Consider the following 71,687-nt stretch of genomic DNA (forward strand, 5'->3'; position numbering starts at 1 on the left):
CAAGTGTGAAAAATCAGGACAGGGGACTAATAGGAGCCTATATAAGAAAAAGACCCCAAAATCGGGACTGTCCCTATAAAATCGGGACATCTGGTCACCCTAGCACACCCCCAGGGAGTGGCGGGGACCCACACATGTGAAACGGAGCTCATTTCTAACTCAGGCCCATCTTTTTAAAAAAGAACTTTAGGCAGGGTTAACATACATCCGTATTTTCCTGGACAGGTCAGGCTTTTTGGTTCTTAAATCGCTGCCCAGGAATTTAAAAATTCCTCCTGGGAATGGTAACCCTGTTGGTACAAAAAATACATACCGGGGCACATCCCTTAAATCAGAACTTTTTATAGGGAACCGGTTCTTAAGATTTTGGCAGCTCATCACTGATTATAGGACAACCTGCCTGAAATTGGCATCGTCCCTAGACTGATGGGAACTGGCATAATGAGAAGCAAAAGTGTGGACCAATGACCAAGTTGCTACTTCACAAATGTCTATGATCAGTACGTGCACCAAGAAAGCTACTGAAGATGCCTGGAAGCAAGTAGAATATGCCAGTACTCTAGCTGGCGGGGTTATATTAGCCAATTAGTAGCATAAAAGAATGCATGAAGAGATCCAGATAATCAAGATGAGATTTATCTGAGTGGAAACTGGTTGGTCCTTAGCTCTGTCCACAACAAATAACTGCATGGAGGATCTAAATGACTTACTATGCGCCAGGTAGAAAGTTAAAGCCCTTTTCACATGCAGTGAATGAAGTCTCTCCTCATCTCCATATGCATGGGGGTTTTGGAAGAAAGTCAGCAAATAGCCTGCCCGGTTAACATGAAAATTAGAGATTACCATCATGTGAAATTTTGTGTGAGGGCTAAAGGATAAACTTTATCCTTATGGAAAACTGTATAAGGGGACTCTAGGGCTCTCAACTCGCCCACCCTTCTGACTGAGGTAATGGCAAATAAAAATGCTACCTTCATAGAGAGGTGGAGCAGAGAGCAAGTTGCAAGTGGTTCAAATGGTGGTCCCATCAACTTTGCTTGGACCAAGTTCAGATCCCAAGGATGTATAGGATCTTGCACATGTGGGTACAATCTGACCAATCCATTTAGGAATCTGGTAATGATAGGTTTGAGAAAAAGGGATCTATTATCCACTGAGGTATGGCAGGCTGAACTAGCTGCCAGATGTAGTCTTACAGAGCTAATCGCCGAACTCTGATGTTTTACACACAGGAGATAGTCCAGTATGAGGTTCAAGGGTGCATGGTGTAAGGATACACCTTTCTGACAGGACCACATGGAGAAGCACTTCCATTTAGCCAGGTACGTGCCCCAGCTGAGGATTTTCTACTATTCCGAAACACATTCTGAACATCCTTAGAACAGGATTTCTCCAAAGGTATTAACCATGAAACATCCATACTGTCAGTTGGAGGGCTCGCAGGTTGGGATGGAGCAGGCAGCCATGATCCTGAGAAACCATGTTTGGCTCCAGTGTGAGAGACAACAGAGGCTTGATTGAGAAGGACAGTAGGGTTGAGTGCCAGTGTTGTTGGGGCCACGCCGGTGCTATAAGGATGAGATGCACATGGTTTTGTTTAGGAGTACTTGTGGCACCTTAGAGACTAACCAATTTATTTGAGCATGACCTTTCGTGAGCTACAGCTCACTTCAGACTAACACGGCTGTTACTCTGAAACCTGTCATGGTTTTGTTTGACTTTGAACAACACTCTGAGCAGCCAGGGAACCGGAGGGAAGGAGTGTGTCGCTCCAGGGTAGCAGAAAAGCATTTGTCAGTAAGCCTGGGCTGAGACCCGCCCTGGGAACAAAACTGATGGCATTTTCTGTTGGATTTTGTTGCAAATAGGTACACTTGGGAAGTCCCCCAGAGCTGGAAGATGGATTTGGCAATGTCTGGGAGTAAAGACCACTGGTGGTGCTCAGAGAAGGTCCTGGTCAGTTGATCCACTAACTTGTTCTGCTTCCTCGGAAGGTAAGCAGCAAGGTGAATTGCCTCTGGCATAACTGTGCCGAGGTGCTCCTTCCTGTCTATGTAAAACATAGTTGTAGAGTTGTCTGTTAGAATTAACAAGTTCTTTCCTACTATATGTGGGAGGAAAGCTGAATGGGCTAGTCATAAACCATTAGATCCTGAGATGACCAGAGACCTTGAGTCTGCAGGGACCCCATATGAGTCCCCCAGCCCAGGGCTGATGCATCTGTGACTAGAGTTAGGGTTGGTAGCAGGGGGATAAAGGGGATCTCCACACAGACTTTCAGAGGGTGCATCCACCAATCCATAGATGACAAAACTGACAAGGGCATCTAAACCACTTTGTCCAAATGATGACGACTTGGGACACACACCAATACTAGCCATGCTTGCAGATTAATAAGATTAATAAGGTGTGTTGAACCACATAGGTACAATGCTGCCATGTGACCCAAGAGACTGAGACAGCTGCATGCCATGGTGAGAAGTTGCAGCACCAAGCCTTGTACTGTTTGGAATCTGGATTGCGATAGCAAAGCCTTGGCCTTTGTGGAGTCTAAGATTGCTCCAATAAACTCTATCCTCTGTACCGGTTTTAGAATTGACTTGCTCCAATTTACGAGAAGCTCCAGGACGTCGAATGTGGACAGGATGGAGGATACAGTGGATAACACCTGAGCCTCAGACCAATCTCTCATCAACCAGTAGTCCAAGGACAGGAACACATGAACTTCTGATTTTTATAGATGTGCTGCCACCACATCCAGGCACTTTGTGCACACCCGCGGACCAGCTGAGAGACCGAATGGGAGCACTGTGAACTGACAGTGGGATTCATCTGCCACAAATCTGAGAAACTTCCGAAGGTTGTGTCGTATTGCGACATGGAAATAAGCATCCTTTAAATTGAGGGCAATGTACCAGTCCCCCTATTCCAGGGAGGGAATAATCAAGGCTAGGGTAATCATGCGGAATTTTATTTTCTTCAGGAATTTGTTCAACTCTCTTAGATCTAAAATAGGCCTGAGACCTCCTTTTGCTTTGGGGATAAGGAGTTACTGAGAGTAGAAGCCTTTCCCCCAAGGCCCAGTGGGACTTCTTCTATGGATCCTGCCTGAAGAGGCAATTGAACCTTTTGCTGAAGGACGATCTCATGAGAGTGGTGGAGAAGAGGGGTGGGAAGGAGGGGTAGAAATGAACTGAATGAAGGGCATGTGACGTTGCACTCCGTGTTTTATGAAAATATGCTTATGAATGTGAATATAATGTAACTGGAATATGCTTTACGCAAAAGGTCTTTTGTAAGGTATCATTACAAAGCTTATAATTTACTGAATGTGTTCATCGTATTTGTATGCATGTATCATCCTTGTTTCTGAAGCTAGAAATATGAAGTATAACTCTGAGGTCCTATTGTAACTATACAAAGTGTGGGCCATTAATGGTGGTTTAGAATTTTGATAGCTCCCATTGACTAGGACAATTGGTTGTAGATGGTTTATTTACCTGCAAGCCTTTCTGTGTACGTGTGGGCCAGCCCGTGGGTAATGAAGAATGAGGTCTTACAGTGACATGTGACCGTGTCACATGATACTGGAATCCATCTTAAATCTGGTACTTTTCCAGTTAGAAGGAGGGGTGGGGACCCAGAGAGACAAAAGATTCGCACCTTGTGCCAAAGCTATAAAAGGGGGTGGAACAGAACAAAGGAGGTGGCCAGTCATGAGAACACCCCTGCTTTCCACCTAAGATGTCTGCTGGAACTAACAAGGACTCTACCAGGGGAAAGGATCGGGCCCAGACTAGGAAGGAGTCTAGTTTGTGAAAGAAGCTTATTGGAACATCTCTGAGGGTGAGATTTTACCTGTAATCAGTTTCTTAATGTATTAGGCTTAGACTTGTGTGTTTCTGCTTTATTTTGCGTGGTGACTTACTTTGTTCTATCTATTACTTGAAACCACTTAAATCCTAGTTTTTATACTTAATAAAATCACTTTTGTTCATTAATGAACCCAGAGTAAGTGATTAATACGTGGGGGGACAAACAGCTGTGCATATCTCTCAATCAGTGTTACAGAGAGAGGACAATTTATGAGTTTACCCTGAATAAGCTTTATACAGAGTAAAACGTATTCATTTGGGGTTTGGATCCCATTGGGGTCTGGGTGCTGGAGATAGGAAACCTGCTGAGCAGTTTTTAGTTAAAGTCTGCAGCTTTGGGAGCGTGGTTCAGACCTGGGTCTGTGTTGCAGCAGGCTAGCGTGTCTGGCTCAATAAGGCAGGGTTCTGGAGTCCCAAGCTGGCAGGGAAAACGGGCTCAGAGATAATCTCAGCACGTCAGGTGACAGTCCCAAAGGGATCTCTGTGACTGAACCTGTCACAGGGCATATCCTAGTTCCACCATCCTTAAGACCCACAAATCCGATGTTATGTCGGTCTAAGCACTCAGGAAGTGGGTAAGTGATCTGTAAACAAAAGGTGGGAAACAGATGGAACTAGAGTAACTGATACATTGCCCTTGACCAATGAAACAAAATGTCTGTTTGAACGAGATGGCTGGATGGGATGAGCACACTGATGCTGAAAAAGAGGGTGGCGGATGTTATTTCCTATAACCCTTGCCCTTTCTTTTCAGCAGATCTTGAGATTGGGCTGCATTTACATCCTCCAAAGTGTCCTGGATAGCAGTTCTGGCAACTGGCTTGCCCTCATCCACCATTACTGCAAATTTTAGAATGTTCTCCCAGAAGATGAAGTCATAGTGCTCACGAGTCCCTGTTGGTTTGCAATTCTGAGTTGCAGACTACCTGTAGAATGAAGATTGCATCCAAACAAGTCCAGCCTCTTCACATTTTTGCCTTTTAGCATCAGTGCTTCGTGTCATCTCTCCCATTCGTAGCAGCTACCACCACCACCAAGAAATGTCGGGGATAGTGAAAGTACAAATGCTCATTCCCCTTAAAGGGGAAGTAGTACCTCCTTTCTGCTTGCTTTGCTGTGTGGGTTAAGGAGGATCATAGGCATAATCTGACTTCTATATTTGGGGGGGCAAGGGGCTTAATATGAATCAGTCTAATTTCTGGATTTACCAATTGTTAGTGGTAGTTAAATTACAATGTACTTGAAATCACAAATACAGTTTATGTTCATTTATGTAATCACCCTTTTTAAAATTTTAACTTAATTATTTGCCATGTTTACCAGCTACCAGTTAAAAATCAACATTAACATAAAAACAAATTATTGAATAAACAGAACCAGACACTTTCATGTAACTATGAATCATGTCTCCCTGGTTTTAGAGTTACATAAATATTGTCTTAATATAGAAATACTGTATTTATCTTAATGTAGACGCAATTGTCTTTCCCTTCTGTTAGCTTTTCTTGGTTTTAGATATAGTAAAATAATTTGATGGACCTAATTTAAACAGAGTAATATTTTAATTAAATTAAAACTTTTAAAGGTCACAGAGTCACTTTTCCATAGATGTTTTGCATCATCCTATAGAACACGGGTGGGCAAACTTTTTGGCCCGAGGGCCACATCAGGGTGCAAAACTGTATGGAGGGCCGGGTAGGGAAAGCTGTGCCTCCCCAACAGCCTGGCCCCTGCCCCCTATCCAGCCCCTCCCACTTCCCGCCCCCTGACTGCCCCCCTCAGAACCCCTGACCCATCCAACCCCCCTGCTCCTTGTCCCCTGCCCCCCCACCCCCTACCCAACCCCTCCTGCTCCCAATCCCGACTGCCCCGCCCCATCCAACCACTCCCTGTCCCCTGACTGCCCCTCAAAACCCCCTGCCCCTTATCCAAACCCCATCCCCCCACCATTCCCTGTTCCCTTACTATGCCTCTCAGAGCAGCAGGAGCTCGCAGCCACGCCACCCAGCAGAAGTGGCGGGCCAGAGTGCTGGTGGCGTGTGGACAGTGGGGGAGGGGCTGGGGACTAGCCTCCCCGACTGGGAACTCAAGGGCTGGATGTGGCCCGTGGGCTGTAGTTTGCCCATCTCTGCTATGGAATGTAATAGAAAATTATATCCTCGATATAGTTTTTTAGAGTAATTTCTCAAGGTGCTTGATCTAATTCCCACTAAAGGCACAGGAGTCTTTGGCAAGGTCTACACTACACCCTTACTGACGTATAACAACATCACTCAAAGATGTGAAAAATCCAACCCGACTGACATAGTTATATTGACCCTAACCCACCCTGTGTCGACTGCGCTATGTCGGCAGGAGAGCTTCTCTCTTCCATCGGCTTAAAACATCCTCCCCAGACGTGCTACAGCTACATCAGTGCAGCTGCGCTGATGCAAATTTCTTGGGTAGACCTGCCCTTTGACCTCTAGCTCTTTCTATAGGAACTAGAAGAGGCTATAGAGCCCCGTGATGTTTCTAAAGATACCTGTTGGTTCCATCCCTATTCCACACAACTGCTCCACTTGGGTGTCCAGTGAGTGAACCTGGATCCATTTGTGTATGAGGACCTGAAATCAGATGAACTTCAGTTGAATTCAGCTTTCAGTTTATTCCCCAAACTCCAGGCAAACATGCAGGAGGAGAAGAAAAGGGAAATCAACATCAACAAAACACGATTTGTACAGCCCACTCCAAACTGAGATCTCTATCTTGCACATAAGTTCTCCTTATGGCACACGTATCCTGCATGAAGCAGATCTGCTTCCATCACTTGCCACAGAGTTAATCTCATTTTTAATAACCACTTTCTATTTATTAACCTTACTAAACTGAAATGAAATCCTTATATGACATATGTCAAAATATGTCTTTCAGAAAGACTGATAGATCGGATTTTCTCTTTCCCTATATTTTTAGAAAGAAATACACCCTGTTCTCCTGGGATGGAAGGGCTACTACCTTTTGTTGTTGTTCAATAAAATAAGTCTAAGATGTTTTCTCAGCAAAAAACAGACCCTGTCCAGTAATCATGGTTTTCTTCAGCACATGCAATACACACATCAAACAAATGTATTGTTGAAGCCTGCCCCCTGCCCCTCCATGCCAGGTGCACCAAGATAGTGAGCAAGAGGAACAGAATCTTGCACGCATCTCCAGCCCTGCCCCACAATCCAGGTGTGGGGCTAGCCTGGCAGGATCCAAGTATGGAGGAAGGGTTAGTGTGGGAGGATCCAAGTGTGAGGTGAGAGAGTTCTGTGTGGGGCAGTCTTGGTTTGGGCTGCTCAGTGTGGGGTCCAAATGCGGGGGGATTGGGGACCTGGGTGCACAGGGGCTCATTGGGGGGGTTCAGGGTGCAGTGGGAATCGGAATCTGTGGGGGGGGGGTCCAGGTGAAGGTGGCTGGGGCTCAGTGGGGGCTGGGTGCCGAGGGAGGCAGGGTGTGTCAGGGTGGCAAACATTGTAGGGGGAAGTTTAAATCCAAACAAAATGTAGAAGAAAATGAATTAAAACGCTTGTTAACAATACGTTTTCTAGAACCCTTTCCCCTCTAAACACTAAATTTGGGTTCTAAACTACCCAACAGTTTTCCTTTAATCTTAGGCACCAACGATGATGGAGACACACCTACAAACATTTAAATTACATAAATAGACACATCTGGGGGGAAAACAGACATGCTTTTTTAACTCTGTTGAGACACATTCAGCTAGGAGAGCTTTATGGAGGAACAAAGCAGAAGAATGGTAAATATGTTGCTTAAAAACAGAGATAATGCTCCTTAAATAGTTGTTATATGTCTGTGAAAGGGGCTATGTACAATTCATTTGGAAGGTTGTTTGCTTGTACCCAAGTCTGCTAGAGTTTAATCCTAGGAGAGGACTTCAAATTGTAGAGTTTCAATTTTAGGGAAGGTTGGGGGAAGCCTGTGTATGAATTTTGGGGTAGGAGGTGGTTGCAAATCACATTTGAATAGGAGAGAAAAGATTTTGATGCACAGGTGTTATAGGGATAGTACAAATAACAGTAGTAAGTCAACCTATGTTTATGATGCGGTGGGAATGCTCTCCTTCCCTGTGTTTGTAGAGGAAGAACCCCTATGAAATGGGTGATGTGGGTGTATGTGCCTCCCCCACCCCCAAGCTAAGGGTGTATCTACATTGTGAAAGTACCCAGATCAAGTTAGAGCACTCACTTGGGATGGAGGAGACCCAGCTTCATTTTTCCCCCTGCTTACTGGGATGAAAGGATCTGAAGATGGGACTTCCAGTCCCACCTCTTGGGAGTGTCCTAACCATAGGCTATAAGATATTCTGATGGGAGCGTGTCTTTTTCAGTCTCTCCTGTTGAAGCTGTTCCACAGTGATGGTTAGGACACTTCTCAAGAGGTCAGAGACCCCGGCTCAAATCCTTTTTGCCCATCAGGCAGAGAGGGGATTTGAACCAAGATCGCTGATACCTCAGGTGAGAGCTATAACCACTAACTAGACAAAAGGTTACAAGGGAGGCACCAACTCCTCTGGAGTCTTATATGGTCCGATGATCCAGTACATGTGCTCAGAGGTCACTTACCAGATCAGGTCCTGCAGGCAAGATAGGTAGGGTAATAGCTATCTTCTCTGGGCTTGAGGTGCTTGCTGGGGCTTAAGTGTGAGATAGGTGTTTCACACATCCCCAGCAGTATTGTACGTGCCATGGGACCTCCAAGACAGTGGTTCTCAAACTTATTTAATCACCCCCCCCCTTTCTTTGTGTCTGTACTAGATTATGCCTTTCCCCCTGCGGCACCTAGCCAACAGTTGCCTCCCTTGGTACCCAGCTCTAAAGGCAGAGCAGGGAGTGGTGGCTGCTGGCCAGGTGTCCAGCTTTGAAGGCACCACTGCTGCCAGCAACAGTGCAGAAGTAAGGGTGGCAATCCCATCCCACCTTTATTTCTCTGCTGCTGCTAGGGGTGGTGCTACCTTCAGAGCTGGGTGCCCAACCAGCAGCCACTGCTCTCCAGCCACCTAGCTCTGAATGTGTGCAATTTCCCTCTGCTAAAGCTTCTCATGTGTCCCCCCCCATACATTCCGTGCCACCCAGTATGAGAACCTCTTCTCTATGGCAAAAAGCTAGGGGCCAAGGGATGTTAAGCAGCAGCTGAGCAGCTTTTGAGGAATTTGGTAGTGCCAAACTTTTGGACTTAAGTGCCTATGGCCTTTTGTGGATCTGTGCCCTAGAGGCCATGATCAGTGCCCAGTTGTGTTAAGTCCTATACAAATGTGTAGTAAAAGTTCAATTCCTGGCCCAGATAATTTACAGCTGAGGGCTCTGACCTACAAGTTGAGTAGTCTCATTGACCTTGATGGGACTACTCAAGTGACTGACATTACTAATATCTACAGGACCAGATTCAAGGTTTCTGGATACAGCAGGTGGATGAAACATAAGTTTGTTTTATTGTTACTGCACTTTCTGCACACAATCATGCTCTTGCATAATAAACAAGAGCTAGTTGCCTGCCTGTCTAGCCAACACTGGCTAGCAATATGCCACAGACATTACAGCGCAGCTGAATCTTGAGAATAAGGTAGTGGGTGACTTTATGGATTTTGATGGGAACCATGAGAACAGTGTTTATGGCAGAAGCAGAGGTGAGACAAGGCTACCATCACTGCCAAACCAAAACTCGCAGCGGACATTGCTGCGAAATAAGAGATCTGATGGGTAGAGCGGGTGTCTCAAACGACAAGCTGGTGCATTTCTGTGTAGACCCTCAAACTCGGTCCCAGCCGGCACAGGCTGGCTGGGGTAGGCGCGCCTGGAGGTGTAGCCGCTGCGGGACGCTAAAGGGGGAGATGGAGGCAACAAGAGCTGCCAGGTTCAGGGCCATGTGCCGGGCAGACGATGGCAGCAGCAACGAGGCAGGGCGCCGCAGCCAAGGCCGGAGCAGAGGCGGCTGCCCGGATCCCCCCAGCTGGCGGGGCGGGGGGGGGGGCAAGGCTGGATCTTCCAGAGCGGGAAGAAACAGCGACACTGGGGGCGGCAGGGACAGGCCGGCGTGGGCAGCTACCACGGGGCATTAGCCCGCGCGGGGGGGTCATCTCCCCCCGTTGCCCGGGCTCCGGCTCTAGGTCACACTCGGGCCGGGCGGGTCACGCCGCGCCCCGGTTACACGAGCAGTTTCTGCCCCGCACCCAACCGCGGCTCGCAGCGCTCGAGCCTGGGCCGGGCCGCGCCACCATTAGACCCTGCGCAGCAGCGCCGCCGAAGCTCATAACATGGCGGCGGGCCCGAGCCGGGCCGCCCACGTGACCTAGATTCGGGTCCCTTCTGGAGAGAACGTTCCGTAGCCGCGCGAGAGAAAGGCTGACTGCGCGCTGTCGCGAGCTCTGAGTCGAGGGGGGAGGCGGGGAAAGCGAAAATATCTCGCGATACTTCGGGAGTCTTTTCTCCTGGAATCCGCGGGTGGGTGTGAGGGGACAGCTAAGGAGGTGATCTCGCGGTATCCTCCAGGAAAGCCGAGCGGCTCCGCTTGGGGTCATAGAAGCCCATGGTAGGAGATCTCGCGCGACGTCTCCGAAGCCTCCTCCATCGAAAACCGAAGGGACGAGCCTGCAGAGATATCGCGATAGTTCTGGATTCCTCCCCTCCCTTAATCGAGAGCTGCCGGTTCTCTCGCGGGATCCTTGCTGTAGGGGCGGGGGAAGGGAACGAGCCGAAAGGGGGCGTAGTTTGCGTGCTGAAGTCAGCACGCTGGCAGGGAGGGGGCGGGGGTATATAAGGGGCGGGCCGAGCCGGGGGGGTTTCAGTTAGAGAGGCGAAACGATTCGAGGTGAACAAGCGGCAGCAGCAGCGAGTTCGAGACCCGGCGAATCTGACTCTCTAGACGCGGAGCGCGACCTCCCGAGACGATCGCTCGTTATGAGTCATGTGGCGGTGGAAAATGCCCTCAGTCTAGACCAGCAGGTGAGGGACCGCCGGGGCCGCGAGATAAGCGACGATGGGGGCAGAGGAGGGAGCAGCAGCATCGAGTCACGATTATCCTGAAACCTACGAACTCGGCCTCAATCCTTGATGATGACGTCGCGATATTTTTTCTTGCTTAGCCCCCCCCCGCCCCCGCCGGCTTCTTGCGCACTTAATTGTTGCGATTAATCGCCGCGGCGGTCTCGATCGCGGGGCCGGGGCGAGGGATCGAGGTTTCTCCCGGCCACCGGGCTGCGCGTGTCGCTGCGGCCTGGCGAGCAGGCCCCAAGCCCGGCTTTTGTGTGAGGCCGGCACCCCTGGCGGCGGCTGCGGGGAACGGCGGAGGGGGGGGGGGGGCGACAATGGCGGCCATTGTGCGAGTGACGGAGGCAGGCGGCGGGCTGGGCCGGGCCTTTGTCTCGCGCGCTCCGGGACTGGGGGGAGGGGGGGTTTCTTTGTTCTCGCGCCCGCTCCTGCCTGGGCCCCAGTGACGCAGCTGGGCCAGGACGTATCTGAGACGTTGCCGGCGAGTGTCACGGGCGGACCCGGCTTCGCGCTGCCGCCTCCTCCCCTCCCCCCGCGGGCGGAGCCTCTGGTGGCCGCATCTAACGGGGGGGGGGGCGGGTCGTGGGTAAGCCCGGAGTCGCTAGGGGCCCGGAGGTCTAATGTACTCGTGCCGCGGGGTCGGGTTGTGACTCTGGCCACGTGCTCAGCAGCGCTTTGGGAGCGCGGAAAGGAAGCGGGGCAAGTAGCCCGGGGAGCTGCTTGGACTGGCCTTGCTTTTTCGCGCTGCGCGCTCGCTCGTTTCCCGAGTCTGGCCCTCGCTGGGCGGCGCTGTGACGGGGAACCCGCTCCCCTCCTCCCGGCATTTGCCATTGCGGCAGCCATCTCAGTGCGGCGGTGCAGCAAGCGCTGCAGGCGGGGATTTCAGATACTGCAGGGAGCAGCCTCCCGGCTAATCCGGCAACTGGTCACGTGTTTCCTCGGAGCCGGGACCGGCTGTCTGACCTACTTCGAGAGGAAAAGCCAGGACAGCGGCTGCAGCGGTTCCCGACTCCGCCCCGTCCATAAGCCTTAGGTTAAAATGGCAGGCCGTGTTAAGGATACAATTGAAACTCCAAATCGGAGAAATCTCTGCGCTGGGTTACCTTCTGCCCCGATCCCGTCCCCAGAATTGGAGTGACGCTTGCTTGTCACAACAGTGGTGTCAGTAGGCAGCAAGTGTAAACACCATACCTCTGAAACTAACAGCCCATATGTTGTGTACTTTGTTTGCATAGGATTGGAAAAAATTAGCAAATTTTATTTTGAAGTGGGAGTTGGGCATCTGTTACCTAAATGGAAACATTCCCCCCTTATGCAAGTTACATAGAGTGACATCAAGAACAGTGTGCATATGGAAGGCTTCTTCCACTTGGCTTTTGGCAGCATGCCATCTCCACTTACATAAAAAAAAATTGTCGTCTTACACAATCGTGGTTTCAGCGAACACTTGTAGACATTCTTGTAAGCAGGCTTAAATGTACTTCAGCTTTTCCAGGAGTTAGATTTACTCGGAATTTTTTTTATAAATGGTAGTTGGTTTGTGCAACGAGTAGGCTACCTAACCCCACTCCACGTTGAATCTCGATTTGTGACAACTATTGGCAAATCACAGCTTGTCTTGTAATAGCAAGTTTTTTTTGCCTGTGTTAATGTAGATGAAAACAAAGCTACGAATACAGGCAGATTAATACATTAACACATAGTAATGTACCTGTATCAAAAGCTTGTATACCCATTGAATATATTTTAATCTTTCAATTTAGTATTTTCTATCGTAAAAGAAAACTTAAAATTCCAAACCAACCCTTTTCTAGTGCTTAAGGCCTAGATTGAATGCCATATAGTTACTTTGCAAGTGTTACTAAAGCAGTGGCTCCTTACCCCCATACTGTTTAGTTTAGTGAAAGGAAGACAGCCATCTTATATGATTACACAAAAATCAAACTTTATTTATTGTGCCTTAAAACTGTTCTGTGCTCTTTCCACTTCTGGCACAACCATGGTTTTTTTAAAATTGTGTGTTGGGAACCTTGATATTCATTGTAGAAAACGCTGCAAGGATGCTTTCTAAAGTGTTCCCATGGTCCTAAAGAAAATTTAGTAGCATAAGAGGGAAATGATGGCAGTTTTTGGTTTGATAATCTTAATTGTTGAATTGCAAGTGCTGGGAGCTAAGTTCTGGTTACCAAGCAGCCATTGCATGTGGTGCACTTTTCATTTGTGAGCATAAAAGCGTTCAAAAAGTGAATTTTCCCTGCGCTGTGGAAGTAGAATAGGACCAAAGATCATTCTCAACTCTTTTACAATTGTTCTTCCTGTACATTAGAAGCGTATTTGTTCTTATGAACCTCTCCAGTGCTCCAAATAGCAACCCAAGTTTCATTAGTAATCTAATTCTTAATGCCATGATATGAATTGATGGCAATGTGTTAATATAAACTACAGGAATGGTTTGTGTGTTTTTTTTTTTTGGTAGTTTGCTGGTCTAGACCTGAATTCCTCAGACTCTCAGAGTGGTGGAAGCACAGCAAGTAAGTATATAACTTAAAAATGTACATATTCTCTTTTGGCTATACCCAGATATATAGGTAGAAAAATAGCTGTTGGTTGTTATGTACAGCTTTGAAAAACAACCTATTTCTGGGCTTTTATTTTAAAAGTGACTTAATGTAAGGAGGGAAATCAAAGGGGTTGACTGTTTTGGTGGGGAAAAGGGATGCACTGAATCAATGAGTAGCATGGGTTAATACTTCTCTGTTTAAAGGCAAAACCTATTCAGATCCTTAAGGATTTAACTTGACGGAAGCTGGTCTCCAAGGTTGAGACTAGTTGTTCTGGTCTTCACCACTGGATAAGTCTTTGAAGCAGGCATTTAGTTAGAAGCTAAGCTGCATGGGGGGCCCTTCAACTCTCAAATTTAGTTGCCTACTGGGGCTGTTACTTGTCTTGCATAGGCATCTTCTCATAGTGGTTCTGGGATGCCAGTCTACTTCCACTTTGTCAGTTAAGTGATGCTTTGAAGACATGAATTGCGATTTCTGGCACATGGAATTAATTGCATTTCTGGGAGGCTCTTTAACTGCACCACAGGATTGAGGCCCTGATATGGGTGGTGTCAGTAGGGAATCTTCCTTTAGACTGAATGGATTTCACAATTATGAAGCAAGGGTAGCTTGGTGTTCTCTTCTGCTGAGGTAGTGAATTGGGAGCAAAGGAGCAATCATTTTTCTTCTAGTAGTGCTCTGAAAGGGGTGGGGGTGGGGTTGTCTCTGGATATCTAGAGACCTCAACATCTCCTGACAGCATCTGTATGAGACTGATGATGCTCAAGTAGTAGAGTACTATAGAGATAGAACATCTTCCCATACTATACTCAAGCCCACCAAATAAACAGTATTCTCTAGAGAGATGCAACAAGATGTCCTTTCTGAAAGGTCCCTATTGGGGAGGCCAGCAAGAAGCATTTCAATGGACTTACTAGGGAAAGTCCTCTAAAATGGTATTATGTAAGGCCAATGCTTCCTGAAGTGTCAACATGCTAAAACGGAGTTCTACCCTTAGTCTCAGAAGTTGAAAGTCAGAGGAGAGGGTTGGGTCAAATCTAGCTAGCCAAAATGCTGCCAAACTCCACTGACCAAGGAAAACTGGAGAACCAGCCAATTCTCTGCTATGAAGCCATAAAGCCACATAGCACTATTACATTTGTGTTGAATAGAAGGGGTTGGCAAATACATTCTTGTGAAACAGTGTACGGCACAATGCCTGTCATAACTGCACTGTCTTGGGCTGCTTTTGAAGCCTCTAGAATTGAGGCAGGTTCTATGGGCTTTAATTGGGATGGTGTGGTTGTATGAAGAGTCCCCTGACTAAGGCAGGTAGTTGAACCAGATTTTTCTCAGGATAAAGACCCTTTTGGTGGAGAAGACCAGTTTTAACAGATGTTGCTGCTACACATTTGTATGTGGTTCTTGAACAAAACTAACTATTTTTTCTTTTTTTCCTTTTTTTAGAAGGTCGATACATTCCTCCTCATTTACGGAATAGAGAACCTTCAAAACAGGGTATGTGTTTTTGTTAATGTGGTGGCATTAATTAATGCTAATATACAGCAAAGAACAACTGCAAGTATCTAATCATGATTGAACGCTCATCTCAGTAGTAAGATATTTTTACACTATTCTTCATAGTGTAAATGACTATGTATACTGCTAGATTGTTCTTTACCTAGTCATACAAGTCCTTGGCTTTCATTGGCTGCATCATTAGCTTAAACACTAAATTTGATCTTTGTTGTAGTTGAACAGTCACTTGATTATACTGCACAGGATGTCTACCAAGCTACTTGTGAAATGGGAGCCTGAGACTACATCAGCTTCCAAGTTGCATAGGTCATAAACAAATGGACCATGTTGAAGCAAGATGGACTCTTAGTCTTACAAATGATTGTTTCGCTGTAGTGATCTGGGGTCAGCAGTTTTGGTTCTAATCCCTCATTGGTGCTAGTGTGGGGATATCTCAAGTGCAGTGTGATATCTGCAAAAATTAGTTTAACTTCACTCCTGCTGTCGCTTCTGAGGAAGTATATAGTCTGGATCCATTTTCCTGTGGATAGGAGGCACTTCTTGATTCCCTACACCTGAGATTGATAACATTCATACTGTTGCTGGCTGGCATGAGTAGTAAAAATGGTTCTGGTACACTTCAGTTAAGATTCTGTGTAATGTCTTTTTTTTAAAAAAACCCATGGGTAATAGCAGCAGTGCAGTATCAGTGGTATACCCTTGTTGTTTTTCCTATGGTCCAAAACCACAAACCTGTTTCCTGCTGCCATAGGGAAACATGGAATATATGATAAACTGTGGTTTATGTATGGCTTATGAAGAGGGCTGCTTACGGTAGAATAAAATTGTGAGGCATCAGATAAAATGAAGCTGTCTAATCTTTACCTATTTATGGATAGTTCACAGTTTGGGAGGGAGCATAGAAATTGTATCCCTGTCAGTGTAATACATAGGAGGGGAATCCTGCCTTCTTTCTTTTTTCTTTTCTCTCTCTAAGTGAGTCTGAAAGAGGTAAGTCCTTCAAACAGCTCAATGAGTGGTATTTGCACTCCACTGCAGTAGAGTGTGGACATGATATCCACTTGAACAGGTAGAGCAAAAATGGCACGGGCATAATTTCTGACAATGGATTAATACAGGGGTAGGCAACCTATGGCACGTGTGCCAAAGGTGGCACGCGAGGGGATTTTCAGTGGCACTCAACTACCCAGGGGTCTCTGCATTTTAATTTAATTTCAAATAAAGCTTCTTAAACATTTTAAAAACCTTATTTACTTTACATACAACAGTAGTTTAGTTATATATTATAGACTTATAGAAAGACCTTCTAAAACATTAAAATGTATTACTGGCATGTGAAACCTTAAATTAGAGTGAATAAATGAAGACTCGGCACACCACTTCTGAAAGGTTGCTGACCGCTGGCCTAATAGTTAGAATTGGGCAACTAAAACTACAGAACCTGGCAATGGGTATTACTGAAGTGTCAATCAGCTGTGTCACATTACTTCCTGCTAGTGGAAAGAAGACTGACTAGCTCGAATCTGGTATCGTGCTAAATTTAGCAAAACCACAACAGTAATCATGTTTAAATTGAAAATACTGCATATAAATAATGGATTGATAAGTAATAGGATGGGCCAGACCTAGTAGGCTGAAGTCCCAAACCTCCCTGACTGCTCAGCTACAGGAAGGTGGAGCCAAAGTACTGCTGATACTTCCCCTTCTATGCATGGTAACTCATTCTAAATCCCATTGCCATTGCTTATGGACATGAGATGTTTTTTTTTTCCTTTAGCCCACAACTTTCCAAACTTACCCATGGCATAGCCCTGAGATTATGGGGATGCCACTACTTCACCTTACTACAGATGGCAGAAAATGCTCTAGCCTGCTTCCAAGATTGTTACAAAAAATACATAGCTTCTAATCTTCAGGATGCAGTTACTGATTGGAGAATCCTGGTGCTGTGGATCCAAGGCCATGTTGTGGGGTAGAAGAGAGCTACTTCTGCATTTGCCTTATTTTTAATGTGGGTACATCCTTAAAATCCTCTTCTGAACTGCCTACGGAGACCATCTTGCTACCAAATCCTTCTCTGGTAGAGTAGGCGGAGTGTTCAAGTAATTCTGAAGTGGAAGTGATTCAAATGCTTGCTGGCCCAAGATAATACTACTTAAAGAAAGATTTCTACCATGGCTCTTTAATAGGGTTTTTACATATCACTAACTGGCTAAATCACTGTTCAATCTTACTGGATGAAATGAGATGCTATACTGTTCAGCTGACTCATGAATGTGCCAGCCACTGTCTGTGGCATGCATGGGAGAAAACAAAAGCCTTTAACTTGTGGAATTTTGTCTGTCCTCTAGGGAAATCTGTCTTTCCCCCTTTCTTTTGTAGCCATACCAGGCAGTTAAAATTTATCTCTGTACGTTTAGGTTCTCTGTAATGCCTCTTTGATCATCAGGTTGATGGAACTATGCTTGATTGGAGAAATAATAGAATACATTCTGTGTCTTAAGCTTTCTTTAAGCCTTTTGGTTTTGACTCTGCTATATCCCTGGAGTTTTCATGGCTCTCTTTACGACAGGAAATATCTGTAACTACATGAAAAACCACCATTCCAATTCAGGGCCACTACCAAGAAGCTGTAAGTCAATATCATCAGTGCAATGATGTATAACTATGCTATTCTATAGCATGAATTGGAACTGGCCATACAGCAGTGACTTAACGAACTAACAAGTGATATTTGAATTTGCATTTTTTTTTTTCATTTTAAATAAATTGGCAACCATGTCCTTGCTGACAGCATTTCAGCTGTTTTGGATATACATGTATACTATCTGCTGCCTGGCTTAAAATGTTTTTATGTAACACTTTTAACAGCTTCTACAGACCTAAGATATATTTAACTACCTTAAAGTGACATATTAAGAATATACATGTATCTGGTATCCAAGCAAGCTTCCAAAACAAAGCATTTTGATGCTGGCTATTGTTCATGGGCTGTAATTAATGGTAACCTTTATACCAATTCTAAAGCAGAAGAAAGACATGCGTATAGATGAGCTCTTGCTTTTCATGAGTACAGTGGGGCTACACTGGTAAGAAATGGCACCCTTGTAGACTTTTATCCTTCGCTAATTTGGCTAAAAGGACAACTACCCTAAGTCAGCACCATTCTGCATTTAATCACCACGGATGGATGAAGAGTAGGTTTAAAAGCATGTTTGGTGGGTTTTTTAAATTGTTGTTTTTCCCCCTAAGCCTTTGTCTACTATACCATAGTACAACATTTAGCATGGCTTTCTCTAGAACTGGTGTCTGAGGCAATGGGGTCTAGTAGTAATTTGGGAGATGAAAGGTTGCCATTCCATTACTGGGAAAGCCTTGTAAAATGACTTTGGCAAAGATTGCCAGTAAATAGTTATAAAGCCAAGGTCTCAACAAACACTTGCAGAGTAAGTCAACTCCCATCAGACTTTTATTTCTAACATTGCAGTTTTATTTGCACCAAGGTTTGAGACTTCTCTGTATTTGGAAACTGATGAAAGCCATCATGCATAATGAGACTCAAAGTTAAAATTGACTTCCACTGGCTTATTTGAGTTGCACTTCCTCATGTGGAGGAAAGTGTGTACCGTCTAACTTGGACACTTGCATGGGTATAAATGACACTAGGTAAAATCCTGCATCTTGCTTGCCATGTTCTTTCATCACTAGTGTAGTTCACCATTTAAAATACTGTCTCCTAGTTCTTGCGCATTAACTGCACAGCTCATTCCTTAAACTTGTAATCTGTTCTGCTTGCCTTCACAAGTTTAAGATTACAATTCGCTCAGAGTGAAGACTCGCTCTGAATACTACTTTCTCTAGCTAGTATGACATTGACTGCCTTGGTATAGATGTTAGTCTTTGAGTGGCTGCATATCTCTTTACTAAGGCCTGGTTGAAACAAAGCTGTGCTATTTCAATTGAAAGCTGGACTGACTTTTAAAACTGGCACAGCTTTGTGTAGTGAGACTGGGTCTAAACCTTGCTGAAACTAATTCACTATGCCCATGTCTTGCTGCATCATTCCATATAGGAAATGAGGATATCAAAATCTTCACCTCCTAGGATCTGTTTCTTTCTGCACCAGTGAAATCTTAACAATTGAGACCTCTCCATTAATGTAGCTGTTAACTCTCTGGACCCAGTCGTTTCATTGCTAACCACATTTATTCCCCTTTCTTAAAACCATTCTTACTGTGAGCTGTCTTCCAATAGTGCCTTGCTAGTAAGGCTTGTCTGACTAACAAGCTTCACTTATGTGACACAGTATACTACATAATAATCCAAAATTCTTAGGAGTTCATCCTGTGTAACATACTAAAATCTGGCTTTCCTGACTCTTAAACCAAGCCATCAGGCTTCCTTTATTCTAACCTGTTAACTAAGGAGCACATAAAGTTGGAGGGGAGAATCTTAAATCTCCTTCAATTACTATTTTTCAATTATCTTCATATGAAGTACTGGAGCTATTCTCAACAACCCAGAGTTCTTGCAGCAGGCTCCAACTTGTAGTATGACAATAACCATAGTGCACAGGATAGTCTTGATGTTTGCTCCAGGTCACTAACATTCTGACCTAGCTAACTAAACTAGCTTTCAGAGAAGCCTTTTGAACAAACTCAGACTTGATTTTGGCTGAGTTTGGAATCTCCTCAATAAGAGTTAACAATTTGTGAACAAGTTTTTGTAAACTAGAAACTGTGTTCTTGCTATGGATCCTTCCCAGTAGGTGGCCTGTGACCCCAATTAAGGATAGCGACCTAAAAGGATCCACTGTCTTTGGAAGGATTCTGTATTGCTGCAGCTTTTTGCATTCTGGCAGTAAAGATTACACACCACCTCTGGATTAGTGCTATGGAGCTTGCAAACTGCTCACTGGCATGAGTGACATTTTTCCTTTAATTGTTTCACTTTTTATTCTCTGCCAAAGATTCCCCCAACTGGGACTCTGGTCGCGGAGGTAATGCCTATATGAATGGCTATGACCGAGACAGCCGGATGAATGGCTATGATCGTGATCGCAATGGGTTTGGATCTAGAGGAGGATCTGGACATGATGACAGAGGTGGGCGAGGGGATTATTAAACTGTCACCTTTCAGCCAATTGCACTCCACACCAAATTGCAGGAGACATGATGAGAACTACTCTGCCATAACTTTAGAATAGTTTTACTGCTGAAAGTTTCAGTTCCCTTTAAGTTTGTAGCATTTGAGACAGATCTCACATGAATGCTTGTGGCTTATGAAATTCTGGTTTAGTGCTGATCTGCTTGTCTTCACCTACCAGGATACAAGCAGTAGGGCTTACAGGCCTTAATTGAGATTGGGATGCCGTTATGTTTGCTGCTGCTACATTATACATGGATAGAAGGTCTGCTTTGAAGAGTTTACACTGTAAATGGAGAATACAAGAGGTGGGAGTTTGCTGCAGTTTACACTCTAAAAGGAGAGAAATGCTACCAAAGTGACTTGCCCAGGGTCATGCAGGAAGTCTGTACTTAAAACAAGGAATTAAACTGATTTCCTTGTTCCCAGTCCAGTGCCATAACTACAAACCAGTGTTCTAGCTCAAGTGGAGTAATCAAAATCTCAGATTCTTAACTTTGTCCCTGGAAAGCACCCACAAAATGACCGCATACTGTTGCTTGTGTGTAAGGGGTGCCTTTTCTAGTCATTAAACTGTCTTGCTAATAAAGGTTTTTGAGATGTTAAACTGCAGGTTGCCTGACTAAAATGCAAATATGGTCGTAGAACTATTCCCAAATCAAAACCAATGTGTCAGTGCTTTTAGTCTCTCTGAATTACTTACAACTATCACAATACTTTAACTTTGTTCTTCATGACTCCATACATCTGCAAATCTGTCTTTAGCATTTGTGGTCTCATATTAAATATTTCACTTTTAACCCTCCTGGTGTCTTTACAGGAAAGGGGAGTTGTTTGACTTAGTATTTCATTTCTTGTCTCAAAACAGGTAGCCAAAAAAAGATAGGGACAGTCTGTAGTCTGATTTTCCTGCTCTTGAAGGTCAGAAGGCTCATTCAAAGTAGATCCTACAGGTCACAATTTCAAAACTTCTGGATGCAAAGATATCATTTTACACAGACATACTGACCCCTTCACTTTTGGATGGGGACTGGGGAGTTTTGCCTGCTTTTCTTGTAGGGGTTGGAGAAATTTTGTTTTCAGCAGCCAAGGGAGGTTGGAACTCAGACTTATGCACAAGAAGGGGGGGAAAACTGCTTGATTCCCCAACTCCAAAGCTAGACTTTTCAAGGGTAGCAGTTTGCTAGTAGTTCCAATTTTTGTTCGCAATGTATGATAACATAGCGATTGAGCCAGTCATGGGTGTCTTATTATTTGCAGTACAGTGGAACTCTAAGGAATGAGATACTATGGCTGGGGAGTGGTGAAGAGTGGCTTCATTAAGTACCTGTGGACATTCCTTCCCAGAATATGATTAGACTAGTAAATTAGAGCTCAATTTGCTTTCCATTGGGGCTTTTTTAAACTGCAACAATTCAGGTACTGATGTTATGAGCACAGCATACTGAGACTATTTTATACTAAGTCGGGTAGCCACATTTACTGATACTCCAAGCCACATACAAAAGTCTCAGAATTCAAGAGCTGGGGTGCACCTGACAGGGCTCAGGGCTTCAGCTCTGCTCCTGTTACAGCCCCAAGCCTTGGCAGGTGCACTCCATGGGGCTGAAACTCCAAGACCCCCTCCCTATTGGACAGAAGTCCCAACCCCACCACCCTGCTGTAAGGCAGAGGTCCCAAGCTTCCCTTCTCCCTGCCCACCCTCCATCTGGTAGGTGGAGAATTTGTGGGGGAGGGGGGGCTCCAAGCTACACTTCAACACTAAGAGCTGTATGTGGCTCACAAGCCATACTTTCACTATCCCTGTACTAAGTCATTGTTTTTAAGTTGTGTAGTGTAGATTTAAATAACTGCATAGTTGGACTCTAAAATGTGAATCTCTTGCTCAACCTGTCATTTAGTTAATACTGTACAACTTTCCAATATCCTCTAATTACATGAGTATAGCGAGCCATGTGTCTGAAATCTCTCTCCTGTGCTAAATCACTAAAGTGTGGGGGTGGGGAGAATACACTCCGATGTTTTCTTTTTGGCTAGCTCCTAACCCATGTGCACCTTCATGGTGGCTTTAGATTGAAAGGAGTCTCTTGCGTGTTGAAATTGGCTTCTTACCCTGAACAGAGACATACTGACTTTTTATGACTAGAAAAGTAAGCCTTTTCTTTTCCATGTCTAGGATTTGACAGTGGGTGGAATTCTGGTAGAGACAAGGATGCATACAGCAGCTTTGGTGCTCGGAGTGACCGTGGTGGAAAATCAAGCTTCTTCAGTGAACGTGGGAATGGGTCAAGAGGAGGCAGGTTAGTATCTTCTTGCTCCATGCAGTGCAAAACTATTTATTTATTTTTTTTTTTACATCTGCACTAATACCAGTTTTATGGTACAACTGTGATCTTGCCACACTCTAGCTTCAGGTCTCAATATGACATGGAAACAGGGCTACTTATTAATTTGGGGCAGCAGAATGAGAACCCTACTTGGAAAACTAGTCTTTCAGGGTAGGCAGGGTTGTAAATAACTTAAAGCAGTGTTTCTCAACCTAGGGGTTGTAAGCAGGGCTGGCATTAGCAGGTAAGAAGCAGGGCAATTGCCTAGGGCACCACAAAACTAAAGTGCATGGTTTCAGCCCCATGAGGCAGCGGATTCTTGGAGCCCTACGCTGCAGGGCAGCTGAAGCCCCAAGCTTAAGGCAGGGGGTTGCCAGCACAAAGGTTGAGAAATACTGAGTGAATTGGCTTAGTCTTTGGACTAGCTAATGATATTTGAGTTGTAGTGATTTGCCACTTCTGTGGAAATGGCAATAGGATGCTTGCATCATTGATGAACACTTACTAGTTATCGGGAGGAAGTGATTAATGTAAAATGACACAATTGAAGTTAGAATTTTCTCATTTTTTTTCTCTTTAAAAGTGTAGCTGAGAACAATCTGAGTGAGTTTAATAAAACAATTGGGCAAGACTCTTGCAGGTTCTCTCCCTTTATTTGGTCAGTTCTAAACACCTCATGTTTGTATGCACAAGTGTGGTGAGAATGACCTTTTTCGACTCGTTAGTCCCGTATCCTGAATTTTCTCAAACGTGGTTTACCAGACCTAAAACTAAATGCAACCCAGGTAAGGACTTTTTTTTCCTACCTTTTATCCAAAGCCCATTTTACAAAGAGGGAGCTTGCCTGTATAATGCACATATTGACATGACAAAGGGCCAAGTGTACTTCAGTTTGGAAAATTTCTATTTGTGTGAGGAATAAAATGTAGGAGCAAGTTAAACTTGCCAGTTGTGAATTTTTTTACTATAAAGTACATTCAATGAATTAACATTGCTTAATGTGCCTCCCCATTGTACAAAACTCTCACCTTTCTAGAACAGGTGTCCACTAAAACCTGTAATTCAAACTCAGGTAAAGGGAGAATTCTGAATTGCCATTCCTCAGATAAACTGTCAGTTTCTCTCAACTTGCTTCTTAAGTAACAGTATTTTAAAAAAATTCTTAACTCCTATAATTAGTTAGCTTCCTATTTTGATTATTAGGCTATCCATGCTCTTGTTTACAAACAGTTGAGCAGTTAATGTATGAAGCAGCACTATTAAGGTTTCCCCAAAAAACATCAGTCACTAACTTTTACCAAACAAAGGGTATATGTAATATACACCAGCTCAATGGGCAGGGCCCTGCTTTGTTGAATTTTATATTCCAAATCTGGAATCGCACTACCTTATTCTACCTACTGTGTGGAATTAATATGCAGTTAAACGTAATGGGTCTCAGTTTCCATGTCAGACAACCACCCTTGTTGAGCTAGATTTCTAACTAGGTTTTTTGCTGTATTTAGATTTGAGGACCGTGGAAGAGGCGGTGACTATGATGGCATTGGCAGTCGTGGTGATAGGGGTGGCTTTGGCAGATTTGACCGTGGTGGAAATAGTCGCTGGTCTGAAAAGTCAGATGAAGATGACTGGTCAAAACCACTTCCACCAAGTGATCGTCTGGAACAGTGAGTAATGTAACTCCATTTAGGTATCAGCATGCCAATCAAATCTAGGTTAACTAGTGGATTACTGATTTCTTCGATCTTCTGCTTTCAGAGAGCTCTTCTCCGGAGGCAATACAGGCATTAACTTTGAGAAATACGATGACATTCCTGTTGAGGCAACAGGCAGCAACTGTCCTCCACATATTGAAAGTGTAAGCTTTTATAAATTTTTAATATTGAATCTAGACTCAGTTGCCATATACCAAGTAAACTTCCAGGTGAAACTTGATGAATCAGAGTTGGTTCTTCTAATGCTTACACTATGTCCAGCAACTTTTTCCTCCTGATACATAGTGGATCCACCATACTTCAGTGAATCAAAGCGTGACCGAGCAGTTGATAAGCAAGCTCTGAATGGTGAGATTCACTTGTTTGACAGCTTCCCATATGTTTTAATAGCTCCATCATAGGTGTGCAGCTGGAAAGATTTCACTCAAAGCATATGTGGTGAAGTGTCTTGTAAGTTGTTGGGTTTTTGTGTGTGAAACCTGTTGCAATGTGCTTATAGTAGATAACTGCACCTTGCACTTAGAGTAGAAGGTGGTGAGGGTTTATGGCCCTCAGTTCCTGGGAGACTTCATTCTACTGTCTCATCACCCATGGAGAAGGTTTGTCTCCTGTGCAGATTTTTTTTCCCTTGAATTCTGTTGTGTACTCCTGAGGGAAATCTGCACCAAAAAAAATCTCTGCACGGTATTTTAAAATTCTGCAAATTTTATTTGTCAAATAAAATGTAGCGGTTTCAGCATGGCAATGGGGAGCACCCTGTAGCTGGTCCTGCCTCCCCTTCCCTCCCCCCCCCCCAACTCAGCAGTGTGCTGCATCAAGGTTGGGTGCAGTCTCAAGGGCCTGCCCCTCCACACCAGGTATGGGACAGGCTCAGCTCAGCAGGATCCTAGTGTGGGGTGAGAGGGTTCTGGGTGTGGGCAGCTCAGTGTGGGGATCTGGAGGCACAGGCTTGTTGGGAAGGTTCAGGGTGCAGGGACAATGGGATGCTGCACAGGGGGTGTCAAGGTGCTGGTTGGGTGGGGGTATGGGTTCAGCTGTTTGGGGATCTAGATATGGGATGCTCATTGGGGCAGTGCAGGGTGTGGTATGGTGGGGGTGGAACAGAGACCTACAACTTGGCTTCCCATAAAATTTTGAATCCACTTAGAGTGAAGGACAGATGTGATATGCTCACAGTAGCTTGTGTTGTGAGGTGATGAGCTGCAGTGTCTAATACTAGCCAGAGTTTACAAAGTGTTGACGGTTTTTTCATGCCCAAGTATGGTGTATTGCTGTAGTCCAGCTGAGAGATGACAGTCATGAATGACTGAGGCCAGGTCTTCACCACCATGGGACAGTCTCCTGGCCAACTGGAGATGATGATAAAAGCATTACTTGTGGCTATTGCAATGTGAAACCGTGCCCAAAAGAAACCAAATGCAATCCTAGGTTACATACTGAACTGACCCATTGTAAATGGGAACTTGCAATCCACACCATGGTTGTGAACTCAATAGTTTTCTCTGACCACTAGCACCACCTGTTTTTTTTACCCAGGTTCAGCTTCATCCATGAGTTGGCCTCATCCAAGCACTGGGCTGTCTTGTGTTACTTGTGCTGAAGGATAGGTAGAGCTGTCATCTGCATCTTGCTGTACTTGAGTCCATATGATCTTACAGTGCACCTGGTAGTTGCGTGTTGATATTGAAAAGGACCATCTTTGTACAACCCTGCAAGCAAGGGTTCTAGTGGTGCAGGTGTAGTTTCCATCACTACTCTTTGGGTACATCCCTCCAGAAAGGACTCAGGCCACTTTAGTGCATTACCCTGGACTCATCACATCTCTAGTAATTCAGCTGCATTGAATGCTGCAGAGAGGCCAATGAGAATGGATGTCTGTCCTGTATCTATTGACTGAAAGTGGCACTAATGCTCTCTAAAGCTGTTTTAGTTCCATGTCCTGGCCCGAATCCAGATTGTGCTGGTCTAGAATGCGGTCTTAAGTTAGATGAGCTTGTAGTTGGTCTCTTGCTTGTTTCTCTGAGCTTGCTTGGGAATGGGAGTTTTGCCACTGGGCAGTAGATGGCTAGGGCTGAAATCTCCAGGTTGGGTTTCTTTGTTGGTCAGACTATTGTATGTTTGAAGGAGGAACAGATTATTTCTCCTCTGAATCAGGTGTGCATGACCCATTCACAAGCCAGGAAGGGCAAGGATTGGATTCATGGGTCTTTCCTTGGAACTCCTTTAGGGGGTGTCCAGAACTACTTGATAAGTCCCTATGCCAAACTCTGGGAATGCAGGTAGGCTTTTGGTTGGGTTCATTGTTTCATCATGTCTGAGTCGGCCTTTGTTTTCCCACCACGGGCACTTGAGTTTCCACACCTCTTGTCTTTTTGGATACCCTGCAACACATCCCCATTTTGTGTAGGCAGTGGGGATGGAAGGGGCTGTTTGGAGGCCAGTGTAGAATGGTAACAGTTCAGTCCATGACTCCTTGCCCTGTGGTTGGGGAGCTGTTGTCCTTTAGCAGGTATTGGAATTTGTTGGAATCCATAAGTGTCTGGTTGAATAGGGTCATTTTTATTTGTTGCCCAGGCTATGGAAGGTCAACTGCCATAATGAGGTAATTGTCCAAAGTTGTGGCTGGGTTGTAATGTCCTCTGTGTTTAGGCCTAAGGACAGGTGCAGGGTATGACCAGCTGTGGGGGTTGGACCAGAGGTGAAAGTCCTAGGGGGGAGGCAAGCAAGGAGGGGTGGGGGGGGGGGTGTCCCTTTTTAATGGACTCCATAGCATATTGTCTGAGCAGGCACTTCCAAGGCCATGACTAGGAACTCAGCAACTTGATATTTTAAAGTCTTTGCCAATCAAGTCGTCCTAGAAGTAGATCTCTGCATCCCTTCTGCTCTTGAGGGAATAGTTTAATCTCCATGGGTGGAGGCATCCTCTCTATCCCTAGGCCACTCAGTTGTACACCTGCTTCCACACCATTGATCTTCAGGGCTTTGAACAAATGGAAATAAGCAAGTAGTAGCTATCCTAATAGCATCTTCCTAGCTAAGGCCAGAATGATTCCTGGACCTGCTTCACATCTGAGTGCCTTTGTCTTTCCCTTGTAGCGAATCGCTGGAGATAGCAGGACACTGGTACCATAACCCATCTCATTTCTATACCATAAGGCATAGTTCCTTAACTGGTTCTATGGCATAGAGTTGGACTACTGTCCTGAGGTTCAGTCCCTACTCCTGAGCAGCAAGGAGAGAACCTATCTACAAAAGCTGAGGTGCTTTCAAGTCTAGTGTATCCATCAGTCTGGATTCCTTTCTGAATCTCGCCTCAGATATACTTGATAACCCTGGTGCTTTATAAATCCAGCAGGTAATCACCTATGCTCTACTGCAGTTTACTTGGCTGCTATTATATAGCCTCTTATTCACCAGTCAAAGGACTTTATTTTTTTTCCTCACTCTACCATAGCCAGGTTCCTTAGCATGTTGTATTATCTGTTTCCTCACTTAAGGATCCCTCTGTTTGAACCTGTGGGGTCCTCCAGCTGTTCACTCCTCCACCTGTTCCTGAAGACTTGATTCTTAATCACCATAACTTTGGCCAGAAGGGTAGGGAATCTGGGGGCACTCATGGCTGACCTTTTCTATACTGCCTTTTTACCATGACAAGGTGATCCTATACCCCATCCTTGTTTCCTGCTTGAGTGCTTTGAGAATTCTATATCAGTCCTATGATGGACCACCCATAGGGATAAAACATCTCCACTTCAGTTACTGTACAGATAGATAAATTCTACTCTATGGTGAAGTAGGGCAGCAACAGGTGAACACTGCTTTCTGGGGTTTTTATGACTTTAGTGGTTCTCAGCACATGTGATGGCCTGCCAGTATGTCCATGATCAGGAGACCTGCCATGTAGTCAGTCCGCAAGAGCTTTGGGACAACTAATAAACTTTGGAATATCTGATTAGCGTCTGCCTTTCTAGCATCTCTTTATGATGAACTAATCATGACTTGCAGGTTTCTCAGTTGACCACACTGGTCTTTTGTGCAAGATTAAACTCTGAATTAAGGACCACTGCAGTACTTTAAAGACAGATTTCAAGGGAAGGGGGCAGAGAAGGAACTAGTGATGCTCTTCTGTGTGTGGTGTGTGTGGGTTTTTGGGGGGTGGGGTGCGGTTTAAATACCTGACAGATTTTACTGGAAGATGCCTTGGTCTATAGAAGTGGTGCGAGAGCTGCTTGTTGCTTTAGTTGTAGGGATGAGGTTGGGCTTTGTCACTTTTTAAAGCTTTCTAAGAATTTTAGATGGGATGTCACATGATGATGAGACCACTAGTTCTATGCTTATGCATAAGTCTCATTTGCTTGGAAGCCTGACTTCTACTTGGTCTTAAACTTTTATGCTGCTTATACACAGGCAAAGAGGAACCAAGTACATCATTGAATATGTCAAGTTTAAAATGTTGCTAAGTTTGTTTTTTATGTACATGTACTGAGCAGATTAATCTTATGGATACATGAGTCACTTGGGCTGAGTTATATTTTCAGTGAGAAGGTTCTGAAGTCAATTCTCCATTAACTCTCCTTTCTACTCCCCCCACCCCCCATGTCTGTTACAGTTCAGTGACCTTGACATGGGAGAAATTATCATGGGCAACATTGAGCTCACTCGCTACACCCGTCCTACTCCAGTTCAGAAACATGCTATACCTATCATCAAGGACAAGAGAGATTTGATGGCCTGTGCCCAGACAGGTAGGTTTCTGACCTTGCACCTAGAACAATTTTGACTTTCCAGTTGAGCTTGAAATGGGTGGAAATTGGATCAAATCTTCAAACTGCAGATGATAAAAATTTCTAAAAAGAAAGGAAGCAGCTGCTTGCTCATGACAGACAAACTTAGTGCTCCTGAGTTTCCCTCATACTGGGAACTGTAGCCTGCTATCCTTTGAGCAAGAGCACACTAGCACAAAATCTGGATTGACCAATAAGAGGTGGGGGTGACTTACTTGTCATGTCCTCTTCTGAGGGTGCCAGGTGCCTCTTAATACTTAGAATACAGCATTTTTAAGGCTTAGTACATAATTTTAATGGCAGATGGTGGCTTCTGTCTATTGAGACAACTGCCATGTTTTTATAGTGTTTCTTTGGCCCACGTGGGATCAGTATTAACTCAGAACGTAGTGAAAGGTAGGGGGGATAAAATTATTTGCCTTGAGTACCTGGTGGTTCTTAGGCCTAGTCTACACTGGGCAGGGGTGGTGGCAGGCTAGCTAAGTAAGTCTAAGTTAGGCAGCTTCAGCTATGAAAATAAGCTTCTTGCTCCAGTGGAGTACCGACGTCAATGGGAGAGCACTCAGCAGTCAATTATTGTGTTTTCACTAGACACAATAAATCAACCCCCCCACCCCCTGCGGGATTGATCACACTGGCAGTAAGTGTAGATATGCCCTTAGAGTGGCTGCTCATGTCCATTCTATGGGGGGGGGGAGGGTGTGTGCTTACCACATGCACTCATGCCAGAAGTTCTTTCCCATCAGTGGTATCCATAGGGAACCAGCTCTGGCGCCCTCTGGAGTGGCACACGTATGCATTGGTATAAGGAGCATTGTCGGCTCCCCCACCCTCAGTTCCTTCTTACTGCCAGTGATGCTGCTGGAATGTCTCCTTGCCTCTGCAAGTTTACTCCTCTCAGCTGTGGCTAGTTGTGAACTTTCTGTATATAGTTAAAATTTTTATTTAATAGTTCTCTTAGTGTGGTTTTAGTGGATTTGTTAGTCCCAAACAGGACTTAGCCTAGGGACAGGGCAGGCCCTGGTCCCCAGGCTTCAAATCTTCTGCCTGTTGTAAGATACCCATGCCAGTGAGGTGAGTTCCCATAGAACAGGGATCAGCAACCTTTGGCATGCGGCCTGCCAAGGTAAGTCCCTGGTGGGTCAGGCAGGTTTGTTTACCTGCCATGTTTGCATGTTTGGCAGATTGTGGCTCCCACTGGCCACAGTTCACTGCTGCAAGAAGGGGCACAGGCTGAGGGATGTGCTGGCCACTGCTTCCCACAGCCTCCATTGGCCTGGGACAGTGAACTGTGGTCAGGTGGGAACCTGCGCATGCTGCAGGTAAACAAACTGGCCTGACCTGCCAGGGGCTTACTCTGGTGGGCCATGTGCCAAAGGTTGCTGATTCCTGCCATAGGAGCTGTTTGAAGCGCTTAGCGGAAACTCACATTAGCTACAAATGTCACATTTGCAAGAGCTTCAGACCACAGAACACAAAGGAATGGGATATTCGTCTCTGGGTGCTCCTTAGCCTTGGAGCCAACCAGATTGGATTCTGCTCCTAGCACCACCGCCTGGTTGCGGAGCGTGCTGCTGGCGCCAGCCTCAGACAAGCGCCCATCTGCTGCTACTGGCTAAAAAACAAAGGCTGGGAGGGGATGTTCTCCTACATCCTGTAAAGGGAAGGAGAGGGCTGGAGAAGAGCAAAGATCTGTGAGGTTCAGCCCAAACCATGGCCTCAGCTATTTCAATGAGGCGGGTGTCCTAGTTGCTGTTGTCAGGCCTTTCAGCACAGGTTCAACAGTTGATCCAAGACTTTCCATTCAATGGTCTGACATTGTTTTCAGAGCAGACAAACAGTAAATTGCACAGCCTGAAAGACTTGAGGGCTACCTTGCACACTGGGCCTGTACGTGCCAGTAAGGAAGTGGTTTAAGCTGCAACAGACCCATAGGTTTGAGAGCCAACCTCAGTCAGACCTTTTGTAAGAAGGGCAAGGGCTAGAAGCACCGGCAAGATCACCAGCCACCATCCTCTGCTTGCTTGAGCTCCACCCATAACCAAGTGGGTGGTAAGCAGGCATTTTGAGGGTGTGGTCAAAGGTGACTTTCCAGCCTGTGTCCTGGATCCTGCTCTCCTGTTTTCCAACTGTCTCATGGAACTGGCCATGGCCTCTGCCCAACCACCCAGACCTCCTGTCACAGGATCATTGTTGGGAGTGCAGGAGCCAACTGTACCTCTCCACCTCACAGCATGGATGCTGCATTGCTGAATCCAGAGGAACAAGCCTGCTCTAGTCAGGTACTGGAGGTTTTCTCAGAAAGCAAAAAGCCCTCCGCCAGAGCAACTTACCTGGCAAAGTGGAAGCATTTCTCTTACTGGGCATTTGAGCGCAACATCTCCCTGATCCAGTTACCTTTACAGTTCATCTTGGATTACTTGCTTCACTTAAAGCACAAGGGCCTTGCCTTTTCTTCATTCAAGGTGCACTTGGCAGCAATATCAGCTCTCCATCCTCACATCCAAGGTAAATCTGTATTCTCGCATGAGATGTCAGTCAGATTCCTGAAGGGCCTTGAATAGCTTTCTGCCAATGGGACCTCGGCTGGTTCTCTCCAGGCTCGCGGAGCCCTCCCTTTGAGCCCATGGCTTCTTGCTCCCTTTCCCATCTGTCATGGAAGGTTTGCATTCCTTGTAGCAATTATCTCAGCAAGGCATGTATCAGAAACTAAAGCTCTCGCTTCGGAGCCACTGTATATGGTATTCTACAAAGACAAGGTCCAGTTGCAGCCCCATCCAGCTTTCCTGCCTACAGTGGTGTTGCATTTCCATGTCAACCAGGATATCTTCCTCCTGGTGTTCTGTGCATAGCCTCACTCAACCAATAGGGAGAGGCAGTTTCACACACTGGATTTCTGGCATGCCCTGGCGTTCTACTGGGAGCACACCAAGCCTTTCCACAGACCAACCCAACTCTTTATCATGAGAGCTGGCAGAATGAAGGGCCTCCAGGTGTCCTCTTAGAGGATTTCAAATTGGATCACCACCTGCATCCATACTTGTTACAAGTTTAGTGGAGGCTGTGCCTCTGATAGCAAAGGCTCACTTGACTAGGGTTCAGGTGACTTGCACCAGGAAGGCAGCAGATGTCCCTATCCAGGACCTCTGCAGGGCTGCCATGCGGTCTTCACTGCACATGTTTACAATGCATTTCACCATCACTCTCAGCAGGCCAGAGATGACACTGACTTTGGCAGAGCATTGTTGCAATCAACATGTCCATGAACACCTACCTGCTTCCATTGGTACTGCTTGGGAGTCCCCTACAATGGAATGGACCTCAAAGAAAAGACTGTTATCTTATTGTGACTGGCGCTCTTCAAGATGTAGTAGTCAGGTCTATTCCATGACCCTACCCAACCCCTTCCTCCCCACTATTGGAGTTTCCAGCAAGAAGGAACTGAGGGTGGAGGGGAGCCAGCAGCACTACTTATGCCTGGGCATACATGTGCCACACCAGAGCCGTCCCCTGCAGATACCATTGGCAGGGGGGATTTCCAGTGCACGTGGTGTGCACACACTCCAAAAATGGAATGGACATGAGCAACATCTCAAACACCAGTTTCGAAAAGGTAACCGTTTTTATCTCTTGCCTTGTTAGCAATGTCAGGAGCACAGTCTAGTTCAGCTAGGTGTTTAGAATACTGTGTAAGGTGTTGTGGCTGATGACAATAAAAGCATCAATACTTCCATTGAGTTAAGATTAACCTTTGTATTTCTTATAGGTTCTGGGAAAACTGCTGCATTTCTTCTACCAATATTGAGTCAGATCTATACAGATGGTCCAGGTGATGCCCTGAGGGCTATGAAGGCAAGTTCTTAGATGTGCAATCCCAGAAATGTTAAAACAAGCTGAGTCCACCAAAGGATGCTTTCCTTGTCTGCAGTTCTTGTTTCATCTTTCTAGAGATGTCCAATTATAGCATTCATACTAACAAGCAGTCTGTTTCAGAGAGGCCTGTGCCCAATTTCTTTGCCCTCTAAATTATTGGGGGCGTTTCAGAGAGCTGCTCATTTGTTGCTTGTCTGCTCACCTATAGGCATCATGGTCCTCATGGTTTTTTGTATTGGCTCACAAACGAAGCGTATTACCATCTAATGAACAAATCCTGTCTTCATTCAGACAAACATACATACTATACTATAATTAACATAATAATATATAATATACTATAATTATCAGGCTCTTATAACAAGAGGAACACCTTGAAACAAAACTGCTTGCAGCCAAATTTCTATTTAGTTTAGGCTGGTAGAGGACTACAGAGCCATTCTTGATAGTCTAGGGACTAAACTCTTCTTTAGGACTAGTCACGTAATCTTCAAAAAGAGAGGATCGCTTGCAGTGTGGTTTCCAGAATGAAGGTTGGAAAAAAAACATACTGGTAATAAGCATGTCTTGTAGCCTTAGCAGTCTACCCTGAAATATGGCTTTTTCTAAGTAAAGTTACTCCCTGGTGCAGCAATAAGACTTTTTTTTTTCCCCCAATAAAAAAAAAGTCCAGAGTATTGAATCCCTTTTTTCAGACTTAAAAATAAGTAATGTTCACCAGGAGTTTTTAAAATCTCTGCAGTTCTGCCCCCTAAAGACACTCTGTTAGCATTGTCACCTGGTATACCTGATAGTGTACCTGGGACACAAGTCTTTAGAACCAGTGCCTAAAGCATGATTGAGACTTTCTGCAGTGGAAGACTTCCTGTACTCCTTTTTAATAACTCAGCAACAGGTCCTTTGAAATATAAATAACATTGAGAACCTCAATTGCAGGTAGTGGTCCACTTTAGAGCAAAGAAAGCTGCTGATGGTCCATTTTGTCTGTGATCTAAGCTCAGCAGAGAGTGCTGTGCTGGTGGCAAAGTTTCAGAATTATGCGGGAAGCATGTGTGCAGGGTTTGAAATGGCTCTAGTTTCAAGTATTTATTTTAAATGTCTGTCCTTCAGGAAAATGGAAGGTATGGACGCCGTAAGCAATACCCAATCTCTTTAGTCCTGGCTCCAACTAGAGAACTGGCAGTGCAGATCTATGAAGAAGCCAGAAAGGTATCTTTGGCAACTTGTCAGTACAATATCCTGAGCTTTTTAAAAAAACAGAAAATAACTAGTTCTGTTCTTACAGTTTGCATATCGTTCCAAAGTTCGTCCTTGCGTTGTCTATGGTGGTGCTGACATTGGTCAACAGATACGTGACTTGGAACGTGGGTGTCACTTGCTTGTGGCAACTCCAGGACGACTGGTTGACATGATGGAGAGGGGAAAGATTGGATTGGACTTTTGCAAGTAGGTGAAATGGTCTCAGAATTTGATAATCTTAGAAATGTCTATGGAATTTCTGACAAGATCCTGGGACTTAGCTGTTTGGTTTGTACACCGAAAAAAATCTAAATGTAAATAATAGTAATCCATAGGATTTTTCTGATGTTTTGCTAGACAGTTATTTAGGAAAGGCTTACTAGTTGAACAGTTAAATTTCACAATACTAATCCTTTATACCTGTTGTATGAATAATGAACATACAAATAGCACTCTTCACAGCACATTTACTCAGCACTGGCAAGCTAGGGGACGCTTTAAGCCAGTGTTTCTCAAACATGGCCACCAGAGCCTTCTCTTGGGTCCCCTGCCTCCTGGGTAGTGATGGGGGGGGGGGGGGGATCCCCTGGGCCTGCTAGAAGGAGTTGAGTCCTGCCCCCTCTGGAGCCAGAAATGCTGGAGGAGCAGGCAGCTAGTGTGAGTTCTCCACCTTCCTGGGGGCAGTGGGGCTTGGGCTTGTGGCTGCAGCCACGTGGTGGTGAGCAGCAGGCCCCAGGCTTACCACTTCCTCTCCCCACTTCCCCCCAAAAAAACCCACACCTGGTTCCTACTGCCTCCTTCGGCCCTGGACTTCAGCCACAGGGCAGCAGGCTCTGGCCCCAGCCATGCAGTGGCCTGTGTGTGCTGGCCCCAGGCTCACCACCATCTGCCTGTAGTCAACAAAAATGATTAGGGGTCTGGAACACATGAGTTATGAGGAGAGGCTGAGGGAACTGGGATTGTTTAGTCTGCAGAAGAGAAGACTGAGGGGGGATTTGATAGCTGCTTTCAACTACCTGAGAGGTGGTTCCAGAGAGGATGGTTCTAGACTATTCTCAGTGGTAGAAGAGGACAGGACAAGGAGTAATGGTCTCAAGTTGCAGTGGGGGAAGTTTAGGTTGGATATTAGGAAAAACTTTTTCACTAGGAGGGTGGTGAAACATTGGAACGCGTTACCTAGGGAGGTGGTGGAATCTCCTTCCTTAGAAGTTTGTAAGGTCAGGCTTGACAAAGCCCTGGGTGGGATGATTTAATTGGGGATTGGTCCTGCTTTTGAGCAGGGGGTTGGACTAGATGACCTCCTGAGGACCCTTCCAACCATGATATTCTATGATTCTATGGCCCCCGCTGCCTCATCTATCCCTGGGCTCTGGGTGTGTAGCAGTGGACTCCATCCCAAGGCCCCAGCCACAGGGCTTTGGCCTCTGGTCCCAGGCTCACCCATCACCCTTGGCCCCGCTGCATCTTTCAGCTGCATGACAGTGGGCTCCTGGTCACAGGGCTTCAGGTGCTGGCTCCAGGCTCACCCCCCACCTTCCAAATCTGAGCTGGCCCCGCTACCTTCCTCCGCATCCACAGCTTAATTTGTCCCCTAGCTTGCCAGTGCTGAGTAAATGTGCTGTGAAAAGTGATATTTGTATGTTCATTAATATTTTTCACAGAAGCAAACATACAAATACCACTTTTCACAGCAGCAGGCTTACTAGCTAGCAAATGTGTGGCCTTTTTTTAAAGGCCAGCAAAAGAAACAAAAGATAAGAGCATGCAAAACACCTTATTCTTGTTTCTGTTCTGTTTAGGCTAGGTAAAGAATAGAGACAACTACTTCATTTTTATTACTCAGTTAACAACAAAAAACCCAAACTCTTCATAAATTACAATGGTTTGGGACACTTATATGCATGTTTGGTTTTTTCCTAAAATTAATTAGTATTTTAGGAAAAATAGTCAGTAAGCCAAGAGTTGGTGGCCATGCTCTGAGGCAACCAAAATTTGTTGAGGAAACCCTACTCTAAGCTGAGGTTCCAGTGGGAATGATCATACTGGTGTGTGCAGAGAATTTTACTGCCAAACATTTGTAGCTGTCAAATTAGCTGTCAAACATTTGTAAAAGGATGCCTTAATACTGTTAAATTGACTATTTCTGTCATTTTAAAGCTGCATATAGCTCATAAATACTTCCTGACTCACATTGGGTTGTACAAGCTATCACTGAATAATTCTGACATACTACATTAAATAGTTAATGGTGGTTGGAAAAAATAGCCTTGTATGTGTGTGGATTTTTTAAAACAAAAAAAAAACCCCCCGGTTTTCCTCACTTTAAGCAATTTTGATCCTCTTCATCTACTCCCAGATACCTGGTACTGGATGAAGCTGATCGCATGCTTGATATGGGGTTTGAGCCTCAAATTCGCCGTATTGTTGAACAAGATACTATGCCACCAAAGGGAGTTCGTCATACCATGATGTTCAGTGCTACTTTTCCCAAGGAAATCCAGGTACTGTCTGGCTTGAGGCTTTTTTGACCTACAAGCTTAATGTACTTTCTGAACTCCCCCAGTCCTTGTGGGGGGAAAAATGGTGAATTTTTTTTTTTTGTCTGTCTACCTCCTAGATGCTTGCCCGTGACTTCCTGGATGAATATATCTTCCTGGCTGTTGGCAGAGTTGGCTCTACATCTGAGAACATCACACAGAAAGTAGTGTGGGTGGAAGAGTCAGACAAACGGTCATTTCTGCTTGACCTGCTAAATGCCACAGGTAAAGACTGTTTGGGAGAATTTCAACACAGCTCTAATGGCTCAGGTAATGAGAATCTATGTTAGGTGGAGGAAAAGCTGTTAGTCTTTTCCTCCCTGTTTTTTCATATGTTGTGAATGTTTTTGCTTTGACTTAAAACAGTATGCATGCAAATAAACTTCTTGGGTAATATAAACATCATGGGAGGGGGAATGGCCTGGGTACTCATCTCTCATTGAATGAAGTAATGTAATAAATACACAATTAAACTGCAACCGAAGATACAGAAACTACCTTTTACCAGTTGGGGGTGCTAAATATTTGCAGATGTAGCATTGCTGGTGGTAAATCTGTAGTTTAACTTCTTGCATTAGGCAAAGATTCACTGACTCTGGTGTTTGTGGAGACTAAAAAGGGAGCTGATTCTCTGGAGGACTTTCTCTACCACGAAGGATACGCTTGTACAAGCATCCATGGAGATCGCTCTCAGAGAGACAGAGAAGAAGCTCTGCACCAGTTCCGTTCAGGCAGAAGCCCAATTCTGGTTGCCACAGCAGTAAGTCCCTAATTTTTCTTTCTGAAGATGTATGTTAAATTTCACTTCATTCTTGTGAAGCTTTGCTAAGAGCTGACAGTTGAACTTCTTCACCGTTAGGTTGCAGCAAGAGGATTGGACATTTCAAATGTGAAACACGTCATAAACTTTGACTTGCCAAGTGACATTGAAGAATATGTGCATCGCATTGGTCGTACAGGCCGTGTGGGAAACCTTGGTAAGACTCTTAAGTGAATTGTCTGCTAGAAGATGCTCTTCAAGTGTAGTATTCCAGTGGGTTATAAGTAACACTATAGAGTAGAGTAAACTTGAACTACAAAACAAAGCTTACTTGACCTACTGTTTCAGACAAACCCACGTTTAGTCTTTGTAGCAGTAATCTTAATTCCAGTTTTATTAAACTGAGCAAAATTCCATGCAAGTCTTTTATTGCTCCAGTTTCTCCCCCCCCCCTCCCCCATGTCTAAAGCCATAGTAGAATAGGTAGGAAGGCAGTATGGGAAACCAGTAGGTGTCAAGTGATTAACTGGGATTTATTTTTTAGGAAACATCCAAAATTTAAACAATATTCTAAGTTTTCAAATATATTGATTTCAATTACAACAAGTGTAAAGTGCTCGCTTTATATTACAAATTGTGCTATAAACAAGAAATACTATTTTTCGATTCACCTCGTACGAGTACTGTAATGCAGTCTTTATCATGAAAGTTGAACTTACAAATGTAGAATTAAGTACCAAAAAACCTGTTTATTTTTGGCTTCAAGCTAAAATTTTGGCGCCTGCAAGTCCACTTGGTCCTACTTCAGCCAATTAATCCGACAAACAAGTTTTACAGTTGCAGCTGCCCACTTTTTATTTTGTCACCTGAAAGTGAGAACAGGTGTTCACATGGCACTGTTATAACCAGTGTGGCAAAGTATTTGTGCCACATGCAGTAAAGGTTCATATATCCCTTTGTGATTCAATCGCCAGTCTAGAGGACATGCATCCATGGTAATGAGGGGTTCTGATCAATAGTGATCAAAAGCGGTGCAGACTGATGCATGTTCACTTTTATCTGAATCAGATGTCACCAGCAGAAGGTTGGCTTTTTTTTTGTTTGGTGGTTTGGATTCTGTAGTTTCCACATCAGGAGTGTGCTCTTTTAAGACTTCTGAAAGCATGCTCCACACCTCATCCCTCTTAGATTGTGGAAGGCACTTCAGATTCTTAAACAGTGGGTCAGGTGCTGTAGCAAACTTTAGAAATCTCACATTGGTGCCTTCACTGCAGATTTTGACAAAACGCAAAGAAAGTGTTCTTAAAATGAACAATGTGCTGGGTTATTAGTTAAGCAGTCTCAGATGTTAGAATGCAGGAAAAATGGAGCAGGAGACATACTATTCTTCCCCCAAGGAATTCAGTCACAAATTTAATGCTTTTTTTTTTCCCCAAAAAAAAAAAAAAAGCAGCATCAGCGTAGAAGCATGTCCTCTGGAATGGTGGCCAAAGCATGAAGGGCCATGTGAATGTTTAGCGTCTCGGGCACTAAATACCTTGCAATGCCAGCCACAAAAGTACCATGCAAATGCCTGTTCTTGCTTTCTGGTGACCATTGTAAATAAGAGGGCAGCATTATCTCCTGTAAATGTAAGCAGATTGTTTTGTCTTAGCAATTGACTGACCAAGAAGTAGGACTGAGTGGACTTGTAGGCACTGAAGTTTTACACTGTTTTGTTTTTTGAGTGCTGTTATGGAACCCAAAAAAATCTACATTTGTAAGTTGCACTTTTCACAACAAAGATTACACTATAGTACTTGTATGAGGTGAATTGAAATATTTCTTTTGTTTATAGCAGAAATATTTTTAATAGAAGTTCACACTGTAAATGGTTGTGTGATTGAAATCAATGTATCTGAAAATGTAGAAAAAAATCCAAAAATTAAATTTAAGCTGGTTTGCTATTGCTTAACAGTGCAATTAAAGCTGATTAATTTTTAAGTTAATGGCATGTGTTAACTTATTTAATAACAGCCCTAGAAACCAGTATAGTAGAGCTCCAGTTGGCTTTTCTCTTTAAGAAAGCTGCTAAATTCTTGCATGCAAGTGCACATGGACCAACTGCCATTTATGCATGTTCTGTTAAAACACAAATAAAACTATTTGCAGTCAGGCATGCAGTCAGGTTGTTGCTGCAAAGGCTAGTATAACACCATAATCTGGATAAAATTTATACCAAGTCCTGTAGGCTGGCTACCTAACATCAGGTTAATAAGGCAACTTGCCACAAGAGAAGGCTCACTGACACTTCTGCTTCATTGAGAGAGAACTCTCAAAGTGAATTCCCAGGGAGGGAAATGGGAACAAATATTTGGACATTTGCTGATTTACTGTAAATCTCAGAGGAAATTCAGCATCTGCTAGGTATCTTCCTATGCAATACCCCAATTACATAGTATTCTAATGTTTTGTATTGCCGGAGATGCTCTCAAGTAAAGAGAAACTAACTAGTTTGTCTGCACTCCTTCAAGCCTAGTGGTGTCTGTGACGGATACTTATTTTATTAGGCAGCTTCCTGTCCTAAGACCAATTTCAGATATCTTTAAAGTTCAGTACAAGCCTAGCCTGTTCAATATAAAACCCACCAAGTACTCTTTTTTTTTTCCTCCTGTTCAAGTACACATTCATCTGAGCTACACAGAAATAGTGTCTTGAAGCATCATACCAAGTTACCTAATGTTGAAAATCAATTTTATTTTTTTAAAGGGCTTGCCACCTCATTCTTCAATGAGAGGAACATAAACATCACCAAGGACTTGCTGGATCTCCTTGTTGAAGCGAAACAGGAAGTACCATCATGGTTGGAAAACATGGCTTATGAGCAGATTCATAAGGGTGGTAGCAGTCGCGGGCGTTCGAAGAGGTAACTCGAATAGGACTCTGACTACTTAAGGGCATAATCCATTTTATGCCAGTTCCACGGTTGCGGATTCAGGTTCCTATTGCCTAAACCTTTGCTTTAATTAAACTTCAGATAACATGGAAGACAGTTTTAGCTAAGAGATTTTAGTTTTGCTGTCTGTGATTGCAGTGTGAGTCCTCTAAACTGCTCCAAGTTGTTGGTCTTAACATTTGCCTTCATTTGTATTTCCAACTCTACTATAAAGGATCTCTGAGAATTTGCTTTTCCGTTAGTTTTTTTCCTTCAGTTTTTGTTTCAAAATGAGCCCCCTGTAGGAAGCCACATCTTGTCGTTAAAGTCCCCTCTATGTTAAAATCTCCTATTCTGAAAGTCTCCAAAATCCAGTTAAACTAGATAAGAATAATTCCTCTTTTAAGAGCTGAATAATTTTGGGAAGAGGAACAAATAAGACAAGGTTGGTGTTTTTTTTTACACATTAGAAACCATTGGAAAACCAAGTGTGCTTTACCACTTGGAATAGATAAATGTGATTTTTATTTTTTTAATAGTTTCCACTATTATGCAGTAAAAAGCAAGGTCTCAATCATATTGCATCAGCTGAGACACTTTCCTGCTGTAAGATATTCATTCTGTCCTATTAACCAATAAATGAATTGCTGCCATATGGACAAGAATATTTCTTGTTGCACTGCTATACTGTGAGTTCCAAGCCAGTGAACATGGGGGCTGAAGATATTGTAGCCATCTTTAGATGGCTACAGATTAAGAGGGAATGAACTCCTTCATATAGAAACAACTCTAGATGGTGCAGCAGAATAAATACCCAGCATAATATGGGGGGGGGTTAAAAAACAAGTGCCTATGAAATGTCATTCATTTATTCTTCATATTAATGATCTGTAGTTATCAGTTTTGAGTGAATTAGTGGTATTTGTCACTAGTTCCTTAAATAGCTAGTACTGTTCTTCAGCTGCTTCCTCTTCACCCCTGTACAACTGGGGGGGTTGTACTGTATCAGACCTATAGCTGAACTCTAAAAAAGCAACTCTCTTGGTAGTCTAGGAGTCTACATTCTTGCCATCTATTATGCTTTAGTCAACTGAAAAGTAAGGTGCATAGATTGACAGTAGCGCCTTTTCTTCTGCTTCTTTCAAATGGAACATGGACAGCCTCATGCTGTCCAAGTCGCAGTGAGAGGCTTGCAAGCAACAAACAGTGGTGCTGAAACTAAGCGATAAGGGCACTACTATATTCTGCAGAAATTCATTTCAAACAGCTTTACAAAACTCTGCCCTAGATTTCAAAGCAGCTATCTTAATAATTGCATTCTGCCAGACCGCAATAAGAACAAGCTGTCAATGTTTCTCTTTCTGTGTAGTCGGTTCAGTGGAGGATTTGGTGCCAGAGACTATCGAACAAGTAGCGGTGGCGGCAGTAGTAGCTTTAGCAGTAGTCGACCAAGCAGCAGCCGCAGCGGTGGTGGTGGCAGTAGCAGCAGCGGCCATGGAGGCAGCAGAGGATTTGGAGGTAATTGTCTGTCTGTCTGTCTCTGTCCTTGTAATCCAATACAAAGGAGGGGGCTGGTGATGGCAGCTTCAAAACAAGCTCTGGAACCTTTTTTTAGGAAAACAAAGTCTTGTCTTAAAACAAATTTTATAAAGTAGCCAACTCTCAAATGTTTGTCTGTGTAAGGGCTGTGAATTTACTATAGCCTGTTACACTGAACTTTACAATTGAGAGGATGATTTAGCTGGCACAATATATCTGTTGTGGTACCCAAAATTATTGTAAACTGGTTACGCACTGAAGCTTTCCTAATCTTTTAATTTTTAGCTTTGATACCATGTATTGTCAGTGTGTTCTCATCCGCTGCCTCCTCTCTTCCCCCTGCCTCCCCCCCCCCCCCCCCGTCTTGGTCCACAGAAAGCTTCTGTCCAGGGAAGAAGAGAAGGGTAGCCTGTGTAAGGACATAAAGGTTTTAGTAAGTTGATGTGGTTTTGTTCTTTCCTAATAGGTGGTGGCTATGGAGGCGGCTTCTACAACAGTGATGGATATGGAGGAAACTATAACTCCCAGGGGGTTGACTGGTGGGGCAACTGAGTCTGCTTGCAGCAGACATCCCACCAAACAAGCTAATATGGAAACCACATGTAACTTAGCCAGACTATACCTTGTGTAGCTTCAAGAACTCGCAGTACATTACCAGCTGTGATTCTCCACTGAAATTTTTTTTAAGGGAGCTCAAGGTCACAGAAGAAACAAAAGGAACAAGCAGCCCTATTTTGAAGGTGAAGATTCCATTGCTGTAGTCAGGATTAACTCCCCTCCCAGCCACCCCAACCCCAAACTGCATTTCTAATTTTGTGACTGAGGATCATTTGTTTGTTAATGTACTGTGCCTTTAACTTTAGACAACTTTTATTTTGATGTCCTGTTGGCTCAGTAATGCTCAAGATATCAATTGTTGACAAAATCAAAATTACTGAACTTGAGCTAAAATCAAACCTTGGCACACAGGTGTGATACAACTTAAACAGGAATCATCGATTCATCCATAATATTACAAAAACTTATGCGGTAGCCTGCATTAGGGCTTTTGATACTTGCAGATTTGGAAAAAAAAAAACAAACAAACATCTTGAAGCATATCAATGGAATTAGTTTCTAATGTGGCAAAACTGTACTAAGTTAAAGTTCTGATTTGCTCACTCTATCCTGGATAGGTACTTAGAACCTGATAGTCTTTAATAAGCCATTCCAGTCATGATGAGATGATGTATGGATACATGCATACATTAAAAGCACTGTTTTTGAAGTTAATGCAAGTAAATACAGCAATTCCTTTTTCAATGTTTAGGCAGATCATTAATGTGAGCTAGCCAAATGTGGGCAGAATATTACAGGGAATGTTTAAAGGTCTGATAACTTGAAATAGTTTTTAGGAGAATTCATCTATTTAGACTTTTTAAAAATGCCTGCCATATGAAATTGAAATGGTAGAATGGCTGACCACAACAGTGACTGGTCCTCCTTAAGGGCCTGACTGATTTTGGTCTAATAACGCATGCTAGTGTTGATGTTTTTTGGTCAAGAGGGTATGAACAGGAAGAATTATGCAGCAGGCTTTATTTTAATGCAGATTCACATTACTCTGTTCAAGCTGCGTTGAGATGTTAAACTGGCTTACTGTAGACTTTGTAAAATGGCTCCAGAAGAGTAACTAACAAATCTTGAGATCACAGAGGTTGGAAATGTACATAACTGCACAAGGTTTCAATTCTGCTATTAAAGTGCAGTTTTAGTCAGTTTTAGTTGCATAGGTTTCCATTGTATTTATAGTCTGTTTATGCTAAATCTGGCCAAAGATAAGTATTGTCCACCAGTAAAATGCCTCTGCCACTTGGAATTTCTGTGCTAACTTTTGTGGCCAGAGCCATTATCAACTCTTAATCTACAGTGGCATAGGAAAATGGCAAAAATCTCCTAAAGTGCAATAGATTTTTTCAAGTGTATTGTGCCTTGTTCTAAAACTTTTATTAAGTAGGTGCACTTGACAGTATTGAGGTCATTTGTTATGGTGCTATTTCAATTAGTCTAGGTTTAGGCCCTTGTACATTTTGCCCATAACTTTTTACAAAATACTTCTTTTATTGCACATTCAGAGAATTTTATATAGGTCTTGTGTGCGTGTCCTTAACTTCCAATCTTATTTTGTCTCTTGGAGATTGAACGCAGCTTGTCTAAGGAGAAGGAACTAGATTCTAAAATTTATTTGGGACCATGGGAATGATAGCTGGGAAGAAAACTATTTGCACACGAGATTTCTAGATACTTTTTGCTGCTAGTTTTGTGTAATATTTATTGAACATTTTTGACAAATATTTATTTTTGTAAGCCTAAAAGTGATTCTTTGAAAGTTTAAAGAAACTTGACCAAAAGACAGTACAAAAACACTGGCACTTGAATGTTGAATGTCACCGTATGCGTGAAATTATATATTTCGGGGTAGTGTGAGCTTTTAATGTTTAAGTCATATTAAACTCTTAAGTCAAATTAAGCAGACCCGGCATTGGCGGTGTAGCCATAACTTTCTGATAGTAAAACAAAAATTGGCAACTTAAAATTAAACATGCCAAGGTTTTGATACACTTGTCTTAAGATATTAATGAAACACTTCTAAACACTGATGTGAAGTGTCCAGATTCTCAGATGTTTGTTTGCGTGAGTTTTGTTTAGTTGTGTGTGGTTTTTTGTTTTTGTTTATTTTTCAGTGAATGTCTGGCACATTGCAATCCTCAAACATGTGGTTATCTTTGTTGTATTGGCATAATCAGTGACTTGTGCATTTTAGCAAGTTTTACCAGCCAACAATATTTTCAGTTCAGAAATAAGGATTAAAAATCATATGCAAAGAATGGGTTTAAACTTGCTGAATGTAAAAATTCAACTTCAAGTCACTGTAGGTTTAGTAATTGCTTATTGTATTAGTTTAGATGCTAGCACTGCATGTGCTGTGCATTACTCTTGATTTTATTAAAATAAAAAGTTGAACTGCACAGAGTCCACTCATTTTTAAGCATCACTATTTCATGTCATATCTGTAAACTGAACAATTTGGCACAATCTTTGATCTTGCATAAAGATGTCAGGTGCCAGACTGTGTTCCATTCTCTCAGCCAGCTCTGATGTGCTACAAAATTGCAAGCACAAAATATAGTGGTAGAGTTGTCCTGTATAGCTATCAGTTGAGAGGGGTAAGTGTTGCCTCAGTTGTTGTGTATATGGGAGAGCTGTAGTCTGCAGTAAGTAGACAGGGAAGGTGAGTGTGTTTTGTGGGTTTTTTGTTTGGTTTGTTCATCATGTTGTGTTCCTCTCCTCCTCTTCCCCCCCCCCCCCCCCCCCAATCCCTTACTCCAGCCCCTGAATGCCAGGTAAAGGTGCTCTAAAAGTCTGATTTGGCCAGGGGTCACAATTTACTGAATCTGGGGCAGATTGCCACAAGCTGTCTTTTGAGGACCCCATCACAAATGGGAGTTTAGGGTATGCAGTGGGTAGGAGAGGGTGGAACAGCAGCACTGAGATTCTGGGCAGAGCTGCTGGCCCCTGACTGTCAGTAATTAAACTTTTAGAGTAGCCTAGAATTGGGAGGGTGCAAAAATGTGTTAGACACATTAGGCTTCACCTCCCTGGGGCTGCAGATTCCAGGCAGTCCTGGAGAGACTAGATCATAGCAAAAAATTAGGCTGTTCTAATAGGATTAAAAAAATGTCCAGGACCTGAGTGTGTGCTTCAGGAAACCCTACATTGTCTTGGACATGTTACAGCTGCAGATTGACTTACAAATTTACTGTAGTAAATGGTACACCACATATATGAAACAGCTTAAAGTCAGGTTAGCCTGAATTTTCATTTTCAGAATGATTACATTTTTCATAAATCAGGATCTGCCTAGTCTAAAAGACCTATTACAAAGGCAAAACTGGCTGTTGGGTTGAAAAGGGGTGAGATCTTGAAGTGCACAGCCACTGTTGCTGAGTGGCAATTAGTCATGCCTCCAAGCACCACCTATGCTTGGTGGAATCTACCAAATTGAAACTGTAAAGGGTCACAACCACACATTCAGGGATAATGTGCATTGGCTAATGGAAAGAGCTTCCACTGTAGGAAAATTGCAAGAACTAAATATTGTACTGTTCCAACATGTTACTGAGATGTACTGATCTTGGAAATGGGGTAAAATTCTAATGGTGGTATAGCCCTCCTAATGCTTAGCTTTTGTTTAGCTAGAGCTATTGTCTTTAGCAAGGGTTTGTTAAAATGAACATGGCCCTCTAACTAAATTTCCATCTCTGCAATGGAACAGGCCAGGCTCTGTTTTATGAACTGTTTTTTAGTGGCTCCAAAAACTTTGCAATCTTTAACAAAACTTCTAATTGTGTGTAATCAGTTTTATAATGTTTCAAAGTTAGAAATAGCAAAGGAATGCTGGAATAGACTCCCTTCTATGCGCAAGGCATGTGCAACTGATGAAAAGGCTGGCCATATGTGCACTAAAGCTGTAGAACTGAAATGGGGCCCTTGGACTGCCCTTGAGCTAAATGGACAGATGTCTTCAGGCTTGGTGCACATTCTACATGTAGCATTTCTGAAAATGTTAGCCTGCTTTTTAAAATATGATTTGGCAGATGTGGGGACATTTGGCCTTGCCAGAAGCTGGGACTAGAGGACAGGATCACATGATAAAACACCCTGTTCTCTCTTTGCCTCTGAAAAACATGGGGCTTAGGTGGGACTGTTATACTGGATCAGACTGGTCATTCTAATCTCCAATCTGACAAGAGGTGAAGCTCAGGCAATTATCTATTTGACATTATAAGGAAAATTTAAAACGTTCAGAAGTCAGATGGGGATCATTTTAAGTTGGTTTTCTGGGGAGAGGAGGTAAGTATTCAAATAATTCCACATTGCAGCATCAGTCATGTGTGGCCCCCATTGTACAAGGTGCTGTGTATAATACTGAAGAATTAAGTATAAAAAAAAGGTAGATAATGGGAGTGCAACTGAACACTGAATACTATGAAAACTAGTAAAGCCTGTCTGCTGCCTAGCCATGGTGGAGAGTTGTCCCACAGGCACCAGGACAGGAGCCATTTAAAGGACAAGGCAGCTTCATGAGTGTTTATGGGGAACTCCTATGCCTGAAGGGCGGCATGGGCAAAGCCTCCCCTTACACTTTCTTGTCTTACATTTTTCTGTTTGGTCTGTTTTAAATTAAGGAGCCTCAAAGTAACAAACTATTGCCAAAATACATTACAAGGTCAATGCATTTTTTTCTCAATGATAAAGTAGGGCTTCAGCTACTGCCCAATGATTCAACTGGCCTTTCACTGCAGAGAAATTGGTTACAATTGTATTAGATACAGGAACTAGGATAGGAGGACTTGTGGCACCTGAGAGACTAACCAATTTATTTGAGCATGAGCTTTCATGAGCTACAGCTCACTTCCATCAGATGCATACTGTGGAAAGTATAGAAAATTGTTTTATACACACAAAGCATGAAAAAATAGGTGTTTACCACTACAAAAGGTTTTTCTCTCCCACCCCCCCAGTCCTGCTGGTAATAGCTTATGTAAAGTGATCACTCTCCTTACAATGTGTGTGATCAAGGTGGGCCATTTCCAGCACAAATCCAGGGTTTAACAAGAACACCGGGGGGGGGAGGGGTAGGAAAAAACAAGGGGAAATACGTTACCTTAGCCATTCCCAGTCTCTATTCAAGCTTAAGTTTAATTGTAGCCAGTCTGCAAATGAATTCCAATTCAACAGTCTCTCACTGGAGTCTGGTTTGTGCTGGAAATGGCCCAACTTGATTATCATACACATTGTAAGAGTGATCACTTTAGATAAGCTATTACCAGCAGGACAGTGGGGTGGAGGGGAGAGACCACCTTTTGTAGTGGTAAGCACCCATTTTTTTTTTTTCATGCTTTGTGTGTATAAAAAGATCTTCTGTACTTTCCACAGTATGCATCTGATGAAGTGAGCTGTATGCTCAAAGTGGTTAGTACTCCTTTTCTTTTTGTGAATACAGATTACACAGCTGTTACTGTCATCCTAGTTCTTGGTTTCAGAGTATTTCAGGAAAGGGGACTCTGTCTCTGCTACCAAGAAGTCAAGGTGGCTTTTGCCTCTGACTTGAATGGGAATGGAATCAGAGCTGCTAATCAGCCTACCTAAGGTTTGTAGTCAGAATGCCTTCGTGAACTTTAGGGGGAAGAGTTGGTAAAACAGGATTAATTTCCACTGTAAGAGGCAAATATCTCAAGGGAAGAGTGGGGTGATGCAGAAGTTACTGTCAAAAGACATCTCACAAATCTGGTTGAAAAACTAAGACACTATTGTGATTATTTTTTAGTAGTGCTGAGTGAGATTCATGGCAAAAATGAATTCTGGAGCAGTTGCAGTAACTTTCAAATGACCTGCAACTGTCCTTGATCTAGTCAACACTGACAGTAGGCTCCATCCTTATGCCTGCAACATCAGATTTCTCTTTTCATAGTAATGACTTGGCACTGTACATAGGCATATAAGAAAAGGAGTACTTGTGGCACCTTAGAGACTAACCAATTTATTTGAGCATGAGCTTTCGTGAGCTACAGCTCACTTCATCAGATGTATACTGTGGAAACTACATCTGATGAAGTGAGCTGTAGCTCACGAAAGCTCATGCTCAAATAAACTGGTTAGTCTCTAAGGTGCCACAAGTACTCCTTTTCTTTTTGCGAATACAGACTAACACAGCTGTTCCTCTGAAACCTGTCATAGGCATATAAGGGGCACAGAGCAGCCATGAACCGGCCCACCTAGGGTGGAGAGGGAATGGGTGAGCAGTCTAATTTGTCTCCAAGCATCAAATTAATAATCTAGCCTAGTTTGTAAAGACAGTTCATCTTTGCCCTCCTTTCGACAGTCCTAACCCCCACCCTCCACTCAAAAGAACCCCCTGGGGACTGGGAGTGAGGTGCCTTATGCTAAACTCTCAGGATTTAAACTATAGCTGACCTCTAATAGACTCATTTCTTTGGTCAATAGGCATAGCTGATGCCTTTTTTAGGGTGGGGGGGGGGGAAGGTCAATTTCCCAATAGGCACTGAGTGTATAAATCCTCTGCCTGCAGGACTTATACATTCAGGGACATAAGAGTAACATATCACTTCAGACCCAGAGCTGCCCTTTTCCAAAGAGCCCAAAGGATGAGGCTCCGTGAGTGAGCAGACACCACCCCTTCTGCTCTACCAGCAAATAGAAGGCAGGGAAGAAAACATATCCCAGCAAATCTGGCAACACCACCTCCAACAATCTGGGTGGAACTAGTACTGACACATTACACCATAAGACTGAAAGGAGAGATTAGTGGGGGGAGAGAGAGATTTGGATGGCCAGAGGAGACTGTGACCAAAGAAACCTGGATGCTGACTGGCAAAGCACATTGGCTTCCCCCTGGTTCTGTACTGAAAGCCTCTGTCATAGTGCTTTTCATAAAAGTGTAGACAGGAAAAGAATGTGTGTGCACCAACCTCCTCACATAGTCTAAAGTATGCAGGTATGCCCTAGGTGTGACCTGCTTTTGAGGCACACTCTGCCAGTGAGAGAGCCACTTATTGCTAGGGGAAGCACTGTGTACATATGTCCTACAATTGAGGGGTGTCTGTCAAATGTGAATGAAAAGCTGGCAGACACGGAACACTAGTCTCTAAGGTGCCACAAGTACTCCTTTTCTTTTTGCAAATACAGACTAACACGGCTGCTACTCTGAAACCTAACATGAAGTGGTAAATCCTGAGGGCACATGCTGGTGTATATATAGGAGTGCAAAGAAAGAAAGACTGGCATCCTTAATCTTGGGCAGTGGTCCTCAAACTGTTGGACACCCCCCCTCCCCCAGAGAGTGCTACCTAGCTCCACTCTTACCATGACTCAGTCCCGGGGGGGCACGGAGAGTCCATTGCAGGGGTGGGGTGTGCAAGTGGAAAAGTTTGGGTGCCACTAACAGACAGCAGGTTTGCATCATGGAAAAGCAATCTCAGCCAGGCTTGCTTGAAAAAAGCAGAGATAACATTGGGTAAGTTGAGACAGGAGAAGAACTAGTTTATATATAACCACTTATTTCTGATATGAAGTACTAATAAACTTTGTCACTATATATACAAACACGGTGCCTGTGTGTTCAGCCAAACTGTGGTGCAAGGCATAACTAGTAAGCTGCAGTTACTCCTAGGGGAACCCAGAACCCCCCTAGCTCTCCATACTCAAACACCACCCCATTGAGCCCCACCCCAGAGCCCTCACTACTTTCACCTGGGAAACGCACCTCTGTGCATCCAGTTCTTCAAGCGATTGCTCATGTGTATTCCACAATAGGTGTGCGTGCTCACCATGTGCACTAGTGCTGGAAGTTTTTCCCCTAGCGGTACCCTTAAGGAGGAGTGCCCCCCCAACCCCTCAGGTGCCACCTGCCTGGCACAGTATAGGGGGGTTGTGCTCCTCTCACCCTCAGTTCCTTCTTGCCACCAGTGAAGGTGCGTCAGAACTGCTCAGCTCCAGCTTTGCTGCAGTTCGTCCCCAGAACTCAGTAGTACCTGTAGTCCGTTAGCTAATTCAGTTAGTTTAGTTAGACATTGAGCCCAGGCCAGGGCATGCCCCAGGCTTTAAGGTGTGTGGCTCTTGTAGGCACTCTATGCCAAGGAGCAACCCGCACGCAGACTGCTTGGGAGAAATGCGTATCAGCGAAAGGTGCAAGATCTGCAAGTCTGTCAAGCCCCAGACCAAAAAAGAAAGGGACATTAGGCTCTGGGCAATCCTGATGGAGTCGGCGCTGGCCCCGACCCTGGCACACCACGGTGTCAGTATGCAGAAACCCGCCGGTACCATCATTCAGTTGGCACCGCTCCCTGTCCACAGGGCATGCCAAGAGGACCAGAAAGACTCCCTCTTCGCAGCAGCACCGAGGGAAGTCTGGGACAGAGGCTAGGCCCATGTCGGGTAGTCCTCGATCCCCATCGGGCTTTAGGCCTCTGACTCACGTTGAGTGGAGTAGCCCAGCCCCTTCGGAGCAGGCCTCTCCGGATGTCATCTATGCCCGAAGCCCTCCAAGCAGCCAGGGACATCATGTCCATGCTGATGTTGGCCCCACACTCCAGAGGCAAGCCACTGCTGGGATCACCGCAATTGCCACTGGCCTGGTACCAGTCTTGGTCGAGCAAACGTTCCTGACACCGCCCAGCAACCACTCAGGGCTCAGTCCACATGGATTGCCCTCGACGCTGGCCAGACTGTCTGGATGGGTGCCGTCCCCACTGGGACTCCTGGCACCGCTCGTCTTCGCGAAGCGAATACCTACGGGACCGTGGCGGACGTCGCCAACTGTCCTTGTCTCGCAGGAGATATCACGGTTGGTCGTGGCATGATCGTCGACGCTGTTCCTGCTCAGACTCCCATTCCAAGTCCCCACCAAGGCACCGTAGCCCCGGGCGTCAATTGCTGGCATATCGCTGACGTTGGTCCACCCGTCAAGGCCATTCACTGAGCAGCTACTACCGTCGGTGCTGCTTCTCCGTGTCAAGATCATGGTCCCGTGGCTAATGTAGATCCTGGCACCACCGCTACTCCCGGTCCAGAGGCAGCAGCGGATCTTACGCCAGCCCGGCCTCCCCTCACAGCCGCCCGTCTACAGGCCAATCTCGCCAGCCTGAACAGCCGGCCCCGCCGGTACCTCAGCAAGCGCAATGGCACCAAATGTCATGGCCGGCCCAGTGGGGGCTTGCTCAATGGCCAGGGCCTCAGAAGCACCCTCAGCGTCCATCTTTCGACCACCAGAAAAAAGGTCATGGGGACGTGTGTCCTCGGTACCTTGCCCCAAGTCTGACCAGGTGGTGAATCCTCTGGTGCTGGACGATACCCAAAGCCCCACACCAGCCTCGCCCCGTCCAGAGGAGCTGATTGCTGCTCCGTCCCCCTCCATTCTGCAGGAGGATTACTGGGCCCACCAAGACCTCCTAAAAAGGGTGGCAGCAAGCCTCCACCTCCAGGCTGAGGAGATGGAAGAGCCCTCAGACTCCCTGTTTAATGTGCTGTTCCCTTCAGCACCGGGCGGGGTGGCAAGAATTTCAAATGCCCTGTGGCAAACACCGGCCTCATTGGCTCCCATCTCTAAAAAGGCGGAGCGCAAGTACTTTGTACCCACCGAGGGACACGAGTATCTGTATACCCACCAGGCGCCCAACTCCTTGGTGGTTGAGTCGGTCAACCACAGGGAGCAACAGGGGCAACCAGCCCCAACCCCCAAGAACAAAGACTCTTGGAGGCTGGATACTTTCATGAGAAAAGTTTATTCGTCGTCAAGCTTTCAGCTACGAGTAGCAAACCATCAGGCTCTCCTGGATAGCTACGAGTTTAACTTCTGGGAATCCCTCCCCAAGTTTGAGGACCCCCTCCGGGAGCGCGATAAGAAGGAGTTTAAGGCCCTTGTGGAGGAAGGGCATCCCTGTAGGCCGCTTTGGATGCAGCGGACACAGCTGCATGGTCCATGGCCTCAGCGGTGTCCATGAGACGGGCATCATGGCTTCTGATCCCTGAGCTCTCCAGTGAAGCAGGATCTCCCTTTCGATGGGAAGGCTCTGTTTGCTGAGGAAACAGACACAAGGCTGCATGGCATGAAAGACTCCCATACGACCCTCCAGACCTTGGGCCTCTAATGTCCCTCCTCCGGCAAAACCCAAGTTCAAGCTGCAGCAGGCTCCTGCTGAGGCCACCCACAAAAAGCAGCGGGACTATGGAAAGCGTGCGCAATGGCAATCCCAGCCTGCCTCCCAGCCTGGGTTTTCTATGGGCAGGCAGGTGGGCAAAAGGCGTTTTTGACGGGACACTCAGGGGTACCCTGCCAGTTCTCAGCAGGGACCTACCCCCAGTAAAGCTCCTTTTCTCCAGTAGGTTATGTGCTTTCCTCCCGGAATGGTCACTGCTCGCCTTGGACCGATGGGTCCTCAACACCATCTCCTGAGGTTACACTCTTCAGTTTACCTCCTCCCCGCCCAACCGCCCTCCGCCCCCATCCCTCCTGGGGGACCCCTCTCATGAGGCTATGCTCGAGCAGGAGGTGGGGTGGCTCCTGGACCGAGGAGCTATAGAGGCAGTGCCCAAGGAGTTCCTGGGCAAGGGGTATTACTCCTGGTATTTCCTTAGCCCAAAGGGGGGCTCAGGCCCATCATGGACCTGCGAGGCCTGAACCACTACACGGTGAAACTCAAGTTCCGCATGGTTTCCCTGGCCTCCATCATTCCCGCCCTGGATCCTGGGGACTGGTACGCTGCTCTCAATCTACAGGACGCGTACTTCCACATCCACACATTCAAGGGGCACAGACGCTTCCTCCATTTCGTGGTGGGACAGAGTCACTACCAATTCACGGTCCTACCATTTGGTCTGTCCACTGCCCCCAGGGTCTTTACAAAATGTATGGTGGTGGTAACGGCCTACCTCAGATGCAAAGGGGTCCAAATATTCCCATATCTGGATGACTGCCTAGTCAAAGGCACCTCCCGGTCACAGGTGAGGGATCATGTGGCGCTCCTCCTGTCCACATGTACTGCCCTGGGCCTGTTGATAAACAACACCAAGTCCACGTTAGTCCCGGTCCAATGCATAGAGTTTATTGAGGCGCTACTGGATGCAATGTTGGCCAGGGCCTCTCTCCCACCAGACAGGTTCGAGACCCTGAAAGGGCTCATTGACTCAGTCACAAGGTTCCCGGTGACAACAGCTAGGGCTTGCCTGCAACTGCTGGGTCGCATGTCTGCGTGCACATATGTGGTCCGTCACACCAGACTCAGAATAAGGCCCCTCCAGCTCTGGCTGGCCTTGCAGTTCTCCCAGGCCACGGACAGAATGGACAAAGTCCTCACCATGCCGAACTCGGTGATCAGCTATCTGCGGTGCTGGTCTGCCCCAAACAATATGCTCCAACGGGTCCCGTTCAGGGACACGGCCTCGTTGGAGCTGGTGTCCAACGCGTCGGACCTGGGTTGGGGGGCCCATGTGGGGAACTTTCAGACCCAAGGCCTGTGGTCTCTGCAAGACCTACCCCTTCATATAAATGTCAAGGAACTCAGGGTGGTGCAACTGGCGTGTATGGCCTTCTGCTCGCACCTGGAGGCCAAGGTAGTTAGGGTCCTCACGGACAACATGGCCTTGATGTTCTATATCAACAGGCAAGGTGGGGCCCAATCCTCTGCCCTCTGCCATGAAGCCCTCAGTCTGTGGGACTTCTGTATAGCCCACAACATCTACCTAAAAGCCTTTCATCTGACGGGCACCCGGAATGTCAGGGCGGACCACTTGAGCAGGAATTTTTCCTCTCAGCACGAGTGGTCTCTACACCCAGAAGTAGCTCCAACAGCTCTTCCGAAGGTGGGGTACTCCCCAGGTGGACCTATTTGCGACCAGGCAGAACCAACGATGCCCCCGGTTCTGCTCCAGGGGGGACCTAGGGAGGGGCGCTATCTCTGATGCCTTTACCCTGTCCTGGCCAGGCCAGCTCCTCTACGCCTTTCCCCTGTTCCTTCTGATCAGCAAGGTCCTGGATAAAATAAAGATGGACAAAGCCAGGGTCCTCGTTGTTGCCCCGGCGTGGCCCAGGCAACACTGGTACGGGACCCTCTCGGGGCTGGTGGTAGCTCCGCCATGGCAGTTGCCGCTCCGCCCAGACCTGCCTCCTCCATCCCAACCTAGTAATGCTTCACCTCACGGCGTGGCTGCTCAGTGGCTAGGTTGCGAGGAAAAGACATGCTTCGAACAGGTTCAGCGCGTCCTCCTCAAAAGTAGATGGCCCTCCACTTGCCAATCCTATGCGGTGAAGTGGTCTCAGTTTTCGAGGCGTGTAGCAGGCCAGGGTGTTTCCCTGACGGCCGCCCCGATCCAGCTTATCCTTGATTACCTCCTCCACCTGAGGGCCCAGGGACTTGCGCCCTCATCGGTCAGGGTACACTTGGTGGCCATATCGGCCTTTCATCCCCCGTTGCAAGGGCACTCGGTGTTTTCCTGTGCTATGACTGGCCGGTTCCTTAAGGGTTTGGACCATCTCTACCCATATTCCAAGCCCCTGGTTCCGAAATGGGACCTAAACCTGGTGCTGGCTCATCTCACGGGGGCCCCGTTTGAACCACTGGCCACGTGTTCCTGGTCTCACCTCTCATGGAAGGTGGCCTTCCTGGTAGCTATCACATCAGCCAGGTGGGTCTCGGAGCTCAGGGCCCTAACCTCCAAACCACCGTATACGGTTTTTCATAAGGACAAGGTCCATCTCTGCCCACACCCCGCGTTCCTCCCGAAGGTTGTCTCCGCCTACCACATGGGTCAGGACATTTTTCTGCCAGTCCTCTACCCCAAGCCTCATGCGATGAGGAACGCCGTCTCCACATACTTGACGTGAGGCGAGCTCTGGTTTTCTACCTCAAGCGGACCAAGCCGTTCAGAAAGTCTTTGCAACTGTTCGTTGCCTCGGCTGAGCGCACGAAGGGTCAGCCAATTTCCACTCAGCAGCTTTCTAAGTGGATCACTTCATGCATCCATTCCTGTTATGAGCTGGTGGGGGTTCCCCCGCCGCCCATTGTGAGGGCACACTCAACTTGGGTGCAGGCCTCCTCGACTGCCTTCATGGCCCATGTCCCCATCCAGGACATTTGTAGGGCTTCTACGTGGTCTTCGGTTCACACATTCACCTTGCACTATGCGATCGTCTCCCAGGCCAGGGATGATGCCAAGTTCGGCAGGGCTGTCCTCCATCCCGAGAACTTGTGAACTCCTACCCACCTCCAACAGATATAGCTTGGACTCACCTATTGTGGAATACACAGGAGCAATCACTCAAAGAAGAAAAGACAGTTACCTTTTCCGTAACTGGTGTTCTTCGAGATGTGTTGCTCATGTCTATTTCACATCCCACCCTCCTTCCCCTCTGTCGGAGTTGTCTGGAAAGGAGGAAATGAGGGTGAGGGGAGCGCAGCGCCCCTTATACCGTGCCAGGAAGGCGCCGCTCCAGGGGGTGCGGGGGCGCTTCCCCCTACGGGTACTTCTAGGGGAAAAACTTCCAGCACCGGTGCACGTGGCGAGCACGCACACCTATTGTGGAATAGACACGAGCAACACATCTCAAAGAACACCAGTTACGGAAAAGGTAATTGTCTTATCCCCCCACACCTAGATTTCCCCCCCTCCCCCAGGGCTGCCTGTACCCAGATTGTCCCACACAGAATCCTCTCACCCCACACCCGGATTCCCCCCACAGTAAGCCCTTCCAATAAAAAATATTACCTCACCCATCTTGTCTCTCTGTAATATAACTAACCTGGCCAGAGAGGCAGAGGGTTGCAGAGTCCTGGAAGCCAGTGCTTTTGTTGCTATAGGGTGGTGGTTTTTAGGGAGCTGATCCACAGCTGGCACAGACAAGACTCCCATCAACATGCACGAAGGGCAGGTGGTGGTGAGGTAGCCCAAACCCTGTGAATCCGAGCCAGCTGACATAAGCCAGCCATGGTGGGTGTCTAGACACAGCCTGAGGACAGAACCCTGAGCAACATGCACAGGGCAGAAGAGGAGGCAAAGGAGTTACTAATGGAGCTACTGGAGAAGTGACAAGCAAAGCAGGGAAACCAAGAAAGCACGGTGTCTCAAAAGTGCAGTGTCTGGCAGTGTTGAGAATGGCAGAAAGACCAAAACAGGATGAGTAAAAAGGACAGGCCTGGACGGTGGGTGAACCCCTCCTTCGGGGAGGCTAGCCCCCTGGCCCTTCCATCCAAGGACCCGTTCCCCCCATCCGCTAGAGCCCCAAACATTCCCCCACCCATGGCCAGCACCTCAAGCCGTCGCCGCCCCTGACCTATGTTCCCTCTAATTTTTGACTGGCCATGTGCGTAAAAAATGTCTTCTGTGCCAATTATTGTGCTTCTGTGCAAATTTTTGTGCGCGTGGTGTTTTGCCAGGGTTTAGGATCAGCTTAGAGGGAACAGTGCCCCTGACTACCGGCCTAAGCTCCAAGCTCCAGGCCACTGGCTGGAGCTGAGCCCCCCTCACCAGCTTTGCAGGAGAGGGAGAGTGAGGGCAGGGTCTCAGGGCAGAGCCATGGGTTGGGTTAGGGGAGGCTTAACCTCCCCTGCCCTTTGATATCTACCACCCTGAGGACAGGCCCTTCCAGTTAGCCAGACATAGGGAAGTAAATGCCATTAGTGGGAAGAAACCTGGAAGCAGAGAATCTAGGATGGATAGAGGTGAGGCATTCAAGAGCTCACTGGACTGTATAAGCCTGGTTCTTCTTCGAGTGCTCGCTCATGTCCATTCTATGTCAGGTATGTGCGCTTATCACATGCACCAGTGCCGGAAGATTTTCCCCCAGTGGTATCTGCAGGGCTGGCTCTAGCGCCCTCTGGAGTCACATGCATATGCTCTGCCAGCCTCCCTTCAGTTCCTTCTTACTGCCAGTGATGGTACGGGAATGTCCTCTTGCCTCAGCAAGTGGTTCATACCAGTGGTCTTTCCTATCTGTTTTCAGCAGTGATTTTAGTGTATATAGTTGTATATAATTAGTGTAGTTAATTTAGCATAGGTTGTTAGATAGTCCCCTGAGGGACTTAGCCCAGGGACAGGGCATGCCCCCATCCCTGGGCTTCAAGCCATGCGAGCTGTGCAAGAAGCCCAGTCCTGTCGGTGATCCCCATCAGAGAAGCTTGAATTGCCTTGGGGAGACCTATGTGTGTGACAAATGCAGGATCATCACCTGACATGGAATGACCATGAGCAAGCACTCAAAGAAGAAAAAACAGTTACCTACCTCTCGTAACTCTTGTTCTTGGAGATGTGTTGCACACGTCCATTCCATTGCCCATCCTCCTTCCCCTCTGTCAGAGTTCTGGCAAGAAGGAACTGAAGGAGGGGGCAACGGTGCCCCTTATACCAGCGCATATGCGCATGACTCCAGAGGGCACTAGAATCGGCCCTACAGATACCACTGGGGAAAAACATCTGGCACGAGGGCATGCGGCAAGCGCACACACCTGACATGGATGTAGAGTGGACAATGAGCATCACATCTCAAAGAACAACAGTTATGAGAGGTAGGTAACTGTTTTTTTCTCCTCATTATGGCAGCGGGGAAAAGGATTTTTGAGGGTGGGGTGGGGTGGGGGGAATCATCCCAAAAAGGAAGCTAAGGAAAAGCTGGTTTCATTTACTGAATTAAATCAAGCACTAACATGCAGGTATATTATTTTTTTAAAAGGTTGATTCCTAATTATCAGTGTTATTTCTTATTTGTAATACTCTAATGTCTAGAGCAGAGGTCCCCAAACTGTGGGGCATGCCCCCCCCCCAAAGTGTGTAGAGGAGGCGCGGCTGGGGCCCTGGCCAGCCCCCATGGGAAAGCAGGAAGGGAGTGCCACCCAGCTCCACTCCTGGCCCCCCTCCACTCTTGCTGCTGCCAGCCAGCTGCTAGCCCCAGGCTCCACTTCTGGCCCCGCGCCTGAGGCCCTGACTGCTGACTCAGCACCTGTGGCTCCACTCCTGGACCCGGCTGCCAGCCTCTGCCCCCAGCCTCAGCTCTGCTCCTGGTCTTGCCCCCGCCCCCAGGTGTGGCCCCAGCCTTGGCCCCCTAACCCCATCCGCTCCTCCCCCTCCCAGAGGCATGGCCATGCTCCTGGCCCTGGTTCCAGGGGTGAGGGGCACAAGGTAAAAAGTTTGGGGACCACTGCTCTCGGAGGTCCCAGCTCCATTGACCTAGTCACCATGTAGACATACAAGAAAGAGACAGTTCCCTGTAAATCAGGGGTTACAAATCAAATATATGATGAGTGACAACAGGTGGATAACAGTCAGATGGAAGGTGTTCAAGGTAACAATGGAAGGATTAAGACCAACGAGATAAGCTGTGGTCACCACACACCCGCTGCTTAACTGCTGCTGGGCCTTCATAGATTTTATGACAGAGAGAAGTTTTAAGGCAGTATTTGAGGGACAATGTGTTGCCATGTGGATTTTTATGGGGACTTCTGAGCATAAGGAGCAATCCTGTTGCATTGCTGTTAAACTTTTTAAAAATTGTCCAACATTAAAATAGTGATACAAAAGTTGAGAGGGGTTTCTACAGAGATGCTGGTTTTTTTGGCAAATACCCAAAAGCATACATTTTAAAGTTGGAACTGTATTGATTAAACACAAGGAAAAACAGTAAATCAAAGCAAGCATTTACACTGAAACTGGTTGGCATAATTATTCCATTTCAAACAATTAAAACGTATTATTAAAGTTTCTCCCCTTTTGGTGGCAAATTATTAGAGTTTTTTAATTTTTACTCACATCTTTTTTTTGTGAAAAGGAAAGGGTTAATTTTACTCAGTCTTGTGTGAAGTGTATTTATTTCTGTTTTTAATAACCAGACAAGTTGGAGGAGAGACAGGTTACAACGAGTGGGGGAAATATGGCTTTTTTGGATGCTCTTGGAACACTGATGGCTGGCCAGTCACGGATGGAGGCAAGGCATTAGATAGATACATCGGCCATGATGCTTTTTGCTTGAACTTGGGCTTACATTTCGGTCAGGGATATTGTCTGGTTGTTTTTTGTTTGTTTGTTTGTTTTTTCCTTCAAAAGGGCAGGGCTGAATGGTTTTTTTTTCATTTTACTGTGGTAATGCATGCAGTGCAATTGAAGTCGGGATCCACTGAAAAGCTAAGAGAGCATAAAGGTAAAAAAACAGTGGGGCAGGGGAAAGTAACACAAAAGGGAAGGGAGACAGAACAGGGTCTTACGTTCCGCTGCAGACTGCAGTTCTGACAATTAGGTATCCCCACTGGTCTGATGACTCAATGTCATGGCCTTCCTTCACTCCGGTCTGCTCCTTCTGTCTTGGGGTCAAGGAACATGAGATTAGCTGAGAAGCCAAGATGCTTTTTTAAAGTCTCCTTTAAAAAAGAGGTGGGGAAAAGTGGGCAGCATAGTTTATCCCCTCATTATTTTGTTTACTAATTAAATCCATTTCCATAAAGCCAAATTTGGCAATAAGTAATGTGGTTGCCCTATATTTTTTAATTATTAAGTCCAATCTTAACATAGTCCTTGAACTATATCAGTAGGCCTTTTGGTATGGACTAATTTAGACTTATTGGTTCTTTTGCACTTGTTTATAACATTTATTATCAAAAATAACTTATTTTTCATAGTTAATCTTTAAGTAGGAAACAATTATATAGACTAATAGTCACAAACACTGCATACCAGAAAGCACCACAGTACCTCTTAGAAAATTTGACAAATGGCATTGTTGGCAGAGCAGAGTCAGCGGCCAATGTCTTGATAGCATACAGGGCATATAGTATATACAGGCCAGTGACAGAGTGCTTGGTGCTGCACAAACAAAGACAGCTGTTGCCTCGAGGAGTTTACACCCTGAAGGGGATGCTGGTAATCTGAATTAAACGTCAGAGTTATCTAATGATTTCCAGTGCACCTGTAGCCTTCCAACAGTACGTGACTCCTCCCATAAAAAGTGTTATTCGTCCTTGCTAGTATTCATTGGTGTATAACGCAGAATATCCTGGGCATCATGGACAATAATCAGTAGAATAACATCTCCTTTAATGTTTCTACACTTGCCAAATGAGTAATCCTTACCTACGCTCTCCTATTCTATTCTACTTACAGCTGCATGGACCTTAGTGAGGCTGGTCAGAGTAGATCTGATTCATTAGTACACAGGCCAACCTTGTAAAACATTTGCTATTTGAGTGCATTCATGTACAAAATCACTGAAAACACGTTTTGCAAACTTATTAGAGATACTATATATACTGTCTGTTGAGGCTTCCGCTCAGCTAGTCTTTTTTCATTAAACCTACTGAGAATAGATTGCACCTGTGGTTTTGCCAATATATTAGTTGGTTGCTAGTAATACCTAGCTCTTTCTAGTGTTTTTCATCAGTAGATCTCAAAGCACTTTACAAAGTAGGCAAGTATACTTCATTAATCTAAAAAAAGTGTTTGACACTGTGAGTAGAAGTGGGCTCTGAAAAATTCTAGAAAACTCTGGCTGTCCTACCAAATTCATTAACACCATGTCAATTATATAAATACATGACTGGTCAAGTACACTCAGGTGGTGGCCTTTTTAAACCATTTCCATATCTAATGGGATGAAACAAGGCTGTGTACTGGCACCAGCCTTTTTTGATCTCTTTGCAGATGTTCTGAGTTATGCAGTTGGACAATCTTCAAAATGGCATCTACATAAGGGGCACAGAACGGATAGAAAACTCTTCAGTCTCTGAAGGCTTAGGAACCCGTAAGCTTTTTTACAGATGATTGTGCTCAACTTAGTCATAATGAAAGTGACCTAAGTTTATCCTTGACAGTTTCTAAGAGGCAACTAAAGAGTTTGGACTCACCATCAGATGCCTGGAAAAAACTGAAGTCCTCTTCCAACCTGCTCCATCATCCATTACCACTGAGCCAAACATCAACATTGATGGTACAGAACTAAAGAGTGTCAATCACTTTTCATACCTTGGCAGCCTCATCTCAAGTAATGATTCCCTGGATCAAGAAATATTACAGTAAAAGCTGTGTTATCCAGCACTTTATCAACCAGAAAGTCCTATTAGCCAGCTTTTCTGATATCTCCCAATACAAATCTTCAATCTAGTAACTGGGACTAGTATACTGCCCAGGAAGTTATACAATTGCACATTCTGCACTCTACTTTTATGCAAAAGAAGCAGAAGACAAGTAAGCAAGCTGATATCAGGGATTTATTCAAAAAAGCAGCTTCCAGGGTGTGTCATAGGATCATTACAGATTCAGCCCAAGCTCCTACACCTTCTACTTCTACAATGAAAATTGATGTTGATAATGATGACCATCAGGCACTGCAAGATCCTGAAGTGCCTTCTGAATCATCAAAGAAAGTTTAAATTATGTTCAGTATAGTTTTATTGTTAAGTGTATTTTTAGTGATCTGGGTGTACACCATGCACTGTCCACAGTGATATGTAGTGTCATAAGATAACCTACTGCATAGATTTCCGAGGGGGTAGCCGTGTTAGTCTGTATCAGCAAAAACAACAAGGAATCCTTGTGGCATCTTAGAGACAAATACATTTATCTGGGCATAAGCTTTCGTGGGCTAAAACCCACTTCATCAGATGCAGGGAGTGAAAAATACAGTAGGCAGGTACATATATTACAGCACATGAAAAGATGGGAGTTGCCTTACCATGTGAGCCTACCGAGTGGTAAGGCAACTCCCATCTTTTCATGTGCTGTGTATTTATAGCTGCCTGCTGTATTTTTCATTCCATGCATCTGATGAAGTGGGTTTTAGCCCATGAAAGCTTATGCCCAAATAAATTTGTTAGCCTGTAAGGTGCCACAAGGACTCCTCGTTGTTTCTACTGTATAGAAAACTTTACCTGTATACACCTAAGTGCTTCAAGAAACCAACCACTTTGCATTGCAGTACTAATACTGGATTAGTGAGTACCTGTATATTATTTTATACTTTATTAATTTTATTGTTTTCTAATTCTTTGAAAATTGGTATTCCATTGGCAAGTATAACTCTTGGTTAACTGGAATTTTTAACTGACTGGCACCTCCCATTGCTCCAACATGCCGGATAACAAAGCTTTTACTGTAAATAGAATATGAAAGGCAGGCCTTTGGAAGAGTTTACCATAGGATACTCAGTCAGCACGCCATCAAACAGTCAACAAAACTGATATACAGTGCAGCAGTGAGAGCATCCCTTTTCTAACTGTGCGAAACATGGACAGTTTACCACAGACACATTAAGCAACTTGAAAAAAGTCATCTGCACTGTCTGCACTCTATTCTGAAGGTTCACTGATGAGACAAAGTTTCAAACATTAACATCCCTGAAAGACCAAAATCAATCAGCATTGGGACAATGATCACCAAAGCTCAGGTTAGATGGACAGGTCATGTTGTCAGGATGGACGAGGACAGACTTCCCAAAAAGGGTTTTCATGGTGAGCTGAAATAGAATATGTAAAGTACTCCTTTTCTTTTTGCGAATACCGACTAACACGGCTGCTACTCTGAAACCTGTCATTATGCAAGGCACTGCATTTAGCCGTATGGAGTGGAAATCTATCAACTTCATGAAAAAACTCGTGCAGATACAGACAGACATCATCTTCCTTTCCAGATGCAAACAGATGGACATCATACCAAAAGGACTGAAGGTAAAAAATCCATTACAATCTACATACCACACAGACTATGCTGACAGCTTGTGCCACATGCTCTCAAAGAAACTGCAAAACCACCTGATCAACATCCTCTACAGCAAACAGGGAAAGATTAAGAATGAGCTCTCAAAACTGGATACTCGCATAAAAAAACAACCCTCCACACAAACTTTCTCATGGCTGGACTTTACAAAAACTAGACAAGCCATTTACAACACACACTTTGCTTCTCTACAAAAGAAAAAGGACACTAAACTATCTAAACTACTACATGCCACAAGGGCCACAGCAATGGTTCCCTTAACCCACCCAGCAATATGGTTAATCTATACAACTATACTCTTAGCCCAGCAGAAGAATCTGTCCTATCTTGGGGCCTCTCCTTCTGCCCCTCCACCCCCACGAACATGATACAGTTCTGTGGTGACCTAGAATCCTATTTTCGACGTCTCCGACTCAAGGAATATTTCCAGCACACCTCTGAACAACATACTAATCCACAGAGACCTTCCTACCAACACTACAAAAAGAAGGATTCTGGGTGGACTCCTCCTGAAGGTCAAAACAACAGACTGGACTTCTACATAGAATGCTTCCGCTGACGTGCACGGGCTGAAATTGTGGAAAAGCAGCATCACTTGCCCCATAACCTTGTTATACCAATAAAATAAAACCCAGCAGGAACTTATTAAAGGGAGAAAGGCAAAATACCACATTTATTGTGGATACAGAAAGAATCATAGTAAGCAGTTAGTTATAGCTATAACATTCCATTCAATCTCATATTTATTCACACATTCATTCATACAAATACAAACACACACACACACACGCAGGTTCTGCAAGGTTGTTATCATAGTTACCAGCCTTAGAGTTGCTCATGCCAAGCCACTGGCCAGGTGGCCTGGACATGAGGAGGGAGCAGGGCCTCGTCAGATATACATCTGATGCTCCTGGAAGTTGGTTTGCAGAATCAGACCCCAAAGTTCTCACTTTCTAGAGTCCATTTTTATAGGAGTTTCTTCCTATGCCAGTCTATGGGAATTGCTTCATCATGCTGTTGCTGAATCAATCAGCAGATGTCACATTCCTGATGGCTCCGTGCTGTCAGATGTTATCTTGTTCTTTGGTTCTCTCATTCTTGAGGCTGTTGGGTGGATTCCAGTCTGCCCTCCGGGGGTCCTCTGGTTATTTCCACTTGACGCCTTCTTCAGCCGATGGACACTGGATTCTTAGGCTGGCACCTCCCTGATCAGTCAGTTATTATCCACACCAAGCATCCATCCACATACATCCTCTATCTCTATTTTAATCACAATTGTTAACAAAGCGAGATGAATACAACAAAAGGGCGGGGAGTCTCTGGGTGCTGTTTCTGTTGTTACAGAGTATTGCTTTGAGTCTCTCTCTGTGTGAGTGGTTGTTGTTACAAAGAATTGCTTTGAGAACAGACTCTGTCTTAGAATGTACTAACACAATTAGCAGCTTGCAAGTTTCACACATAGAGGGAGAGAAACAGTACCAAAAACCAAAAGACCTCTTAATTAGTAATACCCTGGAATTTAAACTATGGGGAATCAAACTCATTTGTGATTTTAATACAGAACTTCTTTAATATGATCCAACATAATCCCCCTTTTGACACTAAGATTTATAATCGTCAGTGTCACTTTCTATGTAGCCTATTCAAGAGAAGGTACTGTGAGGCAATTTGAGTTTGTGATTCCAATTCATCCCACATACATGATCCTAGTGATGTATCTTTACTACAAAGTTCTGGGGCAACAGGCAAGGTGAGGCACACCCACTTTTGAGGAGTCCATTCGTACAACCTCTAGTGTCCAATAGCTTCCCTCCCTCCCCAGCCCACTGGCTCGAGGTCCAGGGTATCCAGAAGGATCCCATGTGTAATATGGGGAGTGGGCTAACCTTCAATACCTTTGCCTCCAGGGACTGTTGGTGTGCAATTTTGACAACAATTTCTCCCATTAACAAGTCTGGTTTTACAATACTGGAAACATATTGCATCCATTCATATTGATAAGTGTCAAACAATGATCTCTTTCTTTGTTTTAACAAATGCATCAAACCCTTAATATTTCCCAATATGACCCAGAACGTTTTGTGTTCCAAAGTAGCTAGGGCAAGTATCTGCATTTCAGTGCATCCCATAGCTATAGCTGTGTAGTTTCCTATTTCTAAATTTTTTTCTTATGCATAAGCCATGTGGTAGTATTAAGCCATTGCCAAAGATTCCATCGGGCTTTTAGGTTACCCAGACCAATTTGGACCAAGTCTACATTGGCATGTACTTGTTTTTGTATCAGGCTGTCCTGTAGCTGGGACAGAGAGCTTAATTTATTTTTAAGTACCTGCAGGTCTTCAGTATTTTTTTTTTTTTAAACACACAACAGTGCTAGCAACAAGACAAAACACAAGACAAAACACAGAACTGAAAACACAGTTTCTATTGTGACAGTAAATTCATGGTATTGGGTTGCTCTTCAGCTGGCATCAGCTTTTCCTGATTTTCTGAAAGACAAAAAAACATGTTTCTACCCCTTTTTGGGGTGGCAGATTATTGCTTAAAATATTTCTTTTACAAATACCCTTACTGATTGCAGGCAAAACAGAGGAATTACCCCCATATTTTCCTGTTTTTGTTCTATAGGCAGGCCAGGTTTCAATAGCTTCTATCTTTTAAGGGTTATGGGGAAATTATCCCACTCTTTAGTCATTAAATCCATGAGGTGGGGTACCTCAGTTTTCCTTCTTATACAGCAGGCCAAGTTTATAATGTTTTTCCTGCTGTGTTAAGCTTTAAGTTTATTTACAGGTAATAGCTGAGAAGCATCATTACCATACAACCTTAAAGGATTTTTCCAAAAATCATACACACTATACGTTGTTACAGGGGTACTTATTATCATTAAATTTATTAAAATTATCTTGTTATCCCATGCCTTTTAGTTAGACAATTTGTTTGCTGACCAGGTGAGTCCTTTATCTGCAGCTCCTTTGTGCTGCTAGTTCTTTCCTTCCTTTATCATTTAGGTCATTTGCATTTTCACAGACACTTCCTGCTTTTGGATTTAAAGCCATCAGCAGCTCAGAGACTCTATCTTAAAAGGGACACAATCAACTTTCACCAGAGTTTTGATTACTTTTAACTTCTGCTTCCAAAACACACAGCAATCTGAAAAAGAAAACCCAACCTATTCTGGCTCCCTTTGGAGCCCTAATAGCATTTTAATTAAGTAGCATGGTATGTTTGCATTTCTTTTGCCCCTTCTACAATATACCCTGCACATGTTCTGGGGCAAATGCACATTCCTTCCATAGTTTAACTTCTATAACATTATCCAGATCCATTTTTACATAAGGTGTAATTATTTCTTTTTTTTGCTTACAGAGTTTTCATGTACCTTTATCAAAGTGACAATCTGATTACTCAGAGCCATTTTAAGACTCAGTGTTTCTAACATTGCTTCTTTTTGTTTTGTGCACCTCACCCCTGCTGTTGCTTCAGAGGGGCACTGTCTTTTTTTAATTTTTTTTTATTACAACTCTCATCTGCTATTTTGTTACAAAAACAAACAAACAAAAATCAAACAAACAAACAAAAAGAATCCAGAATTTTTTTTTATATTCTCCTGATTTTGACTGCCCTGCTGCAGCCACAACTTAAAAACATTTTAAATTTTTTAAAGCATTGAGCTACCTTTTAAGGGTTAAATGCCAAATCCCAAAGCCAAACAACACTAATTACCTGTATCTAGCAAACAGGTCTGTCAGTTTTGCAACTTTGAATTAAAGAGTCAAATGGATTTTTAGTGGCATTATTTAAAACAAAAACAAAAACAAAACCAGTTGGTCCTTAGAACTTTACATATTTACACACACACAGATAGATACATACACGTTTTCTTTTCCTTAACATCCCTTCCACGCTGCTCTTTTTTTTTTTTTTTTTACATCTTACATTCCCTTTATACATTTGAGGCAGTTAAGTTCCAATAGAACCCCCTTCTGTTCTTTTAGCAAATTTGACTAAATTGTCCAGTCAAATGATTTTAATCAGATAGTTTATTTTTGCCTGGCTAATTTACAGACATTCCTTTGGAAAAGGGCCCATTTTTCCTTCAGAATGGCTGCAAAGAAACCAAGAATGCTCTTTCTCTAACACTTTTCCTTTTTAACATTTTCACAAAGTTTAGCTGCTTAATTCCCTCCAGCCTCTGCAGAGTTAATCTTTTTACTCTCTTTTCTTTTTGTAATTATGCCTGGGGGTGCCATTCATAGGACTTTCTCCCCCTTTACCTGTGTCCCTCCAGCCTCTGCAGAGTTAACTTTTTCACTCTTTTTGTATTCCTGGAGTGCCTCTTTCACTATTTTCAGCTGGCTTTGGGTATTTGTAGCCAGCACCTTCCAATTGTCTGCTCCCTTTTCCATTTGTGCCTTTTCCTCTTTACATGAAGACAAGCGGAGGGAAGAATCCTTACATGCCTCCCACAACAACCAAATTGCTGCTGCATCTCTTTTGGCAGCACTAGAAGGTTTGTATATGAGGATATACTGAGCCAATCTATCCTCTAGGTCTGAAATAGTGCAGACATCAGCTAGGGCTTGTTTAGTCCAAGGACTGTGCCCAAATTTTTGAAGGATTTGTTTAAAAGGTGTAATTTTTTTTTATTTTTTTTTTTAACAAAAGATGAGGTTGGAGTTCCTTCTGACTCCATTCCTCCCTCTGGTACTAGCTTACCCTGTTTTCTTTTAAACATTTTAACACAGATATTTTAATCTCTTTGTCACTCCTGGTATTACTTAGCAAGTGACACAGCCTAGATTCTGAAATCATAGCTTAATCTATGCGTTTTTCCCCTGCTACCTTCCCAGAGGCCAGCAGGTCCCCTGCTACCTTCCCGGAGGCCAGCAGGTTTGGTTAACCTGTTTTTCCCTGCTACCTTCTCGGAGGCAAGCAGGTCTGGTTAAACCTCATCGTTTTTAGTAACCTTAGCTTAATTTATACTCTTTTCCCTGCTACCTTCCCGGAGGCCAGCAGGTTTGGTTAACCTGTTTTTCCCTGCTACCTTCCTGGAGGCCAGCAGGTCTGGTTAACCTGTTTTTCCCTGCTACCTTCTCGGAGGCCAGCAGGTCTGGTTAACCTAATAGAAATGCCTCGCTCAATAAAGCTGGCAGTGTGCACACCAATATTTACAATAACTGAGGTTTTTTACCAATATTCCCCCTTTTGCAATTCTCCACCAAAATGTTATACCAATAAAATAAAAACCAGCAGGATCTTATTAAAGGGGAAAAGGCAAAATACCACATTTATTGTGGATACAGAAAGAATCATAGTAAGCAGTTAGTTATAGCTATAACATTCCATTCAATCTCATATTTATTCACACATTCATTCATACAAATACACACACACACACACGCAGGTTCTGCAAGGTTGTTATCATAGTTACCAGCCTTAGAGTTGCTCATGCCAAGCCACTGGCCAGGTGGCCTGGACATGAGGAGGGAGCAGGGCCTCGTCAGATATACATCTGATGCTCCTGGAAGTTGGTTTGCAGAATCAGACCCCAAAGTTCTCACTTTCTAGAGTCCATTTTTATAGGAGTTTCTTCCTATGCCAGTCTATGGGAATTGCTTCATCATGCTGTTGCTGAATCAATCAGCAGATGTCACATTCCTGATGGCTCCGTGCTGTCAGATGTTATCTTGTTCTTTGGTTCTCTCATTCTTGAGGCTGTTGGGTGGATTCCAGTCTGCCCTCCGGGGGTCCTCTGGTTATTTCCACTTGACGCCTTCTTCAGCCGATGGACACTGGATTCTTAGGCTGGCACCTCCCTGATCAGTCAGTTATTATCCACACCACGCATCCATCCACATACATCCTCTATCTCTATTTTAATCACAATTGTTAATACAACAAAAGGGCGGGGAGTCTCTGGGTGCTGTTTCTGTTGTTACAGAGTATTGCTTTGAGTCTCTCTCTGTGTGAGTGGTTGTTGTTACAAAGAATTGCTTTGAGAACAGACTCTGTCTTAGAATGTACTAACACAATTAGCAGCTTGCAAGTTTCACACATAGAGGGAGAGAAACAGTACCAAAAACCAAGAGACCTCTTAATTAATAATACCCTGGAATTTAAACTATGGGGAATCAAACTCATTTGTGATTTTAATACAGAACTTCTTTAATATGATCCAACAACCTCAGCCGTGCAGAACACAATGCCATCCACAGCCTCAGAAACAACTCTGACATCATAATCAAAAAGGCTGACAAAGGAGGTGCTGTCGTCATCATGAATAGGTCGGAATATGAACAAGAGGCTGTGTCAAGGTTCCTCCCCCACTCTGAACTCTAGGGTACAGATGTGGGGACCTGCATGAAAAACCTCCTAAGCTTATCTTTACCAGCTTAGGTCAAAACTTCCCCAAGGTATAAAATATTCCACCCGTTGTCCTTGGACTGGCCGCTACCACCACCAAACTAATACTGGTTACTGGGGAAGAGCTGTTTGGACGCGTCCTTCCCCCCAAAATACTTCCCAAAACCTTGCACCCCACTTCCTGGACAAGGTTTGGTAAAAAGCCTCACCAATTTGCCTAGGTGACTACAGCCCCAGCCCCTTGGATCTTAAGAACAATGAACAATCCTCCCAACACTTGCACCCCCCCTTTCCTGGGAAATGTTGGATAAAAAGCCTCACCAATTTGCATAGGTGACCACAGACCCAAATCCTTGGATCTGAGAACAATGAAAAAGCATTCAGTTTTTTACAAGAAGACTTTTAATAAAAAATAGAAGTGAATCGAAATAAAGAAATCCCCCCTGTAAAATCAGGATGGTAGATATCTTACAGGGTAATTAGATTCAAAAACATAGAGAACCCCTCTAGGCAAAACCTTAAGTTACAAAAAAGATACACAGACAGAAATAGTTATTCTATTCAGCACAATTCTTTTCTCAACCATTTAAAGAAATCAAAATCTAACACATACCTAGCTAGATTACTTACTAAAAGTTCTAAAAAAGAAAAGGAGTACTTGTGGCACCTTAGAGACTAACCAATTTATTTGAGCATGAGCTTTCGTGAGCTACAGCTCACTTCATCAGATGTATACCGTGGAAACTACATCCGATGAAGTGAGCTGTAGCTCACGAAGGCTTATGCTCAAATAAATTGGTTAGTCTCTAAGGTGCCACAAGTACTCCTTTTCTTTTTGCGAATACAGACTAACACGGCTGTTCCTCTAAAAGTTCTAAGATTCCATTCCATTCCCCGGCAAAGACCCAGCATACAGACAGACACAGACCCTTTGTTTCTCTCCCTCCTCCCAGCTTTTGAAAATATCTTGTCTCCTCATTGGTCATTTTGGTCAGGTGCCAGCGAGGTTACCTTTAGCTTCTTAACCCTTTACAGGTGAGAGGAGCTTTCCCCTGGCCAGGAGGGATTTCCAAGGGGTTTACCCTTCCCTTTATATTTATGACAGGCTGCTATGCAGCTCTCCAACACCACTTTCTACAAGCCATTACCCTCTGCTCCCACTGAGGGTTACCAAAAGAAACTACACCATTTGCTCAAGAAACTCCCTGAAAAAACACAAGAACAAATCCACACAGACACACCCCTAGAACCCCGACCTGGGATATTCTATCTACTACCCAAGATCCATAAACCTGGAAATCCTGGATGCCCCATCATCTCAGGCATTGGCACCCTGACAGCAGGATTGTCTGGCTATGTAGACTCCCTCCTCAGGCCCTACGCTACCAGCACTCCCAGCTACCTTCGAGACACCACTGACTTCCTGAGGAAACTACAATCCATCGGTGATCTTCCTGAAAACACCATCCTGGCCACTATGGATGTAGAAGCCCTCTACACCAACATTCCACACAAAGATGGACTACAAGCCGTCAAGAACACTATCCCCGATAATGTCACGGCAAACCTACTGGCTGAACTTTGTGACTTTGTCCTCACCCGTAACTATTTCACATTTGGGGACAATGTATACCTTCAAACCAGCGGCACTGCTATGGGTACCTGCATGGCCCCACAGTATGCCAACATTTTTATGGCTGACTTAGAACAACGCTTCCTCAGCTCTCGTCCCCTAATGCCCCTACTATACTTGCGCTATATTGATGACATCTTCATCATCTGGACCCATGGAAAAGAAGCCCTTGAGAAATTCCACCATGATTTCAACAATTTCCATCCCACCATCAACCTCAGCCTGGACCAGTCCACACAAGAGATCCACTTCCTGGACACTACAGTGCTAATAAGCGATGGTCACATAAACACCACCCTATACCGGAAACCTACTGATTGCTATTCCTACCTACATGCCTCCAGCTTTCACCCAGATCACACCACACAATCCATTGTCTACAGCCAAGCTCTACGATACAACCGCATTTCTCCAACCCCTCAGACAGAGACAAACACCTACAAGATCTCTATCAAGCATTCTTACAACTACAATACCCACCTGCTGAAGTGAAGAAACAGATTGACAGAGCCAGAAGAGTAACCAGAAGTCACCTACTACAAGTCAGGCCCAACAAAGAAAATA

The 71,687-nt window shown here is 44.7% G+C and overlaps 1 protein-coding gene and 1 long non-coding RNA gene across 8 annotated transcripts in view; both read left to right on the plus strand.

The window, feature by feature from the left end:
- Nucleotides 1–5,413, plus strand: part of LOC125642779 (uncharacterized) — a 13,444-nt gene extending 8,031 nt beyond the window's left edge. The window contains exons 2-4 of one of the 3 annotated variants that reach the window (XR_007358511.2): nt 1,233–1,322; nt 1,869–1,994; nt 4,633–5,413. This is a non-coding gene — a long non-coding RNA (uncharacterized LOC125642779). Of the gene's footprint in view, nt 1–1,232; nt 1,323–1,868; nt 1,995–2,425; nt 4,002–4,632 lie in introns of those variants that run through there. The other 2 variants (XR_007358510.2, XR_007358509.2) reach the window with 2 other exon arrangements.
- Nucleotides 5,414–10,691: 5,278 nt separating this feature from the next.
- DDX3X (DEAD-box helicase 3 X-linked) lies at nt 10,692–44,826 on the plus strand. 5 transcript variants are annotated; one of them, XM_048864578.2, is made up of 18 exons: nt 10,692–10,858; nt 13,380–13,434; nt 14,914–14,964; nt 19,955–20,089; nt 22,307–22,430; nt 23,963–24,124; nt 24,216–24,315; nt 28,782–28,917; nt 32,723–32,808; nt 33,940–34,038; nt 34,115–34,275; nt 36,425–36,569; nt 36,686–36,875; nt 37,184–37,365; nt 37,465–37,582; nt 40,114–40,270; nt 41,649–41,797; nt 42,285–44,826. In XM_048864578.2, exons 1-18 carry the CDS (start codon nt 10,814–10,816, stop codon nt 42,368–42,370), a joined length of 2,181 nt encoding a protein of 726 aa, XP_048720535.1. In that variant the 5' UTR covers nt 10,692–10,813; the 3' UTR covers nt 42,371–44,826. The 5 variants fall into 5 exon arrangements, with proteins under 5 accessions (XP_048720535.1, XP_048720545.1, XP_048720553.1 ...); XM_048864588.2 differs by having other exon boundaries at nt 36,686–36,830; XM_048864596.2 differs by lacking the exon at nt 19,955–20,089.
- Nucleotides 44,827–71,687: the final 26,861 nt, after the last annotated feature.

This window comes from Caretta caretta, chromosome 1 (assembly GCF_965140235.1).
Source record: "Caretta caretta isolate rCarCar2 chromosome 1, rCarCar1.hap1, whole genome shotgun sequence".
In the NCBI taxonomy this organism is placed as follows: domain Eukaryota; kingdom Metazoa; phylum Chordata; order Testudines; family Cheloniidae; genus Caretta; species Caretta caretta.

What these genes read in the sequence shown, in the direction of transcription:
- DDX3X (XM_048864578.2), top strand. Translation starts at nt 10,814, where the DNA reads ATGAGTCATGTGGCGGTGGAAAATGCCCTCAGTCTAGACCAGCAG. An exon ending in CCCTCAGTCTAGACCAGCAG is followed by an intron (nt 10,859 to 13,379) that starts GTGAGGGACCGC and finishes TTTTTTTGGTAG; the next exon opens with TTTGCTGGTCTAGACCTGAA. An exon ending in ATGCCCTGAGGGCTATGAAG is followed by an intron (nt 32,809 to 33,939) that starts GCAAGTTCTTAG and finishes TCTGTCCTTCAG; the next exon opens with GAAAATGGAAGGTATGGACG.